This window comes from Triturus cristatus, chromosome 6 (assembly GCF_964204655.1).
Source record: "Triturus cristatus chromosome 6, aTriCri1.1, whole genome shotgun sequence".
Taxonomy (NCBI): domain Eukaryota; kingdom Metazoa; phylum Chordata; class Amphibia; order Caudata; family Salamandridae; genus Triturus; species Triturus cristatus.
Window position 1 is genome coordinate 1,290,254,578 of NC_140589.1, and position 72,089 is coordinate 1,290,326,666.

Here is a 72,089-nt window from a genome sequence, read left to right on the forward strand (position 1 = left end):
TATAACATGTGTGAAACCTATGGTTTTTTCACTGAATATATATATACATAGGACCACAAATCCATGGGAAAAGGAGACATGACATCACTAATCACATGATTAAGCATCACACTGTTCTTATTGGGTGTTTTGAATCAGGTGCACTGACCGTGATCAAGCTATCGGCTGATAGCGAAACGCGTTGGTTTGTCCCTCATTTTTGGATGCTGCAAGCTGAATAAAAGAATACTTGGGATATTAATTTCAGAACCCGTGAGTGCGTGCCAAATTATTTCCAAGGGAAATGAGTTGATGAATATATATATATATATATATATATATATATATATACATATATATATGTTATCTACTGGCAGTCGCCAGTAGATAGCTATAGTTAGGACCGTGTTCCCATAGGAAAACTGAAAATTCTATTTTGAATAACTTTGGCGCCGGTTGACGAATCCTCGCGAAATTTTTAAAACTAATGGGGCGCTCCGCTCAGCTCCTACCCTGAAAGTCTCAGGGTGATTCGTCAAGCGGGGGCTGAGAAAAGAGGGGGGTCCCAAAACGAATTTTCCCCATGCATTTTCCCATAGGACCTTTAGTCGAAGGTACAGCCCGAACGGCTGAACAGAATTACTTGAAATTTGGCAAAGAGGTAGTCCTCAGGTCAGGCATGTGCCTTTTGCATATATGGTGTCAATCTGTTCAGTAGTTCCTGAGAAAATTGCAATTAAAAGAACATAAATATCTATAGGCGTTCACCATAACGTGCGCGAGCGTAATTCTGATTGGTGGTAACATGTCAGTCAACATTCGAATCGGTCGAAATCAGGAAGTGTCAGCCGCCATTTTGTGTGTTGTGTGTGTGACAGTGAAAAGGAAAGGTGGAGAATGTGAAAAGGGGGCAGGGTAGAGAGTTCCTGACCCCCTAGCCTTTGTCAGGGGGTCCCTGAAGGACCCCGAAGGGTGAAAAAAACATTTTTTTTTTTTTAAACCGCGGGGTGCGCGCACGGTGAAAATCCTTAAAACAACAAAAAACATTTTAAACGAGCCATTCCATATTACAGGATACAGTCAATCTATAACTATATACATAGGTAGCTTATTGTAAAATAAATATAATAAAACATACATTACTTAGCATTTAAAAAACCTTACAAATTCACTTAAAAAACCATAGGTTTTACACACGTTATAGTTAGGAATTAGCATTTAAAAAACCTTGCAAATTCACTTAAAAAGCATAGGTTTCACACATGTTATAGCTAGCTGGACATTTCACTCATAAAAAACCATTGAAATTCCCCCGTTATAGTTAGTTCAGATAACTATAACTCGCGCGACCGCCACTCTATCACAAGAATGATGTAATCAGTGATGTCATGAGTGATGCCACTGACCATGTCATGAGTGATGTAATATGTGATGTCATCAGCAGTGGATTGCGGGCGCGCAAGTTATAGTTATCTGAACTAACTATAACGGGGGAATTTCAATGGTTTTTTATGAGTGAAATGTCCAGCTAACTATAACATGTGTGAAACCTATGGTTTTTTAAGTGAAAAAAAAAAAAAATATATATATATATATATATATTTATATATAAAATATCAAAATCCTGTCGTGCCTGGGATCCCCCAAGAAACAGGTATGGACCACAGCGTGTTCGTCATAGTTTTTAAAGTGCAGTTTATTGCAGTCAAATTAGCAGCATATTCTATATATATATACATATTTATATATTTTTTTTTCACAGAAAAAAAACATAGGTTTTAGGGGTGTTATAGTTAGCTGGACATTTCACTTGTACAAAACCATAGAAATTCCCCCGTTATAGTTAGTTCAGCTAACTATAACTCGTGCGCCCGTAATGCACTGCTGATGACGTCACATATTACATCACTCATGACATGGTCAGTGACAGAACTCATGACATCACTGATGACATCTCAAATGACATCACTGATGACATCAACCACTGAATGTGTGTTTTTCTGACATTTAAATATGTTATATATATATATATATCTCAAGGTCGAGGGAAGAATAAATGGGTATATAAGTGTCTAAATGGATGATTTTCTTGGTGAAAAATGTATTGTATAACTGACTGATTAAGTGTATCTTAGTGAATACATGGGTTAGTGAGTAATGTTTAAATATATAAATATCTGTATCAGTCTCTCACTTTGTGTATAAGTGGCTACATGTGTTGGTGAGTAGCTACATAAGTGTCTATACAGGTTATTCGTTGTTTTTTTGAGTATCAGTATGAGTGTCTGAGTGTTTGTATGGTTTGGTGGGGGTATTACATAGTGCATAGATGCATGAATGAGTGACTCACTGTTTGTATGTGTTGAAGACAGCATGTGTGCAGGACTGTATGGGTGGATGAGTGTGTGTATGGGTGTGTTAATGAGTGAATGACTGTCTCAATAGTGTCTTTATGAGTAACTACATATGTTTTAAACTAGTATATGTGAGTATTGGTGTATATAAGTGAGTATATGTGAGAATGAGAGATTGGAAGAGTTCCTGTATAAATTAGTATGTGTTTCTATAAATGATTTCTTAAGAGAGTAAGAAGGTGTAAGTTTCTGTAGAAGTAAGTGTGGTGGTGTGTGTCTAACTGTATATGCAAGTAAATGGATGTTTGATACTTTGTTTGCATGTGTGACTATGTGTGTGAGTAACTCTATGGATGAGTGTCGGTGTGTAACAGGATGTATAGGTGTATGAGTACATATGATGAGTGAGTACATATATGAGTGACTGTAGAGGACTGTTAATGAATGAGAGGATATGTGTGTAGATCTTGGAATTACTGAATAGGTGTGTTGTAAGTGGTATTGGTATGTCCATTGTTTTGAAAATGTTAATTTCTATTTTTGAGTGTGTGTATCAAAGGTTATATTAGGGTGAGAGGAGGTCTGCCACTCTATCACAAGGATGATGTCATGAGTGATGTCATCAGTGATGTCATTTGAGATGTCATCAGTGATGTCATGAATGATGTCACTGACCATGTCATGAGTGATGTAATATGTGACGTCGTCAGCAGTGCATTGCGGGCACGCGCGTTATAGTTAGCTGAACTAAATATAATGGGGGAATTTCTATGGTTTTGTACAAGTGAAATGTCCAGCTAACTGTAACACCCCTAAAACCTATGGTTTTTTTCTGTGAATTTCTAAGGTTTTTTAAATGCTAATTCTGAACTATAACATACCTGAAACCTATGGTTTTTTGAGTGAATATCAAAGGGTTTTTAAATGCTAATTCCTAACTATAACACCCCTGAAATCTATGGTTTTTTCAGTGAATGTCAAAGGTTTTTTAAATGTTAATTCCTAACTATAACATATCTGAAACTATGGTTTTTTCAGTTAATTTCAAAGGTTTTTTAAATGATAATTGTTATATTCAGTTTTTTGATACTGTTTTTCTACATTTTTTAAACTATTTATTTGTACATATTTTATTTTTTAAATTACATTACATATTTTTAATATAAATTGAAAAAAAATGTTTTAAAAAATATTGAAACTCTAATATTGTTTTTTTATTTTATATTTTTTTAAATATATTTATAATATATATGTATTTTTTTTCTATTTTTTTTTTGGAGTCGCCCACCCAAAGCGTACCTTTCTCGATCACTGTGCGGAACTTAGCCACCATTTTACGATTGTTTTGTAGGATCCGCGTAGGGTGTGCGATGGGTGCGTATTTTCCTGCGCGATTGCTATGCGACCGATACGCTACTCCAGGCGCATATGCGACACATACGTATTACTTTACGCGATGCTCGCGCACTTGCACGTGATGTTATATATGTGTTCGACACATTAGGAGTCGCGCACCCAGTGCGTGCACACAAGGCGGCCGCGCTGAGCACCGTGCTGGGTGCACGACTCCTAATTGTACCGTCAAAAAAAAAACACCTATCACTAATTTCTATTCTCCCCAGGGACCCCATCCCCCGGGGCTCATATATAACATTGGGGACAGTGAGGGAAGCCCCAATGCCCTCACGGTCCCAGCCAGCTCCCCGCGTTCTTTGGGAGCCGGCATTGTTTTTCCACACGGGGAGCTGCTAACATGCAGCTCCCCATGTGGAAAAGCAAAATGGTTTGGATTTTGAAAGAGAGAGCAGGTTTCGCTGCTCCCTCTTTCAAAATCCAAACCAAGTTTGCTATGAAAGGGCGGGAGCCTCGGCTCTCACCCTGCCATAGCAAGCAGCAGTGCCCCGGGGTGGGCTTTCTGGGACACTGCAGGAGCTGGCCCTGGAGGGCGGCGGTCCCCAGGGCCCTCGAGGGTTCCAGAAGGGGGGCCACACGGCTCCCCTCCACAACTTACACAGCCCCAGGGGTTGTGGTCCCCGGGGCTGGAGGGGGCCTTTGAGCTCCCACCTATCTATTTTGCTGGGGGGTGGTGGTTGAGCCCCCCAAACCATTTATGTTGTAGCCCCAGGGGGTGGCGGTCCCCGGGGCTGGGGAACCCCTCTGGGCCCCCCATAAAATTGAAAACTTTTGCCCCCGGGATTTGGCCTCCCGGGGGCTAATTATTAAAGCCCCCGCTTTGTTTGTGTTTTTTTACGGCATGATCCGGGCACCATGTGCGTTTTTCACCATTTAAAAGATTATGGGCCTGGGGGTCCTTGTGGGACCCCCTAAGCAGGTCTAGAGGGTCAGGGTATTTCTACCCTGCCCCCTTTCTGAGTTTTACACACTACTTTCACTGATTTCTAGGCCTGGGCAAAAATTTCGTTCCGTTCGCGGAAATTGTGATAATTTGACATTTTCGCGTTCCGCGGAGAGCGAGAAAATGTCAAAATTTCCGCTTTCCGCAGCTTGGCGATAATTTGTTTCTTGCTCGCGCTGTAAAATAATACATTCTCGCGAGCACGCGACCGCCTCACCTGAATCCCTGCGTTTGCCGACAAGTTTTCTTGATCCGGTCGCATTCTCCATGAGATGTTGGATTGTTTTTAGCCATTTGCGCAGTCTCGCGACAGGCCGCGCCTGCAGTGAAGTCATGCATCGCACGATCACGTCTTTCTTCTCGTGATCATGCACCGCGAGACAACTCAAAACAAGATGGCCGCGCCCGCGAGCAACCACATGGGTAAATTGGCGACCCACAACCATGCAGAAAATCATGCGAACACGTGGGAAAAAAAATTCCGCATCTTCGTGATATTTCTGCTTGTTTGCGATAATTTTAAACATTTTTGCGATAATTTGCAAAAGTGGATTTCGCAAATTCCGCCCACCCCTACTGATTTCTTCAGGCTCGCTTCTACCGATGCACAAAATGGCTGCCAACACTTACTGGTTTGGAGTGTTGACAGACAGTTGACAGCCAATTAGCATGTAGCTTGTGATCGGGTGTGCTCAGGGTGCGCAGATCCAGCGCGGCCATAGGTATATGTGTGATTTTGATTTTGATTTTCTCAGGAACTACTGAACAGATTTACACTATTTCAGCAAAAGGCATGACTCTGAACCAAGGTCTACCTTTCTGCCAAATTTGGTGTAATTGCATTCAGCAGTTCGGGCTGTAGCTGCGACTAAAGGTCCCTATGGAAAATAGCATGGGGAAAACACGTTTTGGGACCCCCCTTTTTTCTTGGCTCCCGCTTGACGAATCACCCCGAGACTTTAAGGATAGGAGCGGACCAGAGTGAGCCACGAGTTTTGAAAATTTCGCAAAGATTCGTCAACCGGCGCCAAAGTTATTCCAAATAGAATGTTGCGGATTTCCTATGGATAATAGGTCCTAACTATAACTACCTACTGGCGACGGCCAGTAGGTAATATATATTCACTGAAAAAAACATAGGTTTCAAGGATATTATAGTTACAAATTAGCATTTAAAAAACCTTTGAAATTCCTTTAAAAAAATCATCATTATTTCAGGGACGTTATAGCTAGTTGGATATTTTACTCATACAAAACCATAGAAATTCAGCCGTTATAGTTAGTTGAGCTAACTATCACTTGCGCCCCTGCAATCCACTGCTGATGACATCACATATTACATCATTCATGACATGGTCAGTGACATCACTGATGACATCACTGATGACATCTCAAATGACATCACTGATGACATTATCCAGTGAATGTGTTTTTCTTTAAAATTTAAATATGTATTATATAAATACCAAGCTGTATTGAAGAATGAGTGGATGTATAAGTGTCTGGATGGAGAATTTAGTAGGTGCGTGACTCACTGTTTAAGTGAGTGATTAAATGTGTCTTACTGAATACATGGGTTAGTGACTAAACTGTGTGAATGTCTGTATCAGTCTGTCTGTTGTTGTATAACATGCTGCATCAGTTGGTCAGTAGCTCCACGGGTGTCTATATGGGTTATTGATTAGTTGCCTGATTAATTGTATGGGAGACTGAGTGTGTATGTGGTTGGGTGGGGGTGTGTGACTCTGTGCATATATGTGTGAGTGGTTGATTGACTGGGTGTATGACTTTAAGAGTGTATGTGGAAACAGTTCTATGGGTAAGTGAGTGTGTGTATAGATGTGTTGGTGAGTGACTGGATGTCTCAGTGGTAGATGTCCAAGTAAGTACAAAAGTAAAAGGCAGTGTATGTGAGAGTTGGAGTATATAAATGACTATATGTGAGAGTCAGTGATTGTGGGAGTGGCTGTATCGATGAGTTTTTATTTGTATTAGTGATTATATAAGAGAGTAAGTATGCGTTAGTATCTGTATGAATAAATAAGGTGGTGTGTGTATAACTGTGTAGGTGAGTAAATGGAACTGTGATTGATTATTTGCATGACTAACTAGGATAAGTGCATGACTGACTAGCATGAGTGGTGGTGTGTGAATGTCTGTATAGGTGTATGAGTCCATATGATAGTGTTGTATTGATCAGTGACTACATGTATGAATGGTTGTATGGATGTGTCTGTAGACCTAGGAATTAGTGAGTGTGTTTGTAGTAACTGGTATTGGTGTGTCGATGGTTTTGAAAATGAAGTCTGTATTTTACAGGGGGTGTATCAAAGGTTCTATTAGGGTGTGAGGAGGTGCATCAGATTGTCACGTGGATGATGTCATCAGTGATGTCATTTGAGATGTCATCAGTGATGTCACCAGTAATGTCACTGACCATGTCATGAATGATGTAATATGTGACGTCATCAGCAGTGCATTGCGGGGGCGCGAGTTTTAGTTAGCTCAACTAACTATAACTGCTGAATTTCTATGGTTTTGTATGAGTGAAATGTCCAACTAATTATAACATCCATGAAACCTATGTTTTTTTCAGTGAATTTCAAAGGGTTTTTAAATGCTAATTTGTAACTATAACGTCCCTGAAATCTATGTTTTTTTCAGTGAATTTCAAAGGTTTTTTAAATGCTAATTTGTAACTATAACGTACCTGAAACCTATGTTTTTTTCTGTGAATCTCAAAGGTTTTTTAAAGGCTAATTTCTAATTATTTTCTTCTTTAAACCTATAGTTTTTTCAGTGATTTTAAATTATCCCTTCATTGTCAACCTAGTGAAAACAGCCAATATCCCCAGTTTTCCAGCAATAGCTTCCACAAAAAAAATTGTCACAAATGAAAACAACAACTAGCAGTAATAAAATACAGAGTAGACGTCCCGTGCAAAAATTAACACAAAAGCATGAGTTCCCGATATGTTCAACAAGCAGCCAAATCTGGGGTGCGATTCAAAACAGGGAATAAGCCACGTTTGCAGTAGGTATTTAACATCTGCATTTTACTGGTGTAAACCAGGACGACTACCTACAATGTGAAAGGGATCGCAGCCAAGAATCACATCTGAAGCACAACATATGTCATAGAGTTTCTGATCACGCAGCTCAAACACCCATGAAGGCCACAACACTCACTGCCACAGCCTCAGGAAGTCCCCCCGGACCACCCCCCTCCCTACTACCACCGAGGCAGCGCAGAACAGGACAGCGGACCTTCCAAAAATGGCATGGTCAATCTGCCACACAATACTTGAATGTTGGCAGATATGGCAAGCAAATATATGTGAAGGACGCAACTCATCCATCAATAATAATAATGCACACAATACCAAGTGTAGCGGTGATGTGCTGGACAGACCTCACTATACAGATCATAAACCTCTCCATCAGTACATATACTGCTGGTGCTTGTAGTGGTGTGCACAATAGACGCATCCAGGTTACCTCAGGCAGTGGGGAAGATCTTGGACATGCAGCTATGTTGTCCTCCCCTGGAAGCGGAAGCGCAGTGGGCTGGTCCAACGTACGCCACTCCAGCATTGGAGTATTAATAAGTAAGCCGGGGCTCTGGGCGTGGTTCACTTGTGAACTGTGAAGACCAACGAGTCTGCAAGAGTGGCGGGCCTCACACTTCCATGTGGCTGCTGCCATGACCGCGGGTTTTCTCGACACAGGCCCCCTGGGAACCCAGGGGCACAGCACCGATGACTTATGTTTGTACAGGCTACTGCCTTCGATCTACACTGTGGACAGCAGGCATCACAATTCAGATGGAGTAGCGATTGTAGATGACGCAGTCCAGTACGCAAGATACATTGCTTCAAGTGCGGCCTTCTTGGCCAACCATCATCGCAGGGTGCACACACGCTGAGTGCTTCAGGTGCCACTAACACCACAAGTCATTGCCACGTGGCCTTATTAAGGCAGAATTCAAAAGACATTGGTCTGAGTGCGGCCCCCCGGACCATGCATCATCTCAGGATACGGACACGCTGAGCGCCAAATATACTACTAACTCAGTGCACCATAAGTCATCGCCACGTGGCCTTATTGAGGCAGAATTCAATAGACAAAAGACATTGCTCCGAGTGCGGCCCCCCCGGATAACGCATCATCGCAGTGTACGTACACGCAGAGCGCCAAAGGTACTACTAACTCAGTGCACCACAAGTCATTGCCACGTGGCCTTATTAAGGCAGAATTCAAAAGACATTGGTCTGAGTGCGGACCCCCGGACCATGTATCATCGCTGGATACGTACAATCTGAGTGCCAAAGGTACTACTAACTCAGGATCTTACTTCACTTTTTCATATTTTCATACACAATTTTAGTCATCTAGTCTGGCTATTATTGCCTGTAGGAAACATGTTCCGCTCCCATTCGGTAGTCTGTTTTCTATTTTTATCACATCCTTAGACATCGTACTTTTTCATCTTAGTTCACTTCTTTCATTGTGTCTAAATGACGTTTAGCCCCCTCCTTTCTAACTTATGCTCATTCAGTGAGCAGGCAGTACCTTAATATATATTGCGTCTTCAAATTCTATTTTGTCCCGAGATTAGAGATACACGTTTACTCCTAAAATGGCGCCCATTCATGCGTGTACTCTAGCAGTTCGCTTCTGAGCCCTCTTGCAAAACAGGTGTGTCTAATTTCGTCCAGTATTAATATACGTGGACCTGAGACGCTCATACTGGACTTTCCCACAGATTAGGGGAACCTCTGGGCGGGACTCTATCCCTATTCATCAGGTGAGGGATCACGGTGACATTACTTAGAACATGTCTCTGATAGAGACCCGACTTCGACTGAATTGTTTTTCTGTCTTCTATTAGCTTTCATTTTCTGGCGTATTTCATTTTGTCTATGCCTTGATTTTAAGAAGCTGTGGACATAGCGTGGCCCTCACAAATAGTAAATTCCTACCAAGTAAGCTATTTTCTACATTAGTCAGTTTCCCGTTTCTTCTTTGTTATTCTCCCTAAGAGAGTTTGAGTTTATTTTGCGAATATGCAGCACGTATGAGTTCTTACTTATGTTTGTTTCTGTCACCTATTAGGGCATGTCCAGACCCTAAGTCCAGGAATATTCTCATATTTCTGTGCTCGCGACCAATACTACATACTCTTGAGTTCTAGAAACATAGTAAGTTAGTTTTTCTTATAGCCATTCTATATTTACCTGTCCTGGTCTTGAACACCTTAGTCATTTGTCCTTTTATCTGTATAGTGCCACCCTACATTGGACCTAGAATTTGAGGTTACGCGCCCCTAATTTGGATCTTTCTCCCGCTGTTGGCACTTAGTGGCCGGGCCTATAAATAGTAGGTTTATTCACAGGATTAGCTGTCTTTATTCTCACTATGTATTTTGCTCCTAATATGACCTCTTCTATATTACATCTGACTTATCTGAATTCAGGAAGCTGCATTCATTCTCTCTACTTTTCTTCATCTCTTTCTCTGACCATTGTGGCATTTCTATACACTGTATATGACCCACTTTCACATTTGAATCGGGATTGTGAATCACTATTCTAATCTGATTTCACTATTCTGGTGTTTCTTTGGGTGTGGTTAGCTCCAATAGATATATTTTCAACTTGTTTTTAATATTTATATATATATGTTTTTGTGCCTCATTATTGTCCACAGATTATAGCCAGTTATACACTGTGTTTCTAAAGGAGCCCTTCCACCTCGCAGCTTGCATTTAAATTTTACTGAAATAAATCTTGGATTGGATCTATGACCACCTATTGATTGTCATCTCCTGCGCCCTGACGAAGGACTTGTTGGACCTCGGTCCTTTCCGAAACGCGCATCGGCGCTTTGTTTGTCAACTTATGGAAATGTAGGATTTCCTTTGTTATTTGTAGTCTTATATGTGTCATCCAAATTGTAATGCACATTTTTTGTAATCTTTGATGTATTTTGTCCTTTTCTCTTTTTTTTCTATTTTTCTTTCCATTATGTATTGTTGATCACATGTTTTGTGTAGACATGTTCTGTGAGGTGTAATTTTGTGTATTGCCTACCAGGGCTATTTGAAGGATTGGCTCGCTCAATATTTATAGATAGTGATGCTAGCTATTATTCGAATTGAATATATCTTTTATATTTGTGTTTTTCTATATCATTGTTTTTCATCAAATAAACTAAAATGAAAATATTTTCTATGGCAAAATGAGGTCCTTTAATGACTTTTGGATGTATTACCTGTGAGAAATCAAATAGGGGGAGGTTTTGTGTTTGATACTACTAACTCAGTGCACCATAAGTCATCGCCACATGGCCTTATTGAGGCAGAATTCAATAGACAAAAGACATTGGTCCGAGTGTGGCCCCCCTGAACCACACATCATCGCAGGGTACGTACACGCTGAGCGCCAAAGGTACTACTAACTCAGTGCACCATAAGTCATTGCAAGGAAGAGTGAACAGTTTTATGTCAGCAGTGAGGCATACTATCACTCGAAAATCACCCAAAAATACTTATAATATAAAAAGAACAGAAGAATCGAAGTACATTAATGATTACAATCCGGTGATTTTGAAGATGTGAATTGGAAATATGGACATATAATATGCTGCAGATAACTTAATTGCTGTTTCTCGCTATGTCACGTCATATATTACCAAGTCTGAGAAGACAGAATTGAAAGAAATGTGGGAAGAAATTTCACAGCAGAAGACACTTAGCAAGAAATTGTACAGCTTCAGCTTGAAGATGCTGTCAAATCGAGAAATTAGGTCGTATGAATGTTCAGATTGATTGACATCTGCAAGTTTATATTCAAAGTCAAGAGCAATCATCTGCATAAGTCTAGGTCTTGCTGCAACATTGAATACTTGGCACTGAATGAAACGGAAAGTACAGATATTCTGAAAACAAATATGTTGGATACGTAGTATCCAAATAGAAGTCCACTCCTGGAAAATATATGTCTATATGAAATACTGCAACATTACAGATTTTTAAAAAATGTTACGGAAAATATAAATGATGGAAAATACGCTGTTATTGGAGCTGAAGGATGTTTTTTAAAGCATGCCAAAGGAAATATGATTAATCACAGGAAACTAAGTTGCAATACTTCAGATAAAAGAGAATGTTTCTATTTAGCTCTTCTACAACTCTTCAAACCTTGGTGGACTGACATGGAATTACTTGCAGATTGTGACTGCTATGAAGATTCTTTGCATGGAAAGATAGCATTGAATGTACAATTTTTCCAAATTATCTCCAAATGTTGAACAAAGAAATTAATGAAGAAAGTACTATTGCAGCTGAAATAGCTAGAGATAGTTCTCAAGATAGTCAGATCATTTCCTGCTTATCTGTTTGTGGAAGCTTGTTTTAAGTTACGTATTGTACAATGTATTTGTAAATATTGTTACAATAAATTAGAACAAAATAAAATGCCAGCTAGAGCTGTCCATAATGACTTAGAATTAGTTGCTATACTTCCTAAACTTACATATTTAAATACATATAAGGCCATCCTTATACAATCTGTGCACCCTTTTTCAGGCTTTAATTCGTATGCAGCCTAAAACAGGTAAGCTGCCTTCAACAGATCTATAAAGAGGTTTAAAAGGAAGAGTTGTGTATTTACCTTTAGATTTTAAGAAAAATGTTGAAACTGTTAGTGTAGAAAGAGACGATACTGAACCTGTAGTCATTTTTGTTAATGGTGTATCCACAAAGAGTCAGAAAATATGGCAAGAGTTAGTACATGTCATGAAAGTCCAAAAGGCTACATTATATCTGGTGCAAAACAATAATTACTATAAAATTGTAAATGTAGAAGGAGAAGAAATGACTTTAGAAGATGAAACATTTAATTTCAAGTGGACAATTCAAGAAAAGAAGACATTTATGAACATTATACTATACATCCTCTACATTCAAAAGAACTGATAGGACATACTGTTGAATTGTTTCTGATGAAAAAAGCAAAACAAACTCCCATGAGTGTGTGGGAAACAAGTTTGGAAGCTTGTTGTTTTCAAGCTCTTCCCTACTGAAAAAGGTAGACGATATGATGAATGACCAGTTCAGATTCTAGCTTCATAATAACGTACTTTATAACTGTACTCAGAACAACCAAGATTTCCTCTGTGTATTCCATATATGTTTCATCATTTGTTCCATACACCTACACTGCGGTCAGCAGAGCTCACAATTTAAAATGAAACATAATTTATTTATTAGAGAGAATTGTACTCTATGTCCTCAAACTTTGTCAAGAGGAAGTAACTAAAAACATTCCTCAATGTCTGTGCTGACTACTGCCTTCGATGTACACTAGCGATAGCAGGGCTCACAATTCACATTGAGTTGCGAATTTTGTGGCTCGCCCGCACCACGCATCATCGCTGGCAACGCAGATGCTAAATGCTTCTGATGCCCCTATCTCAGTGCAGCACAACGTATGCACCCTTTCTGATACAATATTTTGTGTATAATTTCACATCTGCTGTCCTACCTCAGTGTATCACAAGTCATGAAACCTTTACAATAGAATCTTTTCTGTATGATTTCATATCTGGTACCTGTACCTTAGTGCAGCACAAATCATTGACCCTTTATGATTGAATCTCTGTGTCTGATCCAATGATTACTGTTGTACTTGTTGCCAGCACCAACCATTCCCGGAGGGTTGGCTTAAAATCACCCCACACGCATCCACCACAGACGTCACTGGACATGTGACCATGGTAATAAAAAGTCGAGCGCATGTGCCCATACCCAGTTCCACTATCCGTGTGTTCATTATGTATGCAACATGCTGCCCCTAGGCCCTCCCAGATTACATAGTGCTCTGGACAGCGTATGCAACCATCAAACCTCTGACAGTGGGGAAAAACTTTAGTTATGTAACTATGCCTCAGTCATTGTACAAGTACGTACGTAGAGACTGCATTATTAGAGTACTGCAAGCAGAGTGTATAGTGAATTTATAAGTGCATGAGGATCGTCGCAATGATTGTATAAGTACATATGTTGGCGCAGCCTAACTCTGACAACAAGCTTGTCTCTAATTGGCTGCCCTCCATGTGCCAAAAACTGAAACTTCAACTCTCCATGACCCTGTATTGCTATAGCTGCAACTCTCCACTGAATGTGCAATAAACATTCATATCCACACAGATGTCTCATGTCCACCATCTTTCTTGTGTGGAACTAAGGATGAATATAGAGTCAGTAATTCCCCGTACCTTCCATGCTGGCCATATTGTTGGACTTGGCTCACAGAGTGACACTTTGGCTTTTGCAACCCGGGTGACGGTAGCACTCCAACACGGACACCCGCCACAGCCACTCCCTTACGGCTGGTATACACCCACACCACACCCATTCAGCACAGGCGTCACAGGACACGTGACCGTACTAATAAAAAAGACCAGGCGCACGTGCTCTATGCCATTTTAGAGTTGCTCGCAACGCATACACTGCAGCCGGCACAGTCACACTGCCACAGTGATGGCCCGTCCCAGTGGTACGGACACTTGATGTTTTGTGTGCTCTGCTGCACCGCAGTGTAGGCCTGGGTCCAACAGAGAGGGCCTACCACCAAGTGCGTGGCATCACTTCTCACTGAGTTAGTAGCACCGCAAGCACTGAGCGTGTGTACAACCTGCGATGATAATAGGTGCACTAGTATATCCTCTGCCATGGTGATATCAAGACTCAATAACAAATGACCTATTAGCTTGCAGAACGGAGCTGCATGATTTTGAGGGTGCCGTGACTGTGAAAAGTTGAGCAGTGAGGCCTTGGTGCGGAGCATCGGGCAGATACCTCTGGGCGGTGGGAGTGGATGGGGTACAGCAGCCTGAATGCAGAAAGACGGCAGAGCGATGTAGGCGTACGCACTCGTATATACGCTGCCACAGCATTGGATCGGTAACGCTGGCACTGGTGCAATGCCCGAGGAGCCGGTGCTGAGTTCCAACTTTGGGCTGCTTTTTGGAGCAGTCTTGGGGGCAGATTTGGGTGGTGTAGCTGTTGTTTGGATATAGCCAGCGGCTCAGTGGGTCTCTGAATGGCCTTTCTGGAGGCAGATGGGCGTCATTAACTCCTGTTTAGCAACAGGCAGAGGTGTCACTTTCTTTCTCTCGCAGGGCCTCCCATTAATGTATGCATACCTAGCAGGGCAGGGGGCCTGAGCAGAAGTGGTCTCACTTGTTTTTAAGTCACCAGTGTAAACAAAACCATGCAATTTTTTGTATCTCCCCCACCCCCCCTTTTTTAAGTAAAATGTTGCCGAAGCAGTGTTTTGAGGAAAGGCAATATGCAAAGGCGAAGCAGAGGAACTAAGCCCTGGACTCAAGCGTCTCCGCGAGCGGCTTGCTCCGTGCTTCGGCTTGTGGAGTGAAGGCTCGCGCTGAGTGTGTCCTCGCGCCGCGTCAGCAGGCTTCGATTGACATTGCGGGACACTTTTGCTCAATTTGTTTGGAAACTAAACGGAGGAGTTAGCATCGCCAACTGCCGGCTCACCTGTCTCTCACTCGGCGCCCTACCACCACTCGGCGCACCCGCTTCGCGGGTGCCCCTTCGCCCGTTCTGAGGAGAGGCTCACTATCTACGCCTGGGAGGAGTACTGAGGAGGAAAAGCGGCATCAGGCGTGTGGTTGCAGCGGGGCTGCGAGCGTGCGGGGACTTCATTTCCCAGAAGTCCCTGCTAGACCGACGGCGAGCTTCCGGTCCGCTCTCCCTGCTGCCCCGCCCCCCGCCCTCCTGAGGCTTTAAAACACCAGTTTGCAGTAAAATAAGCGGGACACTTTTGCTCAATTTGTTTGGAAACTAAACGGAGGAGTTAGCATCGCCAACTGCCGGCTCACCTGTCTCTCACTCGGCGCCCTACCACCACTCGGCGCACCCGCTTCGCGGGTGCCCCTTCGCCCGTTCTGAGGAGAGGCTCACTATCTACGCCTGGGAGGAGTACTGAGGAGGAAAAGCGGCATCAGGCGTGTGGTTGCAGCGGGGCTGCGAGCGTGCGGGGACTTCATTTCCCAGAAGTCCCTGCTAGACCGACGGCGAGCTTCCGGTCCGCTCTCCCTGCTGCCCCGCCCCCCGCCCTCCTGAGGCTTTAAAACACCAGTTTGCAGTAAAATAAGCGGGACACTTTTGCTCAATTTGTTTGGAAACTAAACGGAGGAGTTAGCATCGCCAACTGCCGGCTCACCTGTCTCTCACTCGGCGCCCTACCACCACTCGGCGCACCCGCTTCGCGGGTGCCCCTTCGCCCGTTCTGAGGAGAGGCTCACTATCTACGCCTGGGAGGAGTACTGAGGAGGAAAAGCGGCATCAGGCGTTTGGTTGCAGCGGGGCTGCGAGCGTGCGGGGACTTCATTTCCCAGAAGTCCCTGCTAGACCGACGGCGAGCTTCCGGTCCGCTCTCCCTGCTGCCCCGCCCCCCGCCCTCCTGAGGCTTTAAAACACCAGTTTGCAGTAAAATAAGCGGGACACTTTTGCTCAATTTGTTTGGAAACTAAACGGAGGAGTTAGCATCGCCAACTGCCGGCTCACCTGTCTCTCACTCGGCGCCCTACCACCACTCGGTGCACCCGCTTCGCGGGTGCCCCTTCGCCCGTTCTGAGGAGAGGCTCACTATCTACGCCTGGGAGGAGTACTGAGGAGGAAAAGCGGCATCAGGCGTGTGGTTGCAGCTGGGCTGCGAGCGTGCGGGGACTTCATTTCCCAGAAGTCCCTGCTAGACCGACGGCGAGCTTCCGGTCCGCTCTCCCTGCTGCCCCGCCCCCCGCCCTCCTGAGGCTTTATAACAACATCCTACTCCCGCAGCGCGGGACGCAGCCCGGGCTAAGACGGGGCAAAGACAGGGCCGTTTTAGGCCGTTAGAGACCGTGTAAGACCGGACCGGGCCATTCCTTTTGGCATTTAAGTTTTGTGTCACATTAGTTGACCTTTTTATTCTTTATTTTTTATTTTTTCCTACTTATACATAATTGTAAAACCCCTCTCACACAATGTCCTTGCGAGAAACTAGGAGTAAGGCTACCAAGATCCCTAAAAAGGCTACAGGCACCCTAGATGATTTTATCACGAGGACCAACCTCTCCATTGATAATGAAATAACTAAACTTCAGCACAAAGTTTCAGTAGAACTTGAAAGTGCTAGGAGGCTCTCAATTGAATTTGCGCTTGGGAAAAAATCTTCTCTAGGTAGTATTGCAACCTCTAAAACGCCTGATCGCATCACTGGCTCAAAACCTATTATAATTTCGGCTGAGGTTCACTCAATAGCAGATGAAATAACTCCTCTTAATTTTCAGGAACTTCCTGGGACTTCTGCTAGAGCCGAATCTGGAAGTCCATCACTGCCGAATCTTTTTAAGGAGAGTGCTAAGGATATTGTAAATGAGGAGTCCCGTCAGCTACTAGCTGAGATAGAGTCTAATAAAGGCATGCCATCTGCAAAGGTTGCACCAAAATATAAAAGAAAACGTAAACACCTAACCGCTTTTGCTAGAAAAAAAGCAAAAGTAGCTTTGAGCTATAATGCCACGGGGGGAGTCCCAAGTATGCCTATTACGACAACTGACATTGTACATAATGTAGCCCCAGCAACTGAAGAAATTACTAATACTGTTACAGATGAACAAATTTTTTCCAGCATATCTGATCATTCAGTTAGTGAGGGGCAAAGAGTTTCGTCTGATATGGCAGAACAAGATGGTGGAAAAGATGAATTTTTAAAAATAGTGTGGGAGACCCTAAAGAGACTACTTAAACCACTAGAAGTCAGGCTTACTGACATTGAGAACCAACTACTCGAAGTTGAAAAAAGTGTTATCACTTTGTCAAGTTTAAGCCTTAACTGTACTGATGCGCCTAGAGCCATCCAACAAACTCCAGTTCTCGCCCCGGACCTAACAATAAACACATATTCATCGATTGTGCAGCAAAAAAAGGAGGGGATAGTAGGGAATACTAAAGCCAAACAACCAATCAGTAGTACTAAAGATAAACCTAATTCAACCCCCTCAACTTTTACTGTTGCAAATGCAACTAGTAAACTTTTACCGAAAAAGCAGGTATATAGTAAGTCTTCTCAATTACCAATTGCTCCATCTACTTATTCCTCCAATCAGAGCGTATTAGCCCCAAACAAATCTGGATCTAATCCGCCTGCATCTTCTCATTCTACTTGTGTAAGTAATCAATCCCTGCCAGACAAATCTTCTAAAAATACCACTCATAGGTCAAACCATCACTCTAGCCATATGTTTAGTAACTTTAGAGGAGGGTATATAGATCTGCCACCTGACGCTAGTCCGTTTGTAGTTGTCCTTACAGGGGTACCAGAATTGGATAGCCAATATGAAGAAAATTTCCATTCTTTAAAAAATAAAGTGATTTTTTGGCTAGACAAATATAAACCTATTCCTAACCAGATGAAGAGTAAGATCCTTATGGTTAGGAGGGTACCATGGGTAGGGCCAACGGCCAAATCAACCACGGGTGACTGTATTGTCATATCCTTTGATGATCCCCGAAGTGTTGAACTAATATGCAATTGGAAATCGTATGGTGTCAATCCTCTCATCGAAGCAAGACCACTATCATTTTTTTACCCTTCACCTAGTCCTACTCACCATGTCCCCAAGTGGAACTATGTCAACCATTATTATGGCAGTGCTCCCAATTTGGTTAGACAGGGAGATTATAATATGTGGTCTGGCATTACCACCTTCAATAGATTCAGTTGCCTTGACGCTGTCGATTGACTTACCACTATGCCTGACTGTATCTCTAATTTATATGATATCTTCTGTAGCATGGTCAAAGGTAATTCCAAATTAGAAAGTGTCCTACATTTGCATAATAAAGATCAGACCATTAAGGTTAGGGTGCATAGGACTATTTCGAACTCCCAGAAAATGGAATTATCTTATAAAGTTGGAAATGAATGCTATAGTAAAGCTAAGGATGGTCCGGCTGGGGGACATAATACCGTAGTGAAAGAAAGAGTCAGGGATGTAGAGAAAGACATGCTAAATCCTCAGCTAGGCATTTTATCTAAACAGTGTGTAGTTAATCCTTTCAATGATACTCAGAGTCTATCACCTTGTCTATTTATTCTATCCTGGAATATTGCAGGTGTTTGTAAGAACTTAAAAGACCCAGAGTGGGCAGACTATATTGACATCTGCGATATTTGTCTGCTACAAGAGACTTGGGCAACAGAAGTTCCACATCGGGTAGGATTCAAAACTTATGGTATTGAGGCAGTACAGACCGACCGAGGAAGACCTTCGGGGGGCCTACTAATTTGGCTAAAAATCACCTTGACCTTGCAGGTTGATGTTGTTGACACTGGCTCTCCTGATATTTTGGCCCTAAGGGTTACCCCACCCTTTGGAAAGGAATGTTACATCATTAATGTCTATAACAGACCGATTGGCCATTCTAAGGTCTCACCAACATTTGAAGCCCTGGATCTCCTCCTGAAAAATGTAGTTGGAGACATTCCAGTTATTTTGGGAGGAGACCTAAATTGTAATTACGAACCTGTTCCGGGCATCTCTGACGTGTTTGAAGATGAGGACCAAGCGTATAATATTCCCCAGCTTGGTACCTCAAAATCTGTTAAATATTCCACACTGGCCAGCCAAATATTAAGACTCACTGCAGACCACGGCCTTAGAGCAGTAAATGGCCGTCTTCCATCGGATTTGCAAAAACAACCAACTTTTCCTAAAGCTAAAAGCAATCTAGATTTTGTACTTGTTTCTATTAGCCTTTGGCATTTTTTGATCGATCTGAAAGTAGTCGATAGGGGGGAAAGCGATCACTATCCTTTGGAACTTTACATCAATATGAACTTGGTTAGTGATACTACCACAATACCAATTATAAGCACGTGTGAGGATGTTCATATCAATAACAACAGACGTGCAGTAAGATGGTCACGTGTTCTGGCGGATGGCAAGGCCTTAGCGTTGGTATACTCTCTTTTTGAGCAAACGTTTGCACACACAGTTGACCATGCCTTCCTACCTGAACATTTTGATCATTTTGTTGATCTTCATAAAAACTTCTTTTCAGAACTAAAAATGTATTTATCAGATATGCCAAGGAAAAATCAACAAAGTATGAGAGTGGCTAATCACGGAAAGTTATGGTATGACCACTCGTGTAGGATTGCTAAAAGAAACCTATTGCTCGCCGTCAAAAACAAGGTAAAGGAAGAAGTTAATCTTGCAAGGGCTGAATACAAACGCACACTAAAAACATCTAAAAGTCTATGGGAAGAATCAATTTGGGCTGAAATGTTAGCTGCAGCAAAAATCAATGATAATGTTGGCTTTTGGAGGCTGGTGGCCAATGGGGGCCATGCTGGGAGAGTTGTGAAAGATGTATTCTTGGATGAGATGACCTGGGTATCTCACTTTACAAACCTTTATAAACAATATGATGGTGACAACAAAGGGAGTTTATGGTGTCCCCCCCTTTTTGAATCTCCCATCATTGAACCCCTTAATTTTACACTGGATGAGACAGTAAGGGCGATCAACGAACTTAAAAACACCAAAGCCCCTGGACCTGATAAAATACCGGGGGACCTTTACAAACATGACGTTGACGTTTGGGCTCCATATGTGAACCGCCTTTTTAATGCTCTATCATCAAACTGCAACTTTCCAGATAGTTGGCGTGCTGCGGAGGTTGTGCTAATATTTAAAAAGGGGGATAGATTGATACCCTCTAACTACAGACCCATCAGTTTGATGGACACGCTCCAAAAATTATATGCTAAACACTTGTTATTCAGGATCAACGATTGGTTGGAAGACTCGAACATAATTTCCAAATTTCAAGCAGGTTTTAGGAGTAGGATCAGCACTACTGACCAAATTTTTAGATTTTGTTGTTTGATCTGGAAGTATGTGCACATCAAAAAAGGTCACTTTTATGTTGCCTTCGTTGACCTGAGGGCCGCATTCGACCTTGTCCCACGCAGTCTACTTTGGAAAACTTTAAAAGAAATGGGCCTACCGGGATGTCTCCTAGCCCAAATAGTTGAGCTGCATGCTGACAACTTTGCAAGCGTTAGGTGGGGCCCTAATGGCGAGTTGACGCGCAAAATTCCTATTGAACGCGGGGTTCGCCAGGGATGTGTCCTGGCCCCTACTTTGTTTTCGCTGTTTATTAATGATGCCCCTGCTTATTTGAATCTCTGTGTTAACGATTCGCCGCAGCTCAATGGTGAAAGGGTGCCTGCGTTGCTCTTCGCAGATGATACATTACTTATTTCTCAAACAAAAAAGGGCCTCCAGGCACTCCTCAATTCCTTTAGCTGCTACTGTCAGATAAAGGGCCTGGAAATAAATGTGGACAAAACTAAATGTATGTCATTAAATCCCAGTATCCCGGACAGAGGGTCCTTAACCCTGAATAGCCAAAAACTAGATATAGTGGAAAACTTCTCCTATCTGGGTGTTGTGCTCGATTCTAAGTTAAGTTGGAAATCCCAAATCGAGAAAAGCAAGATAACGTATGCCCAAAATGCTAAACCAATTTTATGTAAAATGTCTACTAGCACGAGTAAAAGTGTAACCCCTGTTTTAGAACTTTTTAAATTCAAAACACAATCTGCTGTGCTATATGGAGCAGAGATATGGGGCGCATGGGCCAAGAATAGTTTTCAGAATTTAGATAACAAATTCATGCGTGCTTCTGTAAGGGTCCCTAATAGTACACCTCTTTTACCTCTTCAATTGGACTTGAACTTTAAGAGAACAGACCATATAGCCATCTTAAGACCATTAATATTCTGGGTTAGGCTTTGGTCTACCCCGGAATTGATAGAATATAGAAATGGTCTACATGAATTGATGACTCTTGATTCTTATAATTCTATCCAATGGTTAGCGCATATTAAAAAATGGTTAACACTTCTGGGCCTATATTTTATGTGGGAGGCTCCTGACAGATTGCCCACCTCTTCTAAATTATTAGTCAAGCGAGCCTTCTGGACCCACATGAATAGAAATTTAGTGGATGGAATTAGTGTAGGCTCCGCAGTCCAGTTCTTTTTGTCTTTTAAGGATGAGTTCCGTTTTGAACCATTCCTGGACGAGATAGAGCCTCCCATTGCAAAAACTCTTTATTTAAAGTTCAGATATGGGATACTTATGCTTAATTACAATATCGAAAGATGGGCACAAAAAAGATTGGGAGAAGTGAATGTAAAAAAGGGGTGCTGTCCTATGTGTTCCAATATCTGCTCTGAGAATGAGGCTCATATGTTTTTTGCTTGCAGCACTTACATGACTGCTAGAAAGAAATGGCTAAAACCAATGTGCAATCTTTTGGGAACCAGGTCCTGCGACATAGCTTTCAGGATCATGAAAAGTAACTCAACCCAGTACATTGTATTTAGCATAAGTAAATTTCTATACTCTGCCTACATAACTCGTAAGAAACAAGGACAGATACTCTGAATTGGGAATGTGTATATGTTTACAAAAACTCTTACATTTTTAATTTAAATGAAATGATTTTTAAATGGTATTCATTCTCTATGCACTATGTATACAGTTTGACTTTTTTAATGTATGTATGTGACTTTTATGGCCAATTCGGCCGAAATAAAGTAATAATTAATTAATTAATATGCAAATGTGGGCCAACTTTTTTTTTAGCGTGCCCGGGCCGATTTTGAATCCTAATCCAACCCTGCTGTGCCATTACTAATTCTGTACTATCTTTGAGATGTGGGAGCTTGAGAGTTCCACTAGGTCTCGGCATGTGGTTGGAGACGGAGCTGTGGCGTAAAGGTAAGCTGTGATGGTTTTGTACACAGTGTGGGCACTCAGTGTCCCTCCTCATCTCTTCCTTTCTCTCCCTCACACTCTTTCTATCTCCCTCTTCCTCTTACACTGTCTCTCTCTCTCTCTCTCTCTTCCTCCCTCTTTGTTTCTCTCTCTCTGTCACTCTTCCTATGTTTCTCTGTTCCTCTTTCTCACACTCATTCTTTCTCTCTTCCTCTCTCTCACTGTTTCTCCCTCTCTCTTTGTCTTTCTCACTCTTTCTCTCTGTCTTCTTCTCACTTTCTTTCTTTTTCTCCCTCTCTTTCTCTCACTCTCACTGTTTCTCTCTTTCTCTCTGTCTTCTGCCCACTGTTTCTTTCTAACAGGCTGTAAATGACGAATTGACGATCACCCCCCCAACACCACCAAAGCTGAACGTGCGAAAAATCTGCGATGATGTGTGGCCATCCTGAACGCATTACAACGTTGCTTCGGCACCTGGTAAACCCTCTTACACACACGCCGGTGGCGGAAGGTGAGCAGAAAGACTTCTATCTGCAGCAGCGGGCAGTCACCTCTGGGCGGTGGGAGGGGATAGTGTGCAGCAGTCTGGGTGCACAAGTGCGCACAGACACCTCCGAGCAGTGGAAGTGGATGGGGTGCACAAGCCTCATTGCGCATTAGCGAAACAGAGAATTACGCGTGTGCAGTTGTATGTACTCTGCAATTACTAATTCTATACTAACTTTCAGATCACTGAACTTGAGGGCTGCACTATCTCCCAGCACGTGGTTGGATACACACCAGTGGCACAAAGGTGAGTTGCGAAGATTTTTTCAAGTGTCAACACTCCCTCTCCATCTCTTTCTTTCTCTCTCTCACACTTTCTCTCTTTCTCTGTCTCTTACTCTCTCTCGCATTCTTTCATTCTCTCTTCCTTTCTCTCACTCTTTCTCTCTCTCTCTTCCTCTCTCTCACACTGTTTCTCTCTTTCTATCTTCCTTGTATCTTACTCTTTCTCTCTTTTTCTCTCTCTTTCTCCTCCTCTCTCTCACACTCTTTCTCTCTTTGTCTGTCTCCCTCTCTCTCACTCGTTCTCTCTTCCTCTCTCACTTTCTCTCTCCCTTCCTCACTCTCACTCTTTCTCTCTCTCTCTCTCTTCCTCTCTCTCACACTGTTTCTCTCTTTCTCTCTTCCTTGAAACAGAGAATTACACGTGTGCAGTTGTATGTACTCTGCAATAACTAAATCTATACTATCTTTCAGATCACTAAACTTGACGGTGCACTATGTCCCAGCACGTGGTTGGAGACACACCGGTGGCACAAAGGTGAGCTGCAAAGATTTTCTCCAGTGTCAACACTCCCTCTCCATCTCTTCCTTTCTCTCTTCCTCTCTCTCACTCTTTCTCTCTCTCCCTCTCTCACTTTCTATCTCTCTCTTCCTCTCTCTATCTTTATCTCTCTCTTCCTCTCTCTCACACTGTTTCTCTCTCTCTCTCTCTCTCTCTCTCTCACACTGTTTCTCTCGTTGTCTTCCTCTCTGTCTCACTCTTTCTCTCTTTGTCTGGCTTCCTCTCTCTCACTCTTTCTCTCTTCCTCTCTCTCTCTTCCTCTCTCTCACTCTTTCTCTCTCTTCCTCCCTCTCACACTGATTCTTTCTTTCTTCCTCGTATCTCACTCTTTCTCTCTTTCTCTCTCTCACTCTTTCTCTCTCTTCCTCTCTCTCACTCTTTCTCTCTCTGTCTTCCTCTCTCTCACTCTTTCTCTCTCTCTCTTCCTCTCTCTCACTCTTTCTCTCTCTGTCTTCCTCTCTCTCACACTGTTTCTCTTTCTCTCTTCCTTGTATCCTAGTCTTTCTCTCTTACTCTTTCTCTCTTACTCTATCTCTCTTTCTCTGTCTTCCTCTCTCTCTCTCACTCTCTCTCTGTCTTTCTCTGTCTTTCTCACTCTTTCTCTCTTCCTCTCTCTCTCTTCCTCTCACTCACTATTTCTCTCTCTCTCTATCTCCTTTGCTGGACCCATGACACACCATCTTATCTTTATTTTTGTCTTGCAGGCTGTGAATCACAAATGGACCAGCGATGAAACGCCACGGCTGTACATAGTTTTATTTGTTGTTGTTTTGGTTTAATAAAATGTTTTATATTTAAATCTATACATGACTAAGATTCTCATTTCTCCAACCTCACAAGCATCTTTTCATTGAGGGACACCTCCGGGCCCAAGAAGGTTGTTGGGGGTATGCTGGTGATGTGGGAAGAGGGTGCGTTACCTGCTAATGTGGGGAGATGCAGCGTGAAAGGGGTATCTCTCACAGAAGAGCTCCGGTATGTTTTCAGAAATGCCTCGGACAGATGCCAGCTGATGGACTGAATCACAAAATGGCTTTTCAATGCTTATATAGTGTGACTTATAAACAGTTCGTACCCAGGCTCTCAGAGGGACAATTGCAGCCAGTCTGCTCAACTCACAGAGGCAGAACTATGAGCCGCCCGCTCCCAAAGGAACGGCGGCGTAGTAGCTCGCAGAGGTAGAGGCACAGCAGTGTACTAGCTCACAAAGGTAGACAGCTGCGAGCCGACGGACTGGCTTCTAAAGTCATAGCTGCGAAGTGGTGATGTTGGGCACAGGGACAATGAAAGGGTCATCTTCCTACTGGTGTCCTGGAGTGGAAGTCGTGCTGCCTGGCACTCACCTGTTTCTCCTTTATTGTTAATAAACCTTACACCTTCACTGAGTCCAAATCATCATTACACAGAGCTCCGCTATATTAAATTGCCCCCGGAACCTTTCTTTTATATTTTCACTTGATGCAAGGCACAAGATGGCTGCTAACAGTTCCTGGTTTGAAGTGTTACAGCCAATCAGAGGACACTTCCTGCTTTGAAGTGTTAGCAGCCAATCAGAGGCAAGCTCGTGCTCGGGAGTTAGGCACCGACCAGATATATATATATTTTTTTCCTTTAATATCTCAAAAACTACTGAACGGATTCACACAATTTCTACAAAATCACGCTTTCTGGACCAAGACCTTTCTCCCTGCCAAATTTGGCGTAATTCCGTTCAGCAGTTTGACCTGTAGCCTTATCTAAAGAAAATGCATTGAGAAAACATGTTTTGACACCCCCCTTTTTTCTCAGCCCCCACTTGACCAATCACCCCTAAACTTTCAAGATAGGAGCTGATCAAAAAAGAGAAACTTTTTGGAAAATTTCGTAAAGAATCATCAAACTACGCCAAAGATATAAGCAGATGAAGGGCTCCAGGAGGGGAGCCGTGCAACCCCCTCCCAACATGAGTGAAGCCCCAAGACTGCAGGGACCCCAGAGGGCCCCCGCAGCCCGAGTGAGCCCCTGCTATTATTTTTTAAGAAATGCCCCCGGGGCCTAGCCCACCCCGGGGTCTCCTTAAAATAAAACACGGGAACATGCGACTCCAGCGCGAGCAGGCCTAGGGAGCCAAGGTGTTTCTACTCTGCCCCCTTCTCTTGTTTTCTACCTTTGTTTCTCTGTTTTCTACCAACTTGCTTCTACCGAGCCACAAGATGGCTGCCAACACTTCCTGGTTTGGAGTGTTGGCAGCCAATCAAAGTGAATCTTGTGCACAGGACTTAGGCTCCACTCAGATGTCAAGCTTTTATTTTTCTAATTTCTCAGCAGCTACTGAACGGATTTACACCATTTAAAAAAAGGTCACATTCTGACTCACGCACTACCTTTGTGCCAAATTTGGGGTCATTCCATTCAGTAGTTTCAGCTGTAGCCTTGCACAAAGTTTCCTATGGGAAATTCATTTTTTCACTCTTATTTTTTTAATTTCTCAAAAACTAATGAACGGATTACACCATTTAAAACAAAGGTTGCTTCCTGGACCAAGCTCTACCTTTCTGAAAAATTCCAGGTAATTCCGTTCAGCAGTTCGGGCTGATTCTTTTTAAAATGTTTTTTTTTGCTCTGGGGGTCCTTCTGGGATTCCCTGAGCAGGCCTAGAGGGTCAGGGTGTTTCTACCCTGCCCCCTTCTCTTGTTTTCTACCTTTGTTTCTCTGTTTTCTAGCCACTCGCTTCTACCGAGCCACAAGATGGCTGCCAACACTCAATCACAGTGAAGCTCGTGCACGGGACTTAGGCTCAGCCCAGATATTGAAACGTTTATTTTTCTAATTTCTCAGCAATAACTGAATGGATTTACACCATTTAAAAAAAGGGCCGCCTTCTGAACCAAGCTCTACCTTTCTGCCATATTAGGGGTAATTCCGTTCAGCAGTTCGGGCTGTAGCTCATCGCATAATTTACTATGGAAATTAACATGGGGAAAACACGTTTTGGGACCCCCTTTTTTCTCAGCCCACCCTTGGCGAATCACAACTTTCAGGATAGGAGCTGACCTGGATAGACTTTTTGTTTGGAGAATTTCGCAAAGATTCGTCAAACGACGCCAGTTATTAGCAAATCAAAAAATGCTTTTCCTATGGAAACTAGGTTGTAACTATAACTATCTACTGGTGACCGCCAGTAGGTAATAAATATATATATATATAAATATAAATATATATATATATATCACAAAACAATACCCTTTGAGGCATAGAGCGATGCATAAATTATGCAAAAAAGAAGCAGAGTACTCTGGTTAGTTCTCAAGTTTTGGTGGAAAGCAGCTCCTGTGTAGAGTACTTTCAACACCAGCGACACTCTAGATCTGCTCACCTCAAATGTCTGCTTTTCTATCAAAGCCTTTAAGTGTAGTATTAGCACAGTGTCATCTATGCCGGGATAGAAAGGGACAAAGTCTTTTACCATTTCTACAGCAAAGTCTTTAAGCACAGGACTAGCACAGTGCTGTTCATGCAGAGCTGTAAAATGACAAAAGCCAAATTACCAGTCCAGGCAGAGTATTACAGCTGTGAATTGGTGAAATACCAACCAAGCCAACCTGAAATGAGTAAAAGCACTGGATGCTTTTACTCATTTCAGGTTGGCTTGGTTAGTATTTTACCAATACAAAGCTGTAATACTGTGCCTGGAGTGGAAATTGGCTTTTGTCATTGTCATATATGTGTGTGTGTGTGTGTACATATATATATATATATATTATCTACTGGCGGTCGCCAGTAGATAGTTATAATTAGGACCGAGTTCCCATAGGAAATCTGAAAATTCTATTTAGAATAACTTTGGCGCCGGTTGACTTATCTTCGTGAAATTTTCAAAACTAATGGAGCGCTCCGCTCAGCTCCTACCCTGAAAGTCTCGGGGTGATTCGTCAAGCGGGGGCTTAGAAAAAAGGGGGGTCCCAAAACACGTTTTCCCCATGCATTTTCCCATAGGACCTTTAGTCAAGGTACAGCCCGAACGGCTGAACAGAATTACTCGAAATTTGGCAAAGAGGTAGTCCTCAGGTCAGGCATGTCCCTTTTGCATATATGGTGTCAATCTGTTCAGTAGTTCTGAGAAAATTGCAGTTAAAAGTACATAAATATCTATATGAGCGCACCGTGCGTGCACGGTGCGCGCACCAAATGTCCGCGAGCGTAATTCGGACACCATTTTGTGTGTGACAGTGAAAAAGAAAGGTGGAGGACGTGAAAAGGGGGCAGGGTAGATAGTTCCTGACCCCCTAGACTTTGTCAGGGGGTCCCTGAAGGACCCCGAAGGGTGAATTTTTTTATTTATTTTTTTTATAAAAATCGCGGACACCCAGCCGCCATTTTGAGTTTTAGAGGCAGAAGAGAGCTAAAAAGACAAGTGGAGAACGTGAAAAGGGGGCAGGGTAGAGAGTCCCTGACCCCCTAGGCCTTCTCAGGGGGACCATGAAAGACCCCTAAGGTCCGAAAAAAAAAAATATATAAATATTGCACGGTGCGCGCATGGTGCGCGCACGGTGCGCACACGGCGGCAAAAAATTCATTAAAAAAATAGAATTAAAAATCAAGTTTAAGTGTTTAGATGTTGGTTGGCTCTAAAGAGAGCCGTTGTGTTCATTGAGTGTTTTTTTGGACCTACAAGTAAGTACCGATGCAGAGTCTAAAGTTCAAGAGGAAGACTCTGTTCCCTTCATCTGTGAAATGAACACCGTCTCCTCTAGAAATGCCTTGCATGTTGTAACGCAAGTTGTTGTGGTATATAGAACCCATACCATAGTCTCTGAGGAAAGCAGAAACAGACTTATTGACGTGCTTTTTTGCTTTCTCAAACTGCAGACAATATTGGTTGGACCAGTTCCACGTTTGCCTTTGGCATATATTAGAATATACAAAGGTAGTTTGTGGAAAAAGTGACATAAATTGCACAAAGGTGACCTTAACAAGCATTTCCAGACCTACCCCAGTTAAAGTGCCTAGGTAATTTCCACCACAGTGCACAATTATAAGGTCAGGCTGTGGGAGATGTAGAAAGGATTTCACCAAAGGCATTAATTGGTGCCACTTTAACCCTCTCTGACCAATCCATTTAATGTCTACATTTGGCAAAGCAAGGTCTTTCACAATACCTCTTTTTTCTGCATACTTTTCACTCCAGTAGACATACCTATGATCTACAATCCACACTGTGAACATCTTTCAAGGAGATCCGGATGCACTCAGAAGGTGTGTTTCAGTAGAATGGCAATATGAAAAGAAAGATAGTTGTAAAATGGAGGCTTACATACTTTTTTTAAATAAAAAGAACTCATTGGCTGTTTCAGACAATTCAACACTAAAAACTAGGCTGTATGTTTAAATTTTTAAAAGCATATTTTGTATTGGTTCAGAAAAATGTGTTCCCACAGAAGATTACTTTGGATATGCTGTTAGGTTTGAAAAGTCAAGCACTCTTGCTCTTTGGCTTAGAAACATTGGGGCAGATTTATGAGCCCCTTGTGCCACTTTTGCGTCACTTTTAACATGGGAAAAGTGACGCAAAAGTGGCGCAAGGGGCTCATAAATCTGCCCCATTGTGTGCTGAACTTCTGACCTCTCTGCTTACTCCAGTGTTCTATGATCTGTTGCTATGGTAGCAGGCAGAAGTCATGTTGGGGGTAGGAATCATTTGGAAAGGATTGAAATTTGCAACCAATAGAAATGTGTGTTTCCATTTAAAAAAAATGTGGGAAGCAATGTGATTTGAAGTTAACATGTATATGTGTGAAAAAAGAGAGGGACATTTTGCCATTTAGTGGTTCTGGTGAGAGCAGTACAGCTCAGAGATTCTGGCTCTGATAATCTGCTGTGTGAGTGGCACATTTCTTTCTCAACTAACTACTTTTAAAGGTGAGTTATGAATTTGAGAGGGGGTGTATGTGGTGTATTTTGATATAAATATTAGATATTTGTTTCTTCTTTTAAAGTTGTGTTTTACATTTTATGTTTTGGAAGATATTTAACTGCCTTGAACTTGTCAGATATTATGGAGTATGTCTTCACCATAAGTTAAGGTGTACTGGTATTACCAAGGAATACTGTTTTGTGCCTAGAATCACATCATGAGTCTGTGTGCACACAGGAATTGTTGTCAGAGATTTAATTTGTGTTGCTCTTGTTCTGTAAGACTTATACTCATAGGAAAGGGGCAGCTTGTTTTCTTGAACTGTGATGGTTAGCATTCAGCAGAAATCACTATCTCACAGATGAGAGGCAAAGGCTAACACATTTGAAAACAACAGGGTAGATTTCCCTTCCACTCCTGCAATGGGTGAGGTAGTTCCTACATGTTCAAAACTCCAATTAACCCTTACGACAGGTGATCTTACATATATCTCTGCAGTCTTCATGAAGTTGTGCAAGCATCCATGCAGATCTCTCTTGCACCTGACAATACACAGTCTCCAGAAACACACTCTTAGCACACAGCCAGCTGCTTCTCCTGCACTCCCATGCTTACTATTCGGCACTGTGTGGTATTTCAGATAGCAGTGTGTAACGCTAACACATTCAACACCACCAAGGCTAATTTCCTTTGCTCTAGTCTAATCATTCACCCAGGTTCCACATGCTCATGGTCTCATGTAGCTGTTAGGACATGTACTCTTTTCTGCCTCTCGAAACTATAAGGAAAATGTGTCAGGCTGTTACACTAATTATCACTTGCTCTACCACAGTAGTAAATGTGCTTTGAAATTGCCAATCAAATATCGTTTTCTGCCTAGAATCACACCATGAGTCTGTGTGCACACAGGAATTGTTGTCAGAGATTTAATTTGTGTTGCTCTTGTTCTGTAAGACTTGCACTCGTAGGAAAGGGGCAGCTTGTTTTCTTGAACTGTGATGGTTAGCATTCAGCAGAAATGCCTATCTCACAGATGAGAGGCAAATGCTAACACATTTGAAAACAACAGGGTAGATTTTCCTTGCAGTACTGTAATGAGTGAGGTAGTTCCTACATGTTCATAAGCCCAATTAACCCTTACCACATGTGCTCTTACATACATCTCTGCAGTCTTCATGCAGTTGTGCAAGCATCCATGCAGATCTCTCTTGCACCTGACAATGCACAGTCTCCAGAAACACACTCTTAGCACACAGGCAGCTGCTTCTCCTGCACTCCCATGCTTACTATTCAGCACTGTGTGGTATTTCAGATAGCAGTGTGTAACGCTAACACATTCAACATCACCAAGGCTCATTTCCTTTGCTCTAGTCTAATCACTCACCCAGGTTCCACATGCTCATGGTCTCAAGTAGCTGTTAGGACATGTGCTCTTTTCTGCCTCTCTAAACTATAAGGAAAATGTGTCAGGCTGTTACAGTAATTATCACTTGCTCTACCACAGTAGTAAATGTGCTTTGAAATTGCCAATCAAATATCGTTTTCTGCCTAGAATCACACCATGAGTCTGTCTGCACACAGGAATTGTTGTCAGAGATTTAATTCGTGTTGCTCTTGTTCTGTAAGACTTGCACTCGTAGGAAAGGGGCAGCTTGTTTGCTTGAACTGTGATGGTTAGCATTCAGCACAAATCACTATCTCACAGATGAGAGGCAAATGCTAACACATTTGAAAACAACAGGGTAGATTTTCCTTCCACTCCTGCAATGGGTGAGGTAGTTCCTACATGTTCATAAGCCCAATTAACCCTTACCACATGTGCTCTTACATACATCTCTGCAGTCTTCATGCAGTTGTGCAAGCGTCCATGCAGATCTCTCTTGCACCTGACAATACACAGTCTCCAGAAACACACTCTTAGCACACAGGCAGCTGCTTCTCCTGCACTCCCATGCTTACTATTCAGCACTGTGTGGTATTTCAGATAGCAGTGTGTAACGCTAACACATTCAACATCACCAAGGCTCATTTCCTTTGCTCTAGTCTAATCACTCACCCAGGTTCCACATGCTCATGGTCTCAAGTAGCTGTTAGGACATGTGCTCTTTTCTGCCACTCTAAACTATAAGGAAAATGTGTCAGGCTGTTACAGTAATTATCACTTGCTCTACCACAGTAGTAAATGTGCTTTGAAATTGCCAATCAAATATCGTTTTCTGCCTAGAATCACACCATGAGTCTGTGTGCACACAGGAATTGTTGTCAGAGATTTAATTTGTGTTGCTCTTGTTCTGTAAGACTTGCATTTGTAGGAAAGGGGCAGCTTGTTTTCTTGAACTGTGATGGTTAGCATTCAGCAGAAATTACTATCTCACAGATGAGAGGCAAATGCTAACACATTTGAAATCAACAGGGTAGATTTTTTTTCCACTCCTGCAATGGGTGAGGTAGTTCCTACATGTTCAAAACTCCAATTAACCCTTACCACAGGTGATCTTACATACATCTCTGCAGTCTTCATGCAGTTGTGCACGCGTCCATGCAGATCTCTCTTGCACCTGACAATACACAGTCTCCAGAAACACACTCTTAGCACACAGGCAGCTGCTTCTCCTGCACTCCCATGCTTACTATTCAGCACTGTGTGGTATTTCAGATAGCAGTGTGTAACGCTAACAAATTCAACATCACCAAGGCTCATTTCCTTTGCTCTAGTCTAATCACTCACCCAGGTTCCACATGCTCATGGTCTCAAGTAGCTATTAGTACATGTGCTCTTTTCTGCCTCTCTAAACTATAAGGAAAATGTGTCAGGCTGTTACAGTAATTATCACTTGCTCTACCACAGTAGTAAATGTGCTTTGAAATTGCCAATCAAATATCGTTTTCTGCCTAGAATCACACCATGAGTCTGTCTGCACACAGGAATTGTTGTCAGAGATTTAATTTGTGTTGCTCTTGTTCTGTAAGACTTGCACTCGTAGGAAAGGGGCAGCTTGTTTTCTTGAACTGTGATGGTTAGCATTCAGCAGAAATCACTATCTCACAGATGAGAGGCGCTAACACATTTGAAAACAACAGGGTAGATTTTCCTTGCAGTACTGTAATCAGTGAGGTAGTTCCTACATGTTCATAAGCTCAATTAACCCTTACCACATGTGCTCTTACATACATCTCTGCAGTCTTCATGCAGTTGTGCAAGCGTCCATGCAGATCTCTCTTGCACCTGACAATACACAGTACCCAGAAACACACTCTTAGCACACAGGCAGCTGTTTCTCCTGCACTCCCATGCTTACTATTCAGCACTGTGTGGTATTTCAGATAGCAGTGTGTAACACTAACACATTCAACATCACCAAGGCTCATTTCCTTTGCTCTAGTCTAATCACTCACCCAGGTTCCACATGCTCATGGTCTCAAGTAGCTGTTAGGACATGTGCTCTTTTCTGCCTCTCTAAACTATAAGGAAAATGTGTCAGGCTGTTACAGTAATTATCACTTGCTCTACCACAGTAGTAAATGTGCTTTGAAATTGCCAATCAAATATCGTTTTCTGCCTAGAATCACACCATGAGTCTGTCTGCACACAGGAATTGTTGTCAGAGATTTAATTCGTGTTGCTCTTGTTCTGTAAGACTTGCACTCGTAGGCAAGGGGCAGCTTGTTTGCTTGAACTGTGATGGTTAGCATTCAGCACAAATCACTATCTCACAGATGAGAGGCAAATGCTAACACATTTGAAAACAACAGGGTAGATTTTCCTTCCACTCCTGCAATGGGTGAGGTAGTTCCTACATGTTCATAAGCCCAATTAACCCTTACCACATGTGCTCTTACATACATCTCTGCAGTCTTCATGCAGTTGTGCAAGCGTCCATGCAGATCTCTCTTGCACCTGACAATACACAGTCTCCAAAAACACACTCTTAGCACACAGGCAGCTGCTTCTCCTGCACTCCCATGCTTACTATTCAGCACTGTGTGGTATTTCAGATAGCAGTGTGTAACGCTAACACATTCAACATCACCAAGGCTCATTTCCTTTGCTCTAGTCTAATCACTCACCCAGGTTCCACATGCTCATGGTCTCAAGTAGCTGTTAGGACATGTGCTCTTTTCTGCCTCTCTAAACTATAAGGAAAATGTGTCAGGCTGTTACAGTAATTATCACTTGCTCTACCACAGTAGTAAATGTGCTTTGAAATTGCCAATCAAATATCGTTTTCTGCCTAGAATCACACCATGAGTCTGTGTGCACACAGGAATTGTTGTCAGAGATTTAATTTGTGTTGCTCTTGTTCTGTAAGACTTGCACTCGTAGGAAAGGGGCAGCTTGTTTCCTTGAACTGTGATGGTTAGCATTCAGCAGAAATCACCATCTCACAGATGAGAGGCAAATGCTAACACATTTGAAAAAAACAGGGTAGATTTTCCTTCCACTCCTGCAATGGGTGAGGTAGTTCCTACATGTTCAAAACTCCAATTAACCCTTACCACAGGTGATCTTACATACATCTCTGCAGTCTTCATGCAGTTGTGCAAGCGTCCATGCAGATCTCTCTTGCACCTGACAATACACAGTCTCCAGAAACACACTCTTAGCACACAGGCAGCTGCTTCTCCTGCACTCCCATGCTTACTATTCAGCACTGTGTGGTATTTCAGATAGCAGTGTATAACGCTAACACATTCAACATCACCAAGGCTCATTTCCTTTGCTCTAGTCTAATCACTCACCCAGGTTCCACATGCTCATGGTCTCAAGTAGCTGTTAGGACATGTGCTCTTTTCTGCCTCTCTAAACTATAAGGAAAATGTGTCAGGCTGTTACAGTAATTATCACTTGCTCTACCACAGTAGTAAATGTGCTTTGAAATTGCCAATCAAATATCGTTTTCTGCCTAGAATCACACCATGAGTCTGTGTGCACACAGGAATTGTTGTCAGAGATTTAATTTGTGTTGCTCTTGTTCTGTAAGACTTGCATTTGTAGGAAAGGGGCAGCTTGTTTTCTTGAACTGTGATGGTTAGCATTCAGCAGAAATTACTATCTCACAGATGAGAGGCAAATGCTAACACATTTGAAATCAACAGGGTAGATTTTTTTTCCACTCCTGCAATGGGTGAGGTAGTTCCTACATGTTCAAAACTCCAATTAACCCTTACCACAGGTGATCTTACATACATCTCTGCAGTCTTCATGCAGTTGTGCACGCGTCCATGCAGATCTCTCTTGCACCTGACAATACACAGTCTCCAGAAACACACTCTTAGCACACAGGCAGCTGCTTCTCCTGCACTCCCATGCTTACTATTCAGCACTGTGTGGTATTTCAGATAGCAGTGTGTAACGCTAACACATTCAACATCACCAAGGCTCATTTCCTTTGCTCTAGTCTAATCACTCACCCAGGTTCCACATGCTCATGGTCTCAAGTAGCTATTAGTACATGTGCTCTTTTCTGCCTCTCTAAACTATAAGGAAAATGTGTCAGGCTGTTACAGTAATTATCACTTGCTCTACCACAGTAGTAAATGTGCTTTGAAATTGCCAATCAAATATCGTTTTCTGCCTAGAATCACACCATGAGTCTGTGTGCACACAGGAATTGTTGTCAGAGATTTAATTTGTGTTGCTCTTGTTCTGTAAGACTTGCACTCGTAGGAAAGGGGCAGCTTGTTTCCTTGAACTGTGATGGTTAGCATTCAGCAGAAATCACCATCTCACAGATGAGAGGCAAATGCTAACACATTTGAAAAAAACAGGGTAGATTTTCCTTCCACTCCTGCAATGGGTGAGGTAGTTCCTACATGTTCAAAACTCCAATTAACCCTTACCACAGGTGATCTTACATACATCTCTGCAGTCTTCATGCAGTTGTGCAAGCGTCCATGCAGATCTCTCTTGCACCTGACAATACACAGTCTCCAGAAACACACTCTTAGCACACAGGCAGCTGCTTCTCCTGCACTCCCATGCTTACTATTCAGCACTGTGTGGTATTTCAGATAGCAGTGTGTAACGCTAACACATTCAACATCACCAAGGCTCATTTCCTTTGCTCTAGTCTAATCACTCACCCAGGTTCCACATGCTCATGGTCTCAAGTAGCTGTTAGGACATGTGCTCTTTTCTGCCTCTCTAAACTATAAGGAAAATGTGTCAGGCTGTTACAGTAATTATCACTTGCTCTACCACAGTAGTAAATGTGCTTTGAAATTGCCAATCAAATATCGTTTTCTGCCTAGAATCACGCCATGAGTCTGTGTGCACACAGGAATTGTTGTCAGAGATTTAATTTGTGTTGCTCTTGTTCTGTAAGACTTGCATTTGTAGGAAAGGGGCAGCTTGTTTCTTGAACTGTGATGGTTAGCATTCAGCAGAAATTACTATCTCACAGATGAGAGGCAAATGCTAACACATTTGAAATCAACAGGGTAGATTTTTTTTCCACTCCTGCAATGGGTGAGGTAGTTCCTACATGTTCAAAACTCCAATTAACCCTTACCACAGGTGATCTTACATACATCTCTGCAGTCTTCATGCAGTTGTGCACGCGTCCATGCAGATCTCTCTTGCACCTGACAATACACAGTCTCCAGAAACACACTCTTAGCACACAGGCAGCTGCTTCTCCTGCACTCCCATGCTTACTATTCAGCACTGTGTGGTATTTCAGATAGCAGTGTGTAACGCTAACACATTCAACATCACCAAGGCTCATTTCCTTTGCTCTAGTCTAATCACTCACCCAGGTTCCACATGCTCATGGTCTCAAGTAGCTATTAGTACATGTGCTCTTTTCTGCCTCTCTAAACTATAAGGAAAATGTGTCAGGCTGTTACAGTAATTATCACTTGCTCTACCACAGTAGTAAATGTGCTTTGAAATTGCCAATCAAATATCGTTTTCTGCCTAGAATCACACCATGAGTCTGTCTGCACACAGGAATTGTTGTCAGAGATTTAATTTGTGTTGCTCTTGTTCTGTAAGACTTGCACTCGTAGGAAAGGGGCAGCTTGTTTTCTTGAACTGTGATGGTTAGCATTCAGCAGAAATCACTATCTCACAGATGAGAGGCGCTAACACATTTGAAAACAACAGGGTAGATTTTCCTTGCAGTACTGTAATCAGTGAGGTAGTTCCTACATGTTCATAAGCTCAATTAACCCTTACCACATGTGCTCTTACATACATCTCTGCAGTCTTCATGCAGTTGTGCAAGCGTCCATGCAGATCTCTCTTGCACCTGACAATACACAGTACCCAGAAACACACTCTTAGCACACAGGCAGCTGTTTCTCCTGCACTCCCATGCTTACTATTCAGCACTGTGTGGTATTTCAGATAGCAGTGTGTAACACTAACACATTCAACATCACCAAGGCTCATTTCCTTTGCTCTAGTCTAATCACTCACCCAGGTTCCACATGCTCATGGTCTCAAGTAGCTGTTAGGACATGTGCTCTTTTCTGCCTCTCTAAACTATAAGGAAAATGTGTCAGGCTGTTACAGTAATTATCAGTTGCTCTACCACAGTAGAAAATGTGCTTTGAAATTGCCAACCAATATCGTTTTCTGCCTAGAATCACACCATGAGTCTGTGTGCACACAGGAATTGTTGTCAGAGATTTAATTTGTGTTGCTCTTGTTCTGTAAGACTTGCACTCGTAGGAAAGGGGCAGCTTGTTTTCTTGAACTGTGATGGTTAGCATTCAGCAGAAATCACTATCTCACAGATGAGAGGCAAATGCTAACACATTTGAAATCAACGGGGTAGATTTTCTTTCCACTCCTGCAATGGGTGAGGTAGTTCCTACATGTTCAAAACTCCAATTAACCCTTACCACAGGTGATCTTACATACATCTCTGCAGTCTTCATGCAGTTGTGCAAGCGTACATGCAGATCTCTCTTGCACCTGACAATGCACAGTCTCCAGAAACACACTCTTAGCACACAGGCAGCTGCTTCTCCTGCACTCCCATGCTTACTATTCAGCACTGTGTGGTATTTCAGATAGCAGTGTGTAACGCTAACACATTCAACATCACCAAGGCTGATTTCCTTTGCTCTAGTCTAATCACTCACCCAGGTTCCACATGCTCATGGTCTCAAGTAGCTGTTAGGACATGTGCTCTTTTCTGCCTCTCTAAACTATAAGGAAAATGTGTCAGGCTGTTACAGTAATTATCACTTGCTCTACCACAGTAGTAAATGTGTTTTTCAATTGCCAATCAAATATCGTTTTCTGCCTAGAATCACACCATGAGTCTGTGTGCACACAGGAATTGTTGTCAGAGATTTAATTCGTGTTGCTCTTGTTCTGTAAGACTTGCACTCGTAGGAAAGGGGCAGCTTGTTTGCTTGAACTGTGATGGTTAGCATTCAGCACAAATCACCATCTCACAGATGAGAGGCAAATGCTAACACATTTGAAAACAACAGGGTAGATTTTCCTTGCAGTACTGTAATGAGTGAGGTAGTTCCTACATGTTCATAAGCCAAATTAACCCTTACCACATGTGCTCTTTCATACATCTCTGCAGTCTTCATGCAGTTGTGCAAGCATCTATGCAGATCTGTCTTGTACCTGACAATACACAGTCTCCAGAAACACACTCTTAGCACACAGGCAGCTGCTTCTCCTGCATTTCCATGCTTACTATTCAGCACTGTGTGGTATTTCAGATAGCAGTGTGTAACACTAACACATTCAACATCACCAAGGCTCATTTCCTTTGCTCTAGTCTAATCACTCACCCAGGTTCCACATGCTCATGGTCTGAACTAGCTGTTAGGACATGTGCTCTTTTCTTGCTCTCTAAACTATAAGGAAAATGTGTCAGGCTGTTACAGTAATTATCACTTGCTCTACCACAGTAGTAAATGTGCTTTGAAATTGCCAATCAAATATCAGTTTCTGCCTAGAATCACACCATGAGTCTGTCTGCACACAGGAATTGTTGTCAGAGATTTAATTCGTGTTGCTCTTGTTCTGTAAGACTTGCACTCGTAGGAAAGGGGCAGCTTGTTTTCTTGAACTGTGATGGTTAGCATTCAGCAGAAATCACTATCTCACAGATGAGAGGCAAATGCTAATACATTTGAAATCAACGGGGTAGATTTTCTTTCCACTCCTGCAATGGGTGAGGTAGTTCCTACATGTTCAAAACTCCAATTAACCCTTACCACAGGTGATCTTACATACATCTCTGCAGTCTTCATGCAGTTGTGCAAGCGTCCATGCAGATCTCTCTTCACCTAACAATACACAGTCTCCAGAAACACACTCTTAGCACACAGGCAGCTGCTTCTCCTGCACTCCCATGCTTACTATTCAGCACTGTGTGGTATTTCAGATAGCAGTGTGTAACACTAACACATTCAACATCACCAAGGCTCATTTCCTTTGCTCTAGTCTAATCACTCACCCAGGTTCCACATGCTCATGGTCTCAAGTAGCTGTTAGGACATGTGCTCTTTTCTGCCTCTCTAAACTATAAGGAAAATGTGTCAGGCTGTTACAGTAATTATCACTTGCTCTACCACAGTAGTAAATGTGCTTTGAAATTGCCAATCAAATATCGTTTTCTGCCTAGAATCCCACCATGAGTCTGTGTGCACACAGGAATTGTTGTCAGAGATTTAATTTGTGTTGCTCTTGTTCTGTAAGACTTGCACTCGTAGGAAAGGGGCAGCTTGTTTGCTTGAACTGTGATGGTTAGCATTCAGCACAAATCACCATCTCACAGATGAGAGGCAAATGCTAACACATTTGAAAACAACAGGGTAGATTTTCCTTGCAGTACTGTAATGAGTGAGGTAGTTCCTACATGTTCATAAGCCAAATTAACCCTTACCACATGTGCTCTTTCATACATCTCTGCAGTCTTCATGCAGTTGTGCAAGCATCCATGCAGATCTCTCTTGTACCTGACAATACACAGTCTCCAGAAACACACTCTTAGCACACAGGCAGCTGCTTCTCCTGCATTCCCGTGCTTACTATTCAGCACTGTGTGATATTTCAGATAGCAGTGTGTAACACTAACACATTCAACATCACCAAGGCTCATTTCCTTTGCTCTAGTCTAATCACTCACCCAGGTTCCACATGCTCATGGTCTCAACTAACTGTTAGGACATGTGCTCTTTTCTTGCTCTCTAAACTATAAGGAAAATGTGTCAGGCTGTTACAGTAATTATCACTTGCTCTACCACAGTAGTAAATGTGCTTTGAAATTGCCAATCAAATATCAGTTTCTGCCTAGAATCACACCATGAGTCTGTCGGCACACAGGAATTGTTGTCAGAGATTTAATTCGTGTTGCTCTTGTTCTGTAAGACTTGCACTCGTAGGAAAGGGGCAGCTCATATGAAAGGATTTGAAAAGCTCAAAGAAAATATAGTAATATATTTAAATTACATAAAGGTTTTTTTTTTTTAGTTTCCTTTAGGTATTGCTGAACAACACTGAAATAAATTAAACATGCCTATAAAATCAAGAAAGAAAAAAGAATAGCAAAAACATCTAGATTTGAAGACAGCTGGACAACAGAAATTAGTTGAAGAAAAAGTCTTCTGGTAAGCAGACTAAGGATTTAAAAAAATATATCCTCAAACATAGAAAAAATGTACAAAGTATATCCACTGCAAATAGTGTTTCAAGAAGAAAACAACAAGACAATAGAAAGAAAATACTAAATGCTAATGTACAATCAGAACCAAGAAAGAATGACTTAAAAAGAAAAACCGAATTTCAAAGACTAGATCCATGCAGAGTGAGAAAGAATACTGGTTTGCAAGGACATTCTCTGGCTTGTCTTTCTAGGAAAGTTTTTCAAAGGGTTTTTCACCATTTTAGGATGCTGGCAGTACATCATACTGAAATGAGAAAGTTTGTGAGAAGATTGTATTTTGCTAAAAGTCCAGCACTAAAGTTAAATGAGTTGAATAGTGCTCTGTTACGTGCATCTGTATCAGATGTAGAGAAGGTTACTGTTGATATTCAGTTTTGTTACTTTGGTCCAGAACAAGAAAGTGCAGGAAATGACACAGTTATAGAAGAAAATGTGGAAGAGAATGTAGAACTCACTGTTAGTAAAAATTTTGAAGATCAAATGACAAAATTTACTATCATCTCTAATGAAAGACCAAATATTACTTGTATTTGTTGCCGGAGAAGCCATTATAAAACTCAAACAAGGAATGTTGATCTCTATAAAAAAAGTGAAAAAGAAAATAATTATGAGTGGAAGGATTTTGCTACTTATTTGTTTCTGGAAAATTGTTTTGATTTGGGTGAAGATCAGCGTATTTGTAAATACTGTTATAACAAGTTAGAAGAAAATAAAATGCCAGCTAGAGCTGTACATAATAATTTAGAATTGGTTGATATTGCTGCAGAACTTAGTGATTTAAATACGTATGAGTCTATACTCATTCAATGTGTCCATCCGTTTCAGACTATAGTTCGTATGGAGCCCAAAACAGGTAGATTACCTCCTTCAGATTTACAAAGAGGTTTAAAAGGAAGAGTTGTCTATTTGCCATTAGATTTGAAAAAAAATATTGAAACAACTGATGCAGATAGTTTGGAAACTGAACCATTAGTTATTCTGGTTAATGGTGTACCTACAAAGAATAAGAACATTTTTCAGGAGCTAGTAGATGTACGAAAAGTACAAAGTGCAAATTTATATTTGAAAAGAAATAATAAGTACTATGAATCAATTTATATGGATGAAGATGAAGAAGTTTTACTAGAAGACACAGGAATACCAACTGGGCAAATTGAAAAAGTAGATAAGTCAAAAGAAGAAGAAATTTATGAACATTTCAGCATACATCCTCTTCATTCTAAAGAAGTTATGGGAAACACTATTGATCTATTTCAGATGAAAAAAGCAAAAGGAACAACCCGTGAGTGTATGGGAGGAGAGCCTGGAAGCTCGTTGTTTTCCCCAGCTGTTTCCTACAGGAAAAGGTGGACGATATGATGAACGTCCAGTACAGATTCCTGCTTCTGAGTATCGGACTACAAGATTTTATGCAGAAGATCCAAGATTTCGTCAAAGTATTCCTTATTTGTTCCATCTTTTATTTGAAAGTGACTTGTCTGAACTATCTTATGCAGTAAATCACATTTTAAAAACTGGAGTACATCTACATAATGTGTCTGCAAAGGATTTTATGAACAAAGTGCAACAGCGAGATGATCATTTGGAATCTCAATTGATTAATCTGATGGCTTGTCATCGTGGAACTAATGAATATTGGTACCGACGCCATGGAGAATTGAAATGTATGTTACGGAATTTAGGAACTCCTACATGGTTCTTTACCCTAAGCTGTGCTGAGTACGCTTGGGATGATTTACTGGATTTTCTTCGAGAGGCAAATTCAAATATTGAAAACATCCAATACAAGACAGCAGGAGAATTGTGCTCATTGGATCCGGTTAATGTTTGCAGATATTTCAATCATAGATTTGAGGCTATGATGTCCTTCATCTGCAATAAAAAAAATCCACCTCTTGGAGAAGTTGTGGATTTCTTTTGGAGAAAAGAGTACCAAGCAAGAGGTGCTCCTCATATTCATATGCTGTTGTGGATCAAGGATGCCCCAAAATTTGGAACAGATTCTGATGATGCAGTTGTATCTTTCATTGAAGAATATGCAACATGTGCTATACCTAAAAGCACAGAAGAAAAAAACTTAAAAGAGCAAGTTTTACGTTTCCAAAGTCATCGGTGTGGAAAATACTGTCGACTAAAGTACAAGAGTAAAGATAAATTCTACACAAAATGTTGATTTGTATTTCCACTACCTGTTCTTTCAAAAGGAAGAGTAGACAGTTTTATGTCAGCTGTGCGACATACCATTACAAGAAAATCTCTGAAAATTACCTACAACCTAAGAAGAAAAGAAGAGTCAAAATATATAAATGACTACAACCCAGTAATTTTATCCATGTGGAATGCTAACATGGATATTCAGTATGTAGCTGACAATTCTTTTGCTGTTGCTCGGTATGTCACATCTTACATCACTAAATCTGAGAAAACGGAATTGAAAGAAATGTGGGAAGAGATTTCTCACGAGAAGACTGTCAGTAAAAAGCTATACAGTTTCAGTTTAAAGATGATATCGCATCGAGAAATTGGGTCATACGAATGCTCAGATAGGTTATCATCTGCAAGTCTGTACTCCAAATCCAGAAGAATAATTTGGGTAAGTTTAGGTCTTGCCGGCATGCGAAATCGGGTACTGAAATCTATTCGAGAAATTGAATATTTAGCGGAGAACGAACCAGAAAGTACAGACATTTTGAAAACAAATATGTTGGACACATATTACCCAAACAGAAGTCATCATCTTGAGAACATGTGTCTCTATGAAGTGCTGCAGAACTACATTTTTACACGGAATGCCACAGAAGACATCAACAATGGAAAATATAAAGTCATTGGTGAGGAAGGATGTTTGGTGAAACAAACAAAAGGAAGTTTGATTAATCACAGGAAGCTGAGTTGCGACACTACTGACAAAAAGGAATTTTACTACTTAGCACTTTTACATGATGAATTACTTGGAGATTTTCAGAGCTATGAAGATTCCTTTAATGCATGTAAAGATAGCATAGAATGCAGTACTTTCACAAATTATGTACAAATGTTAAATGAAGAAATTGAACAAGAAGCTACAATTGCAGCTGAAGTAGCTAGAGACAGTTCTCAAGACAGTCAAAGTTCTGGTACGCTCAGTCAGGATCCCCTAGGACAACCAATCGTAGAAAATGAAGCTGCAATAGCCATGACTGAAGTGGAAACAGCTATGAATCAAGCTCAGGAAGATTTAATAGACTTACCAAATTTGGAACAACAACTGAATGATGAACAACAACAAATTTAAGAAGAAGTCACAAAACAAATTGATCATGGATTACTACATGAAAATAAAGAGTGCTCGTGCACATCATTTGAACCAATCAGAATGTATGTGAGTGGACAAGCTGGAACTGGAAAAAGTTTCTTAATTAAAGTAATTAGAAGCTACCTACAGAAAAAAGCTGATTCAACTTTGTCTTGTGTTGTTACTGCTCCAACTGGGTTATCAGCATATAACATAAAAGGAATTACCTTACATCATTTGCTAATGTTACCAGTAGAGCATGAGAACAAAATAGAATACCACAAGCTAACAGGAGAAGCATGTTTTGAAGTTTCAAGAGTGTTGAAGAAAATGAAAGTTCTCATTATTGATGAGGTAAGCAGCAAATTCTAAAGAGAGACTATGACGTGTTATTTGGAGGAAAACATGTTATAGTTTTTGGGGATCTACTGCAGCTCACTCCAGTTAAAGGACAACCAGTATTTAATACTCTTGCACATGAAGACACAAACAAGTCATTAGGAAGTATGGTAATGTGAATATTTGGTCAAACTTTGAGTACAAAGAACTCATTACCAATATGCGGCAAGCAAATGATGATGATTATGCAAGTATTCTCAAAGATATCAGAATTGGACTACTCACAGAACATGGCAGAAAAGCTTTACAGAGTCGATTGCTATGTAATTTGTTTCCAACAGAACAAATAGTTCCAGAGAAAATATACAAGAAAATTGCAGAAAAAAATACTGTAATCTGCTTAATGCCAACACTACATGAATGCTCTATATTCAATGAAGAACTTTTGAAATTGGAAAATGAAGAGATTATGAAAATGGAAGCCGTGGATAAAATACAGCATGAAGGAATAACTATTATATTGACAGGCAAATTGAAAACTAAATTGGATTCTCTAGAGAAAAACATTTCGAAAACAGCTGGTTTAGAAAAGAATCTTTATGTATGTATGAACTGTTGAGTAATTTTAAGACGTAATTTGAATGTAGAAAAAGGTTTAGTGAATGGAGCTATGGGTAAAGTTGTGGGTTTTGTTAATTACCAGAAAAAAGATGGAATTTAATTTTTAAAAATTAAAATTTGATCAGATTGAAGAGGTTAAAGACATTAGTCGTTGTTCAGTTCGTTTTTTGCTTGTGAAAGACTTATATGTACGTAGGAAGCAGTTTCCGTTTTCTCTAGCATATGCTGTAACTATTCACAAATCTCAAGGATTAACTGTAGATAGTGCTTTTGTAAACATTGGATATAGTGTGTTTAAAGAAGGTATGGCATATCTTGCTTTGTCACGAGTAAAAATTATCTGGTTTATTCATGATAGACTTTGATGACTCAAAAGTTAGTGCTGATGCAAATTGTGTAAAGGAGTATAATAGATTAAGAAGAAGCTATGCTCCTCATTTAGGTCAGTATCCTGTGTTTGAAAAATGTGTTGTTTGTCGGAAAAGGAGAATTGAGAATATCTGTAATGAGGATGTACAGAAGAGAAAACAAAAGGAGAGTGATATGATTGCAAGCAAAAAGAAAAAGGACAATGTTGAAGAGGTTGTTGGTTGTCATTTTGAAAATAGCTCTGGTGTCAACTGCTACGCTAATGTAGTGCTGAATGTTGTATTTTATCTTGAAAGTTTGCAAGAGCAGATAATACTAAATCATGAAAAAAGATTTTGTTCACTGCTGAGTTTCCTTTATGAGAAGTTGAGTAATGATAAAACTAAAATAGAAAGTGCTTGTGATGTTAGAAATATTTTAGATGTATGTTCTGGATGTACACAGTTTACACAAAATGTCCAGCAAGATGCACAGGAATTCTTAATGTATATGCTTATGGTACTTGAAGATGAAGGGGTGGAAATAGAAAATATGTTTGGTCTCTCTTATAAATGGGAACATTGTTGTGAAAACTGTATGAACACATGCAGCACTAATGTTGATTCTGAAAGGTTCATACATTTAACATTACCAGAGAGTAAATCAGTGACTTTTAGTAAACTAGTTAAAGATGCAAATCACAACATGGAATGTTATCAATGTAAATCAGAAATGTTATCAAGAAATATGGACAGTATATAATTTTAATGATGCAACGTTGTAGAGCTGATGGAACAAAATTGGATACTTTAATAAAGAAGTTTGTAGGAAATCAATTATCAATATCAGGAAAGACTTTTGTTGCAGTTGCAATAATTTTCCATGATGGACCTTCTATAACTTCTGGTCATTACACAGTTTATCTAAAATGTGAAAAAGGCTGGACACTGTGTAATGATTCTCAATTGATTTTCAAGCAACGTTTGCCTGCGGAATTTCCAAATTCCTACTTAATTTTTCTAAAACCAAAATTTTAGATACAAATTGCAGCATCTGAAGAAACCATTATTTCGATTTTATAGGATTACCATTGGATATTTCACCTAAAAAGGATTTAAAAATTACCATTTGGCCTTATGGAAAGGTAAATGTTTCTATTGTGCACTTCTTTGACAGATATTATTTTGGTGTATGTGCTTAAGCAACAAGATTTACAGACGTTATTTATTGCAAATAGTTATTGTTCTTAGAAGATATTTTTAATATATATGTTACATTTCTATCAAGGTATGTTTTACTGAGGATAGATTCAGGGCTTTTTTAAACAATCTTTCAGATTGTTTATATTTTGCCCGCTGTTAAGTGATGAATACAATTGATATCACTATTTTCAGTGAAATTAAATATATTCTGAAAACAGCAAAAAAAGGGCAACAAATTAATTTGTTAAATATGAAAATATGTGTACCGTATTCTAAAATGTATTGTTAAATATTATTGCTTTTTTTCTTTTTTTCAGATCTAGAAAGAAAATTTAGGAAATTGAATCCATTTTTCTTGTAATTAAAAAAAAACATTTATTTCTAATTAAGTTATTTTGTTGGTCAGGTAAGTTTAAAATATCTGTATTTCTCACCCCTTCACTTTCATGCTCCCTTTTCTTCACTTCTCCTCACTCTGATTTTCTCATTCCCCTTCCCTCTCTCTTCTTCCTTTACTGCTATTTCGTAACTCCCTCACTCCTTCTCTACTACTCCCCTAGGTTTACTGCCTCCATCACTATTTTTTCAACCATGTTTCTCTCCCTGTCTCCATATGTCTTAGTCATTCTAACTGCCTTACTCCTTCTGAGTTCCTTGCTCTCTGTCTGTTTCTGTCTACCTCCCTTTGTCTGTCTTACCCTTAATTTCCTTAACATCTCTGTTTCTACCACTCCTCCTCTCCCCATCACTCATTTTCCATCTATGTTAATTTTTTAACCTTCTCCGTCATTCTCCTTCCCTCACCTTCCTTAACTGTCACTATCCTTTACTCATAGTCACTCCTATTCTCCTACTTCACTTCCTCCTGTCTGTATCTCACACCCCTTCATCTTTTCACATTCTTTCCTTCGCTCTCCCTCACTCTCCTTTGCTCATTGAAATCCTGACTCCCTTTCTCTCACTCCAGTTTCCTAAATCCCTCCATCCCCTCACTCCCCATCTCTCACTTTTCCTTACCCCCTTTTCTAATCCTCATACCCCTTATCTCACCATCACTCCACTTCTCTTACTTTCAATCCCTTTACCCTGCTGTACTTCATCCGCTTCATCTGTTACTCCCTTTTCCTATCTCCGTCCCTTACTCCCCTTTTCTCACTCCCCCTCCATCACTCTCCATTACTCACTGCCATTCCCTTGCTCATTCACTCTTCTTACCTGTATCCTCTACCCTTTTGTTGCAGTCAGTCTTTCACTTCCCTTTCTTGACTGATCATACTTTCCTTTTCGCACTCATTCTGTCTGTCCTTTCCTCCTCGTCACTCAGTCATTTCAATCATTTCAATCATTCATGTATACACTACACATTCATTCAATAAAATTACAACACAGTATATTAGGAATATAGCTCTTCTTGGAGAAGTGAAGTGAGTTCTGAAAAGAACTGTTTTTTTTGTCTTTTTTGATTTGTATTTTTTTTTTAGTTTTTAACAATTTTGTATTTTTGTTGATTTTTTTAGAGCACCCAAAAAAAACTGGTAATGAAAAACTGTTCAACAGGAACCAAAACAATAAATGAAAAAAATTATGGGCTGGAGCATGTGTGCTGCTGTATTTTGTTTTCGATCAAGTTAATACTGCTCTCACCGTAGCAAAGAACAGCATTGCTCACATTACAGTGTATGTGCACCTTCTGGAAAAGTGGGCGGATGTCCAGTGCCCTGGTACACGGAGAATCTGCGGCCGCAGATGATGTGCTCGGCTGAGCAGGTGGAGGGTTGTCTCTTAGGGCTCTAGTTGACTCTCGAGCATAAGGTACAGTATGCACTGTCTTGAAGTGTCTCAGCATTGAATAAATACTAAAGGAGTATTTCTTGCTGGGATCTCCTCTGGATAAGACAGTTCCACAAATGTCACCTTCGGGGCATTGACCTTCTTTTGGCCCTCTGGAAAGGTGAAGGCGAAGACGCACTCACAGAGGATGATTTAACAGAACCTTTATTTTCAAAATCGGCATTACTTTCTGAATCTGTTCCAAGCCTGACGCGTTTCGGAGCTGGGCTGCTCCTTCTTCATAGGCATCGATGGAAATTCACAGAGAAAGACACACCCTCGCTCCTTTTCTGCATGCTAATTCCATAATTGTCCTCCGGTGGGCCTCTCTGGTGAGTTACAATATTCATGCATGCTGGGAGTTGAAGTGTATGACTCCGATTTTTACCGTTCAGTGGGTTCTGTGATTTTCTGCCTGCTTGACAGCCTGCTTGTCTGTTGTGGGATGCACTTCATTGCTCCAAGCAGATTTATTTGGATCTGGACCAGTATCTAGTGCTGAGACTCAGTTATTGCAAAAACAACAATTGATGGACAGAATGCAGAACAATGTCATACATTCACCCCAGTACAGAGATCTGGGCCTAAATCCATCGTTTTTTTGCTCACCATGCCATTCCAGTTTGGACCCAGCCATATGCAAATCAGTCTTGACCCTGCACCCAATGGGAACAGTCCAGCCTGAACTGCCAGGCTAGGTCCTCCGTGGACTGGAAACAAGCATCCTAGGACCGGTTTCGGGCTTTCAGCCCTCATCAGCCAGGATAGCTTGACTCCAGTGGCATGGAGAGCACAGGACCCACGTCTGGGCATACCCGTCCCACTTGGGGTGACAAATTCAAAAACAAAAATTGATGGACAGAATGCAGAACAATGTCATACATTCATACCAGTACAGAGATCTGGGCCTAAATCCATCGTTTTTTTGCTCACCATGCCATTCCAGTTTGGACCCAGCCATATGCAAATCAGTCTTGACCCAGCGCTCAATGGGAACAGTCCAGCCCGAACTGCCAGGCCAGGTCCTCCGTGGACTGGAAACAAGCATCCTAGGACCGGTTGCGGGGCTCAGTTATTGGAGACCCTTCTGCCCCACGATTGAAGGTCTGAATTGGTGAAGTCGTAGAGGAACACCGGTTTCCTGAGATTGAGTAGTTACTCTGGAAACAGGTGGCTTTGCCAGGTTTGCCTAAATATGCACAAGACGATCAATAATGGGATGCAGTTTAAAATCCAACAGGTCACCTATGTGGCTACTCATGTACTTCCAGGTTTCTTCTGCGACAACAGATGTTAAAGCAGGCACTTCTTCGATATATGCCCTATTACATGGCGCCGGTTTGCCCTTTGCTGCTGGGTGATTATTTTTCATAGGTATTATGGATTTCCTCCTTTTACTTAGGTTTTGGTCCACTGTCTGGGTCAGAATCTTGGTATTGGTCTTCGCCCAACATGCAAATAGAACTACGCTCATTTACTTGACATTTTGCTGGTGTGTGCGGAACACCCTCCGGACTAGCTGGCGTGTCGTTGTTAGTTTGGCCTTTCTCCCCAGAATGTGCATAGACAGTTGGACCAGCGGATGGGCTTAATATGGGGGCCCTAGGTAGACTCAGGAAGGAAGGCTCAGAGGAGCCACCAGGGGCATGATGATTAACGTGAATGGATGATAGGGCTGGAGCAAGTTCTTCAGATGTGAGTGAAAGACGTCACTCAACCATGTCCCCGGCCCGGCTCAAATAGTTATCGATTGTGGAGCGATTACGTGGTGGTGGGGTGCTCGTAGCTCTGGTAATACCCTTACTTTTTCCCATATTCAAAAGCACTGCAATAAAACAAAATATAATGGGAGAAACAGAAGGCATGTCAGGCTTCAACAACAGTTACAACATAAAAGGGAAACACTCAGTATATCTGCAAGTAAGTATGTCCTTATCCCCACCCCTGATAGTCCAAATGCAGAACTCGGGGGGGATGGCCCAGCCAAGCCTCTTTCGGCCCATGACGGGCTAAGACGGGCCCAGTCCTCCCGGGCCGGGCATGCCTCATGCATGTCCCCTGCTGTGGGACACACCTTGATGATTTATGGTGCTCAAAGTGCCTGACACCGAACGTTGTGGCCCCTCACCAGGCCAAGTGAGCAGTGGGAACTATAGTCCCCTGCAGTGATGCAAGCAGTGGTGCAGTTAGTATCCCACACTGTGGGATGCCCATTGATGATTTTTGGTGCTCCTAGTGCCTGACAGCAAATGTTTTGGCCCCTCCTGCGGCCAAGTGAGCAGCGGGAACTGTAGTCCTCTGTAGTGATGCAAGCAGTGGTGCGGTGAGTAGGGATATATAACCTTAGGGCTCAGGGCGTCTCAGCCCAGGTATTAAGGTTAAGGGCAGAGAGGACAAGGGCAGTTGTTTGTTTGGGCCTGTTCAGCCGGGACTAAGTGCCAGAAATACTACCCTTTATACTGCTCATGTATAATTTAATTATATGAATGTAGTTAGATATGTACAACTATACGTACTACATATGGTGAAATTATATATATATATATATATAATGTATATATATTAACTATAAGTAATATAAAGTTAAGCAGACCTATAAGAATATCTAAAAAATAAATTCACCATATGTAGTACATATAGGTGTACAAAGCAACGCACATATCTAACCACATGCATATAATTAAATTATACATATATATATATATTCACTGAAAAAATCATAGGTTTCAGGGGCGTTATAGTTAGCTGGACATTTCACTCGTACAAAACCATTGAAATTCCCCCGTTATAGTTAGTTCAGCTAACTATAACTCGCGCGCCCGCAATGCACTGCTGATGACATCACATATTACATCACTCATGACATGGTCAGTGACATCACTCATGACATCACTGATGACATCTCAAATGACATCACTGATGACATCATCCAGTGAATGTGTGTTTTTCTGAAAATTAAATATGTTTTATTTATGTATATCTCAAGGTCGATGGAAGAATAAAAGGGTATATAAGTGTCTAAATGGATGATTTGTTTTTGAAAAATTTATTGTATAACTGATTGATTAAGTGTATCTTAGTGAATACATGACTTAGTGAGTAATGTTTAAATATGTAAACATCTGTATCAGTCTCTCACTTTGTGTATAAGTGGCTGCATGGGTTGGTGAGTAGCTACATGAGTGTCTATATAGATTATTAGTTGGTTTTCTGAGTATCAGTATGAGTGTCTGAGTGTCTGTATGGTTCGGTGGGGGGTATTACGTAGTGCATAGGTGCATGAATGAGTGACTCACTGTTTGTATGTGTTGAAGACAGAATGTGTGCAGGACTGTATGGGTGGAAGAGTGTGTGTATGGGTGTGTTAGTGAGTGAATGACTGTCTCAATAGTGTCTTTATGAGTAACTATATATGTTTTAAACTAGTATATGTGACTATTGGTGTATATAAATGAGTATATGTGAGAGTGAGCGATTGGAAGAGTTCCTGTATGAATAAGTATGTGTTTCTAAAAGTGATTGTTTAAAAGACTAAGTATGTGTAAGTTTCTGTAGAAGTAAGTGTGGTGGTGTGTGTATAACTGTATATGCAAGTAAATGTATGTTTGATTCGTTATTATCATGAGTGACTATGTGTGTGAGTAACTCTATGGATGAGTGGTGTTGTGTAACAGGATGTATAGGTGTATGAGTACACATGATCAGTGAGTACATGTTGAGTGACTGTATAGGACTGTTGGTGAAGGAGTGGATGTGTATGTGGATCTTAGAATTACTGAATAGGTTGTTGTAACTGGTATTGGTATGTCCATTGTGTTGAAAATTTTAGTTTCTATTTTTGAATGTGTGTATCAAAGGTTATATTAGGGTGAGAGGAAGTCTACCACTCTATCACAAGGATGATGTCATCAGTGATGTCATCAGTGATGTCATTTGAGATGTCATCAGTGATGTCATGAGTGATGCCACTGACCATGTCATGAGTGATGTAATATGTGACGTCATCAGCAGTACATTGCGGGCGCTCGAGTTATAGTTAGCTGAACTAACTATAACGGGGGAATTTCAATGATTTTGTACGAGTGAAAAGTCCAGCTAACTATAACGCCCCTGAAACCTATGGTTTTTTCAGTGAATTTCTAAGGTTTTTTAAATGTTAATTCCTAACTATAATGTGCCTGAAACCTATGTTTTTTTCAGTGAATTTCAAAGGTTTTTTAAATGCTAATTTCTAACTATGCCTACAGAGATAGGACATGTGAAGAAAGAAGAAAAAATGCACAGAAAGAAAAAAAAGAAATGCAGAAAGAAGCAACAGAAGTCCTCAAAGACGAAGAAAAGTGCAGGAAGAAGGATAACGTGCAGAAAGAACAAACAGAAGAGCAGAAAGAAGCCTTGTTGCAAAATCATCCTGTACCCTCAACTTTTTCAGACGGATACTGGTGGTAACTGAGTCTGACTAACCAGTCCTAGAGCCAGTGCTATGTTAAAAGACACTTAGAATACAGTGAAAACACCTACATACACTAGGGAATACTGTGCGTTGCGGTCCCCCTTTGATTAGCATGACCTCCTCTGTAAGCCCCTAGTATATAATAGGGCAGGGGGATTAAAACTACCTCTTAAAACGCGCCACAGGGTGTGTTTGCACATGTCACCTCAGGCGCCGTCCCCTCCCTTCCCCACTGTGTAAACACACCCTGTGGCTGTTTTTATTGGGAGATTAAGTTCATTTGAATCCTGAGGGTCCCTAGGGTCCAACTAGCCCACTGGGTACCTCCTGTAAGCGCCACAGAGCTGCGTTGCAGAGAGGTGTAAAAAGTGGCACGGCCTGGACCACCTCTCTGCAATGCAGCTCAGTGGCGCTTACTGGAAGCACCTGGTGGGCTAGTTAGCCCCCAGGGGCCCTCAGGATTGAAGGGGAATTACATCCCCAACTTAAAACGTGCCATAGGGCGTGTTTGCACACGTCACCTCAGGCCCCGTCCCCTACCTTCCCCACTGTGCAAACCACCCCTGTGGCCGTTTTAAGTTGGGAGATTAAGTTGTTGCAGGGATTCTGCTTATACACAGAACTATGCGTAGAACCCCAGGACCTCAGTGAATTGTGGTGTACCAGAAACTCACCTCAGAACCCAGAACCCAGTATCCGGCTAGCATAAGTGTCACATTCGTTATCCGAGATTTAGCTCGGCGGTCCCAATGAAAAGACAACCCAGAACACGCGACTCAGTGTACTCTCAGGAATGGTGGGAATCGGAAATACCTGTTCGTATATTATTCTCACATCAGTCCACAATAAGAATAAAACAGAGACACGGTGAAAATAAAAAGAGTTTATTTTTTATAGACCACGTGTCCTCATATGCAGTACTTTGGCTAATACAAGCAGACAAATGATTATAATTAAAACCATCAGCATCGTTACAATACCATAGAATAGAAAAGGAGTTATCATGTTATAAATGACAGTGGATAATACCACCTTCCCTTTACTAAGAAGCTAATATTACTATTATGCTGATAGAAGGTCTCTTAGGCTTGAATAGGGGACCCCATACCTCAAAGATCAGCTTAGTGAATTCACATCACAGGAGCATCAGGAGTCTTCTCGCAGGAAGGCTCGTCTTCGGTCTGAATATTAAACATGATGTCTGCAATATTAAAAGCACCAGCTTTCAGGTATTCGCAGCTGCCTGTGTGTTATGGCTAAATAGTGGGTCGATCAACCTAGAGTGGAAAACATGCATTGTCTAACAACCCAGACTGTTTTGTCACACCATGTACAGACCAAGGTCGCTGCGCAGAGCTCGGGATGGTAACAACAGATTGCTCTCATGGGAGGAAAAACTCGAGTCAGCAGTTTGTTTAATCAATAACATGTAAACGTGCAGTGTCGTGCGCAAAAGCAGCAAGATGGCTTTCTAACATCTAACGTGGTTATGCTAACTTAACAATGCATGGACGTATTACGGGAGTCCTCACTACATGCCCCCTTGATCGAATCACTAACCAGAAGGGAAGAAATGAGAGAACGCAGAGTTCAATTTCGATAAAGCAGGACAAGGCGAATTCAAATTGAAATCAAGCAAAATATACAAAAAACCTCAAAAAAGGGGAAAAAATCAAAACAGATGCTGCTTAATCCAGCACGCAAAAGTCACAGATAACTTAAGGTTCATTACATTACGGATAAGGCATAGCAGAAGACAGTTCACTCAATCCATGAACGTGTATGCAGCATACGTAGCAACAGCTTCCAACAGGAAATCGTTGGCACTGCCACTAAAAGTTTCAGCCATCCAGTTAATCAAAGAAAAGGAACATACATGTTCTTCAATAAGCGGAGCCTCTAGCACGATCAGAGGGCAACCGACGTGTTCCTCCAGATAGCTCATATTCAAGAAGTCATAAGCAGCCCTTGCGATGTCCCAATTACCCAGGATGCCATGCGCCGCACCACAGGCCATAATCCGAACACCAGAACAGGCAAACTCGTGAGACACTAAGGGTCTCATCAGTCGATCATAATCCGGCACCGGAGACACCGTGTTGGTTAAGCACAAATCCAGAGGACATTCAAAGGGACAATCTAGGCAGTGAAAGACAGGTTGCACGCAAGTGAAGTAGGAATACCGGAAGGATAATCCATACGCCAGGCTTAAAGTCGCCAATGGCAGCGTACCGTAATAGTCAAGCATCCTGTCACGAAGAAGATGCAGACGGGACAGGTTGTCGTGAGGCACAGGAAGAGCAGCCATTTCGTAGTATGAAAAGCAAAAGTAGCACCCCTGCCACCAGCGCCAGAATCAGCGGGACACCTCCAAAGACGCTCGAGAATATAGAATGAAAAAATGCCGGAATTACACCAAAAATAGTTTGGAAGGAGGTCACGAGGCCGGAGCCCACAAGTTTAAAAAATGAGCCAGGACGGTCGTGGACGAGGCATTGAAAATTGTTTGGATCAAAGCTCCAAAACACAGGGGGAGGTCAGTATTTAAAAGCGCCTGTACCTCAGTGCGTGTATTTGCTACGTGAAGGACAAATGTTTCTCGGGAGGAAGTCAAAGGCACCTCCTTTTGGGACAATAGAGCTCTTATTCTGCTCATCTTGTTGAACTCTGCTTTCAAGGTCGGTATCGAAGGCCAGATAGAAACATCCAGCCGCCCATGCGGGGGAGGAAATAGAACATTATTGCAGCAGACTACTCTCTGCGAAACAGTAACTATAAAAGGGATCCCCACTAACATCCCGCAGCAAGCTTCATTATTCAGAATCAAATAACTACCATTTGCAAGCAGCGTGAAAGATGGTGTAACCACTGGTACTGGGATACCTTTTAGGACGCAGGCCAAATTCGGTGCGTGAACATTGCAAGCACCGTGCAACTGAATGTACCTACATACCAAGGAATGATCTGGTGTCGTGGTACATTCCTCACCCTTCAGATAAACCTCAGTACCGTCTCTAGTACATCTATACGTAAAGGGGAGGGACCAAACCTCATGCATGAAAGCGGTACCCAGCTGTTCATATCTACCCAGAGCATAATGTTTCATACAGGACGTAAACTTGAAAAGCGCAAAAGGTAGAGTGATCAACCCGTGGATTAACCACGTGGCCGAATTCAGTTCCGCCACAGAGAAAGGTAACGGCTCCAATTTTTCAATATGTAACAATGAATATGTAGCATCCTTCATGGACATGAACCGTTGTTTCTCAGTAAGGTTAAAGGGAAGAAATAAAGATGTTGTATTCAAATAGTCCCAAGGGACCCTCCCTGCCTTTAACGTTTGTAATGTCCATGCAAACTGCATAACAGAACGCAACTGGTTTTGACCATGATACAATACAGACATATCATCATGCACAATATCAACAACTGAAGAAACAATATTATCTAACGTCTAAATTCTTGAAGAAAGAGTGTTAATGCTGTTATCTATAACGGCTAAAACCTTTTCCATATTTGCTTGGTCAATAGCCCTTAGTCTAGAAGCCGCTTCAATTTGCGACAATTTCCATACTTCGTTGTAAATAGCATGCGCCCACCTCTTTGCTCTGCCACCCACAGGACCTTTAACAAAATCATTCAAATCTATTTTGTCATGTAACTTTGATAAATCAACTTTGACAGATGCCAAGGTGGAATGTCGCAGCCAGGATTGACACAATTTCCCTACAGAGTAGGTAGTTACTGTATGAGAGGACTCAAACCGAGGGTCTACGCGTTGTTGAGTATACCCCGGTGTGAGACCCATAAAACGACGTTGACAGGCATCAGAACTGCTTTGCCAAATTAACCACCCTTCATTACTAAATTTCGAAATATTGAAAGATGTATTAGAAACTAATAACTGCAAAGCAGGAAGGGACAGATCTGTGTGGTTATCCCAGTTTGGGTAAGCGCCCAGATCCGGCACAGAGGGGAAATTTAGTTTTTTAGTAGTGGTCAATCCGAGACAGGTGGTCTGGAAGATCGTCGAATTCAAAAACAACATATGATTTGGTATAAGACAGGCACGATGTAAAGCTTCAGTTCCTTGAACCTGCCACGGTTTGGAACCCCAAACCGATTTGAGATCTATACTAGCCTTCCACAGATCATAACCTTTGGTTGACAACTCATCCATAAAGGACTTAGAATAGAGTAATTTGGTGTGTTTCAGTCTAACCTTTGAGGCAGACTCAGGCATAACTTTAAAATAAAATGATACAGGGTCGGAAACACTGAAATCAGTAAAGTAGGTATACTTATCAACTAATGTAGGTGAACTACCGAACGAGGGGGTGGGACAGTGTTCCCATTGGGTAAAATTTACAAAATTACGAAAAGTGGTTGCCTTATGCAGGAAGTGATTGCCATAATGTTGAAAACAATACTGTTCTGCATAGTTAGCCGCATTTTCATATAAATCTTCTGCATCAAAAGCGGCATAATATTTCAAATCAGAAAACAGTGCTTCAATGGCATGAACATCCCAATCATCAGAACGAATGTTCTGCTTAACCATATCACCCATAGAAACACGAAATACATTAGGCACATTGATGACCTCTGTAGGACCATGAATTTGGAATTTAACAGCATCCCACGCAATTCCATCCAAAACGGGCCAGGCAGTAATATTCACAAAAGTCTGGTCCCTTTTCATGATGTGGGACGATGAGTGGGGGGCCAAAGTTCCATTGATGAGTCTAATTGTTGATCTCTCTTTGAGATAATGGCCATCCACCAGACGGAAAACACTATTACAAATCCAATGGACATAAACAAAAAAACACTGAAAAGCAACAGCCAGATGTATGTCCAAGGGGCAACCAAAAAATGTCTTTTAAACCATCTAGCAAAAACAGCAATGTTCGAAACGGGAGTGGAGGGCAATGAGTTAGTGTCAAAGGAGAAACGGGACTGGTCAACTGCCGTAGATTGTAAAACAGGCGAATGACCATTTGTAGGGTAAGCATACTCAGTCTCTTCGGGCAGAGCACCAGCCGGTGGTAGTAACAAGGGATCAGTAACTGACTGCATCTCGATGGCAACATCAGACAAGGTGTTAGAAGCAGGAACCAACATTGAATTCCTTTGCATCGTCTGGCATGAAACTGCTGGAGTCATACTAAGAAGTATTGGCCACTCGCTGTAGTTTGACATTGTCAATAGAGATGTACCTGTTTTCTTTTCGACCAGGAAGTGGAGGTAAAATGACTGTTCTTGTACCCTGCACTCCAAGCACTGGAACCGGTGCATGATAAGAGGGGCCGAACTCCTTCTTGTTCTCCACCTTCTCACGGACCAGGTCTCCAACTCGGGGTAGCCAGCCGACTACCGGAATCTGAAGCTCAGCATCAGACGTGGAGGGCAAGTGTTCCTTCGAAAGAGTGTCTCTGGCTTCTTGTAAAGTCTGCAAAACAGCACAGTGATCATCTACGTCAAAGGGTGCGGTCGACGCCGCCATGTCTAGACCATCAAGGTCTGGGACAAACATTCTGATTCCGAAGAGCATCATGTACGGGGTCCGCCCACCCAGAGACCTTCTAGGGAGATTATTAAGTGCACGTTGGATGTTATACAAATGGGCTAGCCAGTTCCGGCCTGTGCCTAAAACACGTGCTGTCAAAGATTGCTTTAAGTCACGGTTCATTCGCTCCACCACACTATTACCCTCAGGTCGGTAGGGGGACGAAAATTTGACTTGGACCCCCATATTTCTCATAGCCTCCTTGTAAGCCTTAGAGGCAAACGCAGGGCCCTGATCAGAATGGAAGGTACCACACGCAAAAGTTCCCACAAAGACACGCAAATCCCTGATGACAGTCCGCGAGTCAGCACTCCTTTGTGGCCATACCCAAAGAAAACGTGTGCACGAATCCACTGCAACCAAGATATACTTGTACGCAGTATCAGAAGAAAAAGGACCGCAGTGATCTAGATAAACACAACCAAATGGTTTATTAGATATGTACAACTGTGTTTGTGGTGGGCGCGCAACAGTGGAAGCTTTAATCTGTTGGCAAATGTCACAATCGAGTACATAAGCGCGTGCTTGTTTATATAAACCAAACCACCAGTAACGTTGTTGCAACAGAGATATAGTAGCCGACACGCCGGCGTGGGCTGACGCCAACCCCTTGTGCGCTGCTAATATCAAAGCTGGTCTGCAGTCCGCGTTGGGAATAATTCTGTCACCAACGTCGTTAATCCTCACTAACGGGACGTTATCAGGACTTAAGTGATAAAAATAACGAGAAGGAAAACCCTTCGGGTAATCACTTCCCTTCTCTGTAGCAGCAATAGCTGCCAAGATGTCATCATCAATCTTACTTTTGGATCTTGTAACTGCTGCCACTAAGTATATAGCCACTGCGGTTTTAGCTGCCTCGTCAGCCAAGCTGTTACCGACAGCATGGACACCAAGTCGTTGGTGACCAAGAGTGTGAATAACATTCACAAGAGGGAGACGTTCTTTAAAGTCTGCCACTCGAACCCAAAGCAATTTATGTTTAATTGTGCTACCCTTGGTATCTCGGTAATCGTTTTGAGACCAGAAGTGTAAGTTGTCATTGTAGGACTGGACACAATAAAAGGAGTCACTTACTATAAGAGTCGTGACTCGGGGATCAGCAAACTCCAGCGCAAGCACCAGAGCCCGGAGCTCCGCCAATTGCGCGGTACAATCACCCAATGACTGCGTATGCACTGCATCAGATTGGAATTCACCATTCACGAATGTACCTACGACAATTGCGCAAGCCGCAGAATAGGCGTGCTTTGATCCAATCGCGGGCTGAGCCGAGCCGTCAGTGTATATGACACAATGGTATTCTTTTAGCGGGCGCAAAGACAGAGGAGCCGGATGAACGAATTCATACTGCAAGAACTCCTGAGTCTGTAAAGAGGCGTCAAAGATATAAGTGACATCTGGGGATGTCAGAGTCGTGGCCCATTGTATCCTTAAGGAACGACAGTGCGCGTTCCTTAAGGATCGCCATCTGTACTGCCATCAGAACTTTCTCGACGGTGGAAAAACGTAATTCAGCAGAGGTGTACAAGTGTGATTTATACGCAATGGGGACGGTATCGTCCTCATTGAACGTCAAATACGTGAAACCCACGGCGCCTGGTACTATTCTTATTACCAGGTTTGTGCGGTTATCACGCGTCAGCAAGTATTTTGAAGCAAGAAGATCAGCCTGTAAAGACTGTAAAATAGCAGAATGTTCTACCTGCCAGCTAGACTTCGAAAAAGAAGGTTGTACCAAGGCGTATAGCGGCTTGATACGCTGGGCATAATCAGGAATATACGTACGGCCGAAATTCAGAAAGCCCAGTAGAGATTGTAATTTTTTCAGTGTCGTAGGAGCACGCAAGCATGCGCACTTCTCCAGAAAGTGAGGAGCCAATCCATTACCCTCGTTGTTGAGCTCATAGCCCAAAAACAACACTGTATATTCCGCGATGTGAGACTTCGCAAAATTAAATTTGTAGCCATAGTCAGCAAAACTCACTATTATATTGTCGACTCGAGACAGATGCGGCATCAGCTCATCATCCGTGAGGTAGATATCGTCAATATAGGAGTATGCGTCGGGGTCTATTCTTTCTAAGAGCGAGACCACGCGAGCGGAAAAGACGCCAGGGCTGTTTTTATAGCCCATGGCTAATCTTGTAAACTGTTTCTGTTTTCCGCCCGAAGTAAACGCCGTCCACTGGCTACTCAGTGTGGACAGGTTGTGGCTAAAAAAGCCATTGGAAATGTCAAGTGTCGTTTTAAATCTCTTACGCACGAGACTGTCGACAAGAGGCGAGCTGTGAGTATTTTGTACCGCGCAGGTACGGCAAAGCGAATTTAGGTGCCGGTAATCCAAAACTAAACGGTACGACCCGTCATGCTTCGTCACAGTGAATAAAGGGTTATTCATAGGGGACACACAGGTTTCAATAACACCCTGATATTCCAATTGTTCAAGGATTGCCGGGACGTGCGGTCTAGCTTCACGACGCATGGGATATTGGGGTTGAGGCTGGGGCATAGACCGCAATGGAATCTCATGGCAGGGGGACAGCCTGTCCCAACCCACTTGAGTACGATACACCGCCGGCGCAAGCGCCAGCGCCCACTCCTCAGCGTACACTTCAGCCTGGTCCTTAGGCACTGTGTGCGCAAAGGACGGGAGGATTACTTCCTCCCCTCTAGGAGCTTCTAAAATGAAGGCTGGGGGCCAATCTGCCTCCGCTAGGAGGATATCATAGGTGGTAGTCAGATTATCCCAAAAAATCCCCTTTATAGTACGTTGTATGTCACCCTCAATCAATAAGACTATTTCATAAAGTCTGTCAGGGGGAGCCACTCTGGTGTCAGCTGTTTCAACAGTAACCAATATATCAGTTGCTGTCACCGCCAGAAATGGACGCAGAGCTTGACGGACTATGGTAATTTCCGCTGCGCTGTCCAGTAGCGTCAGCGCCCATGTCCGGTTCCGAAGCTGTGTCCGCACTGTCTGAGGCATATCTTGCCGTCAGAGCAGCCACTTTCTTCTTCTGAAACGGGGGTCTTTGTCGTGCAAATTCGTCCTGCTTGCCTTTACCTTCAGTCTGTCGGGGCTGATCACGTGTCTGTGAAGCACCCCGACCTTTGCCACCGCCTCCGCCACCGGACTGTGAAGCCGATGTTTCCTGTGAAGAACGAGGAGAACGTTGTTCAGAAACCTGAAACCTATCAGGAGACTTAATAGTAGCACGATCACGTAGATCATAAGTGCGTTCACTACCTGACTGAACGGGAGAGGCAGGCCGAGAGCCCTGTTTCTGCTGCTGCTTTCCCTGTTGTTTTGACCGCCAATTTTGTTTTGGAAAGTTTGGACGGTCATCCTTACCAGAGGCTTCCGCCTTACCCTGCTGCTTAATTTCGGGAGTTTTGACCACAGGTTTAACTCCTAAAGAGCTACGACCCAAATCTCTGTACGCTGACGAGATTATTTTCGCAAATTCCCGCGGCTTATCCTCATCAGCAACCTTCTTCAGTTCATTACGAACTTGGAACTGCATAGCATCACCTTTAAGGTTACACATCATCATGGAAGCCACCAGGTCAAACTGTCCGAGGAGCCGCATACCTAATTCTACCGCAGACTCCGTACCGTGGTTATCTTGAACACGTTTAATAACGGAGGGCAGCCCCGACATAGACGGAGTGCCAAAGCACTGCGAGTACGTCGCCGCAAAGACCTTGCCCCAGTTAACACAATCATCAATGTCGGGCACCAAGTCTTTAGGCAACTAATGGTAAGGATCCTGTGTTTCTCCACAGGAGATGTATTCGGATAAACCGCTTCTATTTGGTCAAATTTTTCAGCAAGCCAAAAGGGGAAATCATCCCGCGTTTGGGGGCGCTTGCCCATAACAGAATTAACCATAACAGGACTAATGACCACCGCATGATGGTCAGTAGGCTGTCCCGCAACAGCAGGTGCCCCCGCCTGCACATTGCGCGACACATACTGCACTAACGCCCTATATACCGTAATAAGGGAAGTGTGTAGTACACGCAATTCAGCCACCGTCACCGTGAGGTAACGGGGATGAGGCGTAAATCCGGCTAGTACGGGCCAAGTGGCCCCGGAAATCGATAAAGGGCCCATTCTCGGCGGTATAACCACATGGGGAAGGGCGCCATTAAACCAAATAACATGCTGCCAAGCAGATATTGGTATTTCCTGTGTCCTATACGGCGTATAGCTCGCTGGCACCGCAGTGGCAGTGTAAGAATGGAAGGTATTATCGTCCTCACTCACTGCCGGAATCGTCACCCAAGAGTAGAACAACTCATATGGATGAGCCGCATCGACTCCTACCACAAAGATGACGTTCATGCCAGTGTCCGGCACCCCATACTGCGTCAAATGACGTTTCAGAGCTGCACGGCTATGCTCCGCTATTTCCACCGCCATAAGGACAAGCTACACTCGAAGTAATCAGTAGCACAAGGGTTCAATAACCTTTTTAATGATCAAGCTTGAAGAAACCTATATCAACAGAAATAGGTAGGTTTAAATCCGTCAGACTTGTTATCCGGAAACAAGAATGAGGGTGTTGTGGACTAATATAAGCACTACTAAGGCGTTTCAACTCATAGACCAAACGTTAGGTGCGCCATGTTGCAGGGATTCTGCTTATACACAGAACTATGCGTAGAACCCCAGGACCTCAGTGAATTGTGGTGTACCAGAAACTCACCTCAGAACCGAGAACCCAGTATCCGGCTAGCATAAGTGTCACATTCGTTATCCGAGATTTAGCTCGGCCGTCCCAATGAAAAGACAACCCAGAACACGCGACTTAGTGTACTCTCAGGAATGGTGGGAATCGGAAATACCTGTTCGTATATTATTCTCACATCAGTCCACAACAAGAATAAAACAGAGACACGGTGAAAATAAAAAGAGTTTATTTTTTATAGACCACGTGTCCTCATATGCAGTACTTTGGCTAATACAAGCAGACAAATGATTATAATTAAAACCATCAGCATTGTTACAATACCATAGAATAGAAAAGGAGTTATCATGTTATATATGACAGTGGATACTACCACCTTCCCTTTACTAAGAAGCTAATATTACTATTATGCTGATAGAAGGTCTCTTAGGCTTGAATAGGGGACCCCATACCTCAAAGATCAGCTTAGTGAATTCACATCACAGGAGCATCAGGAGTCTTCTCGCAGGAAGGCTCGTCTTTGGTCTGAATATTAAACATGATGTCTGCAATATTAAAAGCACCAGCTTTCAGGTATTCGCAGCTGCCTGTGTGTTATGGCTAAATAGTGGGTCGATCAACCTAGAATGGAAAACATGCATTGTCTAACAACCCAGACTGTTTTGTCACACCATGTACAGACCAAGGTCGCTGCGCAGAGCTCGGGATGGTAACAACAGATTGCTCTCATGGGAGGAAAAACTCGAGTCAGCAGTTTGTTTAATCAATCACATGTAAATGTGCAGTGTCGTGCGCAAAAGCAGCAAGATGGCTTTCTAACATCTAACGTGGTTATGCTAACTTAACAATGCATGGACGTATTACGGGAGTCCTCACTACAAAGTCCCATTGAATCCTGAGGGTCCCTAGGGGAAAAATAGCCCACTAGGTACGTCCAGTAAGCGCCATTGCAGGGAAGTGTAAAAAGGGGCATGACCTGCACCACCTCTCTGCAATGCAGCACAGTGGTGCTTACTGGAAGCACCTGGTGGGCTAGTTGGCCCCCAGGGTCCCTCAGGATTGAAAGGGAATTATTTCCCTAACTGAAAACGCGCCACAGGGAGTGTTTACACACGTCACCTCAGGCCCCGTCCCCTCCCTTCACCACTGTGTAAACGCGCCCTGTGGCCATTCTAAGTTGATAGATTAAGTCCCCGTGAATCCTAAGGGTCCTAGGGTCAAACTAGCCCACTAGGTACCTCCAGTAAGCGCCACAGAGCTGCGTTGCAGAGAGGTGTAAAAAAGGGGCGTGGCCTCAGAACACCTGTCTGCAACGCAGCTCCCTGGCGCATACTGGAGATACCTGTTGGGCTAGTTGGCCCTCAGGGACCCTCAGTATTGAAGGGGAATTAATTCCCCAACTTACAACTCGCCAGGGGGCGTGTTTGCAGAGTGCTGCAACGAGGGGGCGTGGCCTCTGGCGCGATGCCGGTCTTTTATTTATTTTATTTTTTAAGAAGGTGGGCTGTGTGGACCCCCTTCTTTTTCTAATTTATTGGCCCTGGGGACCCCATCCCCCAGGGCCTGCCTCCTAATTTTTATTTTTGAAAAAAAAAAATTTGGAAGGGGGCCGCGTGGTCTTCCTCCCAAGGCCTTAATCGGCCCCAGGGACCCCAACCCCCAGGGCATGGCCTTTTTTTAAATTTAAATTCTTTAGGATGGGGCTGCGTTGCCCCCCTCTTCAGGCCACTTATGGCCCCGGGAACCCATCCCCCGGGGCCGGCCATTGTTTTTTATTATTTTTAAAAAATATATATTTATAGAAACACCTAGGACATGCTGAACAAACCGTACGTACCTATCACCATGACGATTTGCGTGATATTCATTAAAAGGCGACTATGCATACAATGAATACACGTGGAATGTATTTACACCGCTAGTGAAGCTCTGACGTATCTGACGCCCTACCGTACCTAATCCCGGCGCCCCCGCCGGTGGATACTCTCAAAGTAGACACCCTTGTCGTTTATTTATACAAACATGGGTAGCTATTAACGGGCACATTTAATACACACGCACACCAAGCCATTCAAGGAGGATTCGACAAAATTTCGACCAGAACTATGCAAGAAACCCCCCTCACGGTTAATGAAACACACATCCACCGCCGGATGTGTAATACTTTTTATTTTACTCTCTGGAAAGGAGACGAACCTCACTTGAGAGTCACAGCGTGCTCCTGGCTGAGCCCAATGCTGTGTTACACCCACCAGTGCCCGCCGAGTGCCACACACCTCTGGATTGTATTCCACCAGCTAGTGCGTATGCTATGACACTCTCTAGCCCATGTGCACTGTAACACCACTCCGTGAATATGTCATGCCACGCTTGCCTTCGCAAGGGTTATATTGCCCCATCTAACGTGCTTTCCTCAATGCCTGTTATAACGCACAGCGCTATGCCATACATATTACAATATGGGTTCCATATCTTTGTCACAGTGCATATGCAACGTTACACTCCCCAGCACATATTTTATATTACAACTTTAGAGACTAGTTACACAACACTGCCCTGTGCATATTACACTCCAAGGCGCATATCGCATAGCACGCGCTAGTGCCTGTGCTATCTCGCGCTCTCCATTGAATCTGTCATTGCGCACAATGTATTGCATATTATATTTCACGCCCAGTTCATCTTATATCACACTTTTTGGTGCATAGTTTATACCATACACTATATGTAGTTTTCATTTTCAATCGTGCTCTCAGGACTATGTTCTATATAACACTGCGTTCACCTACCCTTTTCATGGGCATTACATTTTGCGATGGGGGGTTGAGGGTCAGGGGGTGTTTCTGCCAAGTGAGCCCGGAGTCACTGTCATAAACGTCCTCTTCTTCCTGAATAAAAGTGAGATTATGCTGCATACTTGTTCATATTTTAAGTAGTTCGCACAGACACACATTTTAAAAACAATAAAGTTCCTAATACCCACTTTCTCTGAACAGTTAGCTTGCTGCCCCATCCCCCTCCTCCCTATCCTCTTTTGTCTGAATCCATGGACTAGCCTCCTCCCTCCTGCCATGCATGGTTTGATGTGCTGCCACTGCCCTCCATTTAGCATGATGTACCAGTCCACTCCTCCTGCCCTCCATTGCCCAATTCTATGCCCCATCATTGACCTCCTGCTTAGCCTCTGTGCTTAGCTTGCTGCCCCTATTCTCCTTCCCCCTGCCCTCCGATGTCTTTGTGCATGCCCCTGCTCCATCCTTTTTGCCCACCATGTTCCATGGACCTGCCACTCCTATCTACTCTGAGTGTTCTGTTGAGCTGCCACTCCCCTCCCACCTGCCTAGCATTGTCTGATGACTGTAACCTGTCCCTGCCACCTCCATCTTGCCTGTCCACATGCCATGCCCCTATCCCCTTCCTCCTGTCCTCCATGGTCCATTTTACTGCCACACCCTTCTGCCCTCCCTGGTCTGTTGTGCTGCAACTGCTCCTCCTGCCTGCCCCGCGCGGTCTGTTGTGAGGCCCCTTCCCCCGAACTCTCTTGTCTGTGCCCAGGTCCTGACCCTCCCTTCTATCCTCCATGGTCCTTTGTGCATGCCCCTGCACCCTCCTTCTTGCCCATCATAGCCATGGTGCTGCCACTAACCCTCCCGCTTGCCATGCATGGTCTTCTGTGCTGCCACAGCTCCTCCCACCTTCCCTGTGTGGTCAGCTAGCTGCCCCTGACCCCCTCCCACCTTCCTTCCATGGTCTGTGTGTATGCCATCATAGTCTCACTGTTGCTCTCCATGGTGTGTCTTGCTTCTAGTGCCCATCCTGCCTGACCTCCATGGTCATCTTGCTGCTCCTGCCCTGCCCCCTTGCCCCCAGCCCTCTGTTTCCATGTGCAGACCCCTATTCCCTCCCTCCTGGCTTGTCTGTTCCATTGTAATGCCCCTGATCCGTCCCTCCTGCCCTTTATGGTCTGTTATGCTGCAGCTTTCTCTCCTGTCTGTCCATTATGGTCAGCTAGCTACCATTGCCTCTTTCCCCTCTGTTCTCTGTTGTCCATGTGCATGGTCCTGTCCCCTCCCTATTGCTTTCTATGGATTGTTGTGCTGCCCTCCCGTCCCACATGCCCTGTGTGGTGTATTGTGCTACTGCAAACCCTGATGCCTGCCCTGCAGGGTCAGTTTGGTACACATCTCCATGTCCCTCCTGTCCTCTGTTATCCAAGTCCATGTCCCTACCCCAATTCCTCCTACCTTCCATGATCCAATGTACCATTCTGCCCTCCCTGGTCTCTTGTGCTGCAACTGCTCCTCCTGCCTGCCCCGCGCGGTCTGTTGTGAGGCCCCTTCCCCTGAACTCTCTTGTCTGTGCCCAGGTCCTGACCCTCCCTTCTATCCTCCATGGTCCTTTGTGCATGCCCCTGCACCCTCCTTCTTGCCCATCATAGCCATGGTGCTTCCACTAACCCTCCCGCTTGCCATGCATGGTCTTCTGTGCTGCCACAGCCCCTCCCACCTTCCCTGTGTGGTCAGCTAGCTGCCCCTGACCCCTCCCACCTTCCCTCCATGGTCTGTCTGTATGCCATCATAGTCTCACTGTTGCTCTCCATGGTGTGTCTTGGTTCTAGTGCCCATCCTGCCTGACCTCCGTGGTCATCTTGCTGCTCCTGCCCTGCCCCCTTGCCCCCAGCCCTCTGTTTCCATGTGCAGACCCCTATTCCCTCCCTCCTGGCTTGTCTGTTCCATTGTAATGCCCCTGATCCGTCCCTCCTGCCCTTTATGGTCTGTTATGCTGCAGCTTTCTCTCCTGTCTGACCATTATGGTCAGCTAGCTACCATTGCCTCTTTCCCCTCTGTTCTCTGTTGTCCATGTGCATGGCCCTGTCCCCTCCCTATTGCTTTCTATGGATTGTTGTGCTGCACTCCCGACCCACATGCCCTGTGTGGTGTATTGTGCTACTGCAAACCCTGATGCCTGCCCTGCAGGGTCAGTTTGGTACATCTCTCCATGTCCCTCCTGTCCTCTGTTACCAAAGTCCATGTCCCTACCCCAATTCCTCCTACCTTCCATGATCCAATGTACCATACTTGCAAACATTTTGAACTTGGTAAGACGGAGATTTTGAAAAAAAACTGGGGTAGTGATTTTCCCCTTTGAGTTACAATGAAAAAGAGGAGATTGTAGACAGGAGACAGATCAAATAAAGCCCATTTGAGCTTAAAAACGTTTCCTGGCTGAATTGGGTCTGTTGGCATGTATGGTTGTACTACCACTGCCTCTTCCTTCTTCCCACAATGGTCTATTGTATTGCCACAGCCTCTCTTGCCAGTCCTGTATTGTTGGTTTGTTGCCCCTGCCCCCCTTTCCACTGCCCTCCATAGTCTGTTGTGCTGCCACTGCCCTTCCTGCCTGCCCAGTGTGGTCAAATTGTTGCCTCTGCACCCTCCTACCTGCCTTCCATTTTCAGAGTCCGTGCCCCTGGCCTCTGCCTCTCAACAGTATCCTAATGAACAACTAGATTGCTAACATTCTATATTTATTACAAAAGTGTGGAACGCCTAACGTCATCTTGATGAAATCAAAACTGTAATACCTAGAGCATTTCCTTTAGAAATTACACATATGAGAGGGTCTTATTTGCATCAAAATTATGGTTAGTGCTCTAAAAAACTAGAATGAGGACATATTTTCTGAGTTTTCAAATAGCGACAAAGCACTTTTAAATTATTTGTTATCTTTATGTTTTTTTATCCAGTTGACCACTTGATTAAATGTTGCACTTAGGGGAGAGGATGTGGTATTTCTTCCAGAGCTGCAGACTTTGCAACTGGGCAACCAGGTTTGAGTTTCTGCTTCAGCTCGACATTCTGTGATTCTGGTCAAATCACTTAATCTCCCCATGTCTACAACCAAAATGAATTTGTTCTTGTGTGATGTAACCAATGCTCATGTAAAGCACTCCAATACCTGACAAGTCTGCACTATATAAAACTGCAAAAACACAAAAAATAAGTGTTTTGCACACTTCTGTCATTGGGCTATACTTGGGCTACATCTGGGTGATATTTGGGCTACATTTGGAATATTTTGTCTCTGGTGGCCATCTTGGGAGATTTATATGTTATGAAGTTTCCTAATTTCCTCATTTACTGCAGTCTCCTCAGTAGGAAATGCTTTCAGTTTTTTACTTTGATTCCATCAAGAAGGTATTCAGATATGTCACGCATTTGCCATAATTCTGAATGTTAGCACTCTAGTTGCTCATTAGATCACTGTTGTAAAGCTAGTGCTCACCACAGAAGTCTGCTGCTGGTATTAAAAGTGCATGTTTCAGTCTGCATGTCAGATTTTTTTAATGAAATAGAAGAGGATTTGAGAAGTCACTCAAAATGTGCCCTAATTTTTCTTTCTTCAGCCCTAATCATAATTTCTATGGCAAAATGAACCCCTTCATTTTGTTCCTTTGCAAATTAAATGTTTTAAGTGTTACCACTTTATTCCAATCAAGCTGGCCTCAGGTGTGCCATACTTTTGTCATAAGTAAGACTGTTAGCGCTCTAGTTGTTCTTTAAAACACTCTGGGACATTCTGTCATTGGGCTATACTTGGGCTACATCTGGGTGATATTTGTGCTACATTTGGGCTCTTTTGTCTCTGGTGGCCATCTTGAGAGACTTATTTGTTGTGAAGTTTCTTAATTTCCTCATTTACTACAGTCTCCTCAGTAGGAATACTTTCAGTGTTTTACTTTGATTCCATTAAGAAGGCATTCAGATGTGTCAAACATTTGCCATAAATTCAGAATGTTAGCACTCTAGTTGCTCATTAGATCACTGTAGTAAAGCTACTGCTCACCAGGGAAGTCTGCTGCTGGTATTGAAAGTGCATGTTTCAGTCTGCATGTCAGAATATTTTTATGAAATAGAAGAGGATTTGAGAAGTCACTCAAAATGTGCCCTAATTTTTCTTTCTGCAGCACTAATCATACTTTCTATGGCAAACTGAACCCCCTCATTTTGTTCCTTTTTAAATTAAATGTTTTAAGAGTTACCACTTTATTCCAATCAAGATGGCTTCAGGTGTGCCATACGTTTATCATAAGTAGGACTGTTAGTGCTCTAGTTGTTCTTTGGAACACTCTGGGAAGCTGCAGTAGAACACAAAGGAATCAACTGACAGTCTCTGCCCTTGTTGGATGTACATGTTTTACTGAGAATGTCAGACTTCATTCTCACATGACTGAGAAAGATAATGTGAATTTACAGAAAATATGCTCTCAGTTTAGCTTATCGATCACCTTCCAAACCTCTGTGGGAAAAGCATGAGAAAATAGTTTTCTCTCAAACATGATTCATGATATCCCAGCAGAAGGCGTTTTCACATGGTAAAATCACCTTAGAACATACCACATTTCCTAAAATGAGTATGGTACCATCAACAAATGATTTCTAATGTAACAAAAGTCTTAAAACCTTCTATTACCTGCAATGCTTTTTAATGAGATGCTATCATGTATATTGGTCCCAAGATGGCTGCCAACACTTCTTGGATGAAGTGCTGACAGCCAATCAGATCTCACAATGAGATGTGTGGTTAGTCTCCGCCCAGATATATATGTGATTTTACTTTTGATTTTCACAGGAACTACTGAACGGATTTACATCATTTGAGCCAAAGGCACGACTCTGAATCAAGGTCTACCTTTCTGCCAAATTTGGTATAATTCCGTTCAGCAGTTCGGGCTGTAGCTGCGGCTAAAGGTCCTATGGGAAATTGCATGGGGAAAACACGTTTTGGGACCACCCTTTTTTCTCAGCCCCCACTAAACGAATCATCCAGAGACTTTCAGAATAGGAGCGGACCGGAGCTGGCCAAAAGTTTTGAAAATTTTGCGAAGTTTCATCAACGGGCGCCAAAGTTATTCCAAATAGAATGTTGCAGATTTCCTATGGAAAATAGGTCCTAACTATAACTACCTATTGGCGACCGCCAGTAGGTAATATATATACATATATATTATGCTTAACATGTATGTAGCTCACTGCATCGTTTATATATAAGTTATTAAATTAGATGCTTACAGGTCTCTATTTTATTTTATGTATCACAATATCTGATAAGTTATATACGTTATTTGATTATATGCTTATGGGTCTCTGGTTAATTTATATTTTATCTATCACAATTTGGGAATATGATCATAGCAATTGTTTCTTTCAGTGCTTCACCATTGAAATATTTGGAAAATATAAAATACAAATTCATAAATCGAAATAAACAAATTAAAAAATAAATTATACATATGAAATTAGTTTTATGTACAGCAACACTTGAAATTCAGAGTTTCCAACTATTTATTCATCTATGTACACATGAAACTTTATACACTGCAACTTAATATTTTTTTATTATTTTTCAGATACAGGAAAACCTTTCTATGTAATTGTGTATATATATATTTGTTACTCTACTTCTACCATAGAAAAAATTTATAAATGGGAAACATTCCTTTAACCTCTCCGATTCACTACTCTATTTCTCATCCAGTACCACTTACATTATACCCTCTACCTCCACTTTCTGTACCACTATGATCTCCCAAATAACCCTTTTACACCTACCGTCCTCTTACCCTCCTTTGACTCATCCAAATCCTCATTATGCCACTACGATCTCCCTAATAACTCACTCTAGACTCTTTCCTTCTCTAACCCTCCTTTGATTCATCCCAAATCACATGTTACTACTATGATTTCCAAAATAACACTTTCTAGACTATTCCCCCCTTTATCATTCCTTAGACGCATTCCAAACATCATATTACTACTATTATCTCCCTAACAACCCTTTCTAAACTCTTCCCTCCTCTATCACTCCTTTAACTCATCCCAAAAATCTTTTTACTTCAATGATCACCCAAATAACACTTTCTAGACTCTTTGTTCCTCTATTCTATAAAATCAAATTAACAGATGCACATTTATGGTGCTCAAATTAACAACTTGGATTTCCCTATAGTAATCTAGCACTAATTTGTTTTGGGTTCTGGTGTAGGGTGTTACTCTATGAAAAGTGCTTCAACACCTTACCAAGGGTAGTTAGCAATATAAATACAATTAAAAAAATTCCAAATTCCTGCCTTTGTACTTGTGGCCAGAGATCCTCCTGATTTTGATATCAGATGCACATCAAAATTCCTTATCAAATATTAAATCTGTGTTTAGATACCTGTTTGGGAGACATGGTTCACAGTATGGGATGTCTTGTTGCATGAAAAAAGTGAAAATCAAATCTTGTTCCTGTTTTGTTGACTAATACATGATTTCCTCTCCATGTTCATAC